At 43.2% G+C, this 72,089-nt stretch overlaps 1 protein-coding gene across 1 annotated transcript; it reads left to right on the plus strand.

Moving 5' to 3' along the window:
• Positions 1–293: 293 nt before the first annotated feature.
• Positions 294–43,908, plus strand: GHRHR (growth hormone releasing hormone receptor). Its single transcript, XM_073329681.1, has 14 exons — positions 294–382; positions 1,166–1,235; positions 11,053–11,155; positions 11,779–11,886; positions 24,429–24,526; positions 28,598–28,695; positions 29,301–29,433; positions 29,596–29,749; positions 30,694–30,754; positions 32,496–32,565; positions 33,935–34,026; positions 34,471–34,600; positions 36,169–36,210; positions 42,800–43,908. The coding sequence occupies exons 1-14, from the start codon at positions 294–296 to the stop codon at positions 42,923–42,925; spliced, it is 1,374 nt and encodes a 457-aa protein (XP_073185782.1). The 3' UTR covers positions 42,926–43,908.
• The last annotated feature ends 28,181 nt before the right edge of the window (positions 43,909–72,089 follow it).

The raw sequence follows: 72,089 nt of genomic DNA on the forward strand, positions 1-72,089 counted from the left end.
CAGACAGGTGGGAGAGGCAGAACTGTGAAGGGCACTGAGAGATGTTCATTTTCACCTCTGGCACATAATGAGATCTTTACCATCACAATCTTTACAGTCAACTTGCTTTGTCTGATGTCAGGCCTAACCTCACTTTAGCAGCCAATATCTCACAAACTGATAGCGTGAGTGGCTAGGGCTTGCTGAAGCAGCTCTCACAAAAAGTCGCAACTGAAATCTTTACAGAACTGAAGGGGCTGACTTCCACCTTCGGAGAAAGTCTGAGGAATATGCAGTTTTCTTCCGCTAGAAATATGATCTTTCCTTCATCTCTGCCATCTTCTACACAATCTGCCAGGTCTAGACACAACTTGGCAGACCGAATGCATGTGCAAAAGCAACAGTAAGCTGCTGATCACTGGTTCTGTAACAATGATTGGAAAGAAAATGTACTAGTTACTGATTTGGCACAGTGGGCAGCCTACTCAGGGGAGGGTCAGGAAAGGGAGAGCCGGGGTGGTGCATTCAAAACCAAGGTGCAGTGGTTGAGCTAGGAGGTGAAGTGGTAAGCTGTTCATGCCTGGGGTATTCTGATTCTTCTACTGTTCCTCTCAGGTAAAACCAATAAGCTCCAAGGCATGCACAGTGGGAGGAACAGTGTTGGGGGAGGGTTCTTTGAGAACTGCAAAATAATGTTTTGGACAAAAACTTATCAGGCTGGCTCTGATTTTATTTGAACCAGTCCACCTCTCCTTAATTACAAACAGCTGAAACGTCACATAAAACGTTGACAGTAGACTAGAATTCATATGAATAAAATGTCCATGCTGCAGAGAATCACAAAAAAGGCCAGTTAAGCTAAAGAGGGGAAGATGGACCAGGACTTTCAAAAGTGACTAATGACCACGGATGCTTCAATTTTGGGGTTTCCAACCTGAGACACCTTAAAGGGGGCTGATCTTCAGCAAGTGCTCAGCTCCCATCCTCTGGAAATTGGGGCCCTTTAAGGTATGTCAAGGCAGGCACTCAAATATTGGGGCAACCAAAATCAATAGCCACTTTTGAAAACCTTGACCAATGTTTTTTGTAAGGTATGCATTAAATACACAGACAGATGAATACTCACACCACATAGATGCATACATACTCACAGTGGGTATATGAATATATGATTACCTGCTTCCAGGGTGATCAATGAAATGGTGCAGCGGGCCTTGGATCGAATCGACGGGGCTATGACACCTGGACCAAATGAAGTACATTCTAAGGTACTATGTGAATTAACCCTGTAAGTACTGGCATATTGCAGACTTCCCAAATGGATACTTGGCAAAATGCACTCTGATGAAGTAGGTATTCACCCACGAAAGCTTATGGTCCAATACGTCTGTTAGTCTATAAGGTGCCACAAGACTCTTTGCCTTAATTAATATTGTATCTCTCTGTAGAGAGAGGGTGAAAGAGCATGTAAGATGGTGCACTGTGACATCAAGGATTTATTTGGCATGGGATTGGGGTGACTGCACTGCTCATGAGTGGTATTTACAGGAGTTTCAAGGACTATAAGGAAGCAACGTAAAATATCAGAAAGCTGGTAAATCTCCCTGTTCTAATTTACTATTGGAAATGCTCTAATTAGTGAAAATACTGCATTTATTTAGTTCCACATATTTATTTAGTTATTTGAGGTAATCAGCAAATGTTAATGGCTGCTTATAGGTAAGGTGTGTATCTTATAGCAGCAGTGTGGCCTAGTGGCTCGAAAGCTGGACTGGGCCTCAGAAGACCCGATTTCTCTTCCTGGTTCTGCCATTGGCCTGCTGGGTGACTTTGGCAAACCACATCACTGCCCTGTGCCTCAGGTTCCCCATCTGTAAAATGAAGATAATATTTACTGCCTTTGTAAAGTCCTGTGAGGTCTATGCCTGAAAAGCTCTCTCTCTATATAACAATGCCTGTGCTTTTCCTTCCCTGACACTTTCCATTATGAGACCTTGTTTTTAGTTTCTTGCAACTTTGCCAGACTGTAACCATTTGGGCTGAAATTTTCCATGCTCTGCATCTGCCTCAGGCTGAGTAGTTCTGGAAAATGCCAGTTCAGTAATGTTTGATAATAAGATTAGAAAAAAATATGTTGTTTTGCCGATGTTAAAAAATGTACAAATATTTGGTTGAGAAGCTCTGGGGCCTGCATGGTTTGGCACAGGAACTTAAAATTTGGCCAGAAGGTTGCTTTGCTTTCAGGGTTGTGCCTTTGTTGTCTCCACGAAAATTTGCACAAATTACACCAAGATATAAGCCTCCGAGAAAAAATTCTCAGTTCACACATGCTAGCCAAGGGAGTTGGAGTTTGGCAGCTAAATTCTCCAAAGATTCCATCTGGACTGAGCATGCTCCATCCCCTCACAGCTCCTACATACCAATTGGGATGTATATGTGCCACCCACACAGAGCAACTAAGCATGCTCCAGCCCAGGGCTGCATGGACTGAACCGGGCTTTCCCTGCTTCTGGGCTGCCGGTGGCTGTTGTAGCATCAGGCACCAGATCCGAGAACAGGGAGACTAGCTGTCCTGTGCTCTCAGTGCTCCTCATCTGGGAAGCTGGAGGGGAAGGAGGAGTGACAGATGGGAGCAGGGAAGGGGGAAGATATTTGGGGCAGGGGGAGAGGGACTGGGGAATGGGAAGGACAGTGGCAGGAGCTGGGGGAGCAGGAAAAGCACAGGATGAGTAGGGGAAGGGGCAGGAGTTGGATGAGGAGAAGGGGACAGGCAGAAGCTGTGGGGACAGTAACAGAGGCCAACTTGATTCATGCATTTCCTATCTTGTGAGTGCTTGATTTTGGAACCTTAATGTTCTTTTCATACAGATTTTGGGGATGTAATATATAGATACACTCACATGCAAGATTTCATGTATATACACACCGCGGGGTCAGAAGTTTGCCTTCAGATGCATGCACAATGTGCATTCAAACAGCAGGAGTTGTGCATATGTGCAGAATTTGGCCACACATTTAAAAAATGTAATATTATGTGTTTATGTACCCACCTACCCAGGCACACTGTTTGAAACAGGAATAAGATGCACATTTGTTAGAATGAATGAATATTAACCATCGCCATGTTTAGAGGGTTTGTCTCATACATATTTGGTTGCGTTAAATGCAGCATGGTCAATGGTAATAGATCTCTTAATACCTAGTAAAATCCTATTGTACTACAGAGGCAGAAAGAGGGGTCTCTCTCCAGAAGGGAGTGAAAGTTACCATAATCTCAGGGATGCTCACAGAGTCTATCCTTTGCTATCTCAGAACATACTGCAAGGTCAGAAAAGTGGAAAGCATGTCATTCACAGCCTCGTCAATCACAGCCGAGAGAGTTGTTAATATTTAGTTTCCTCCTCATTTTACTGTTACGTCACTCCTGGGCAAAAAGATAAATGCTTCAGATCAGCAACTGATAGGAGAGGGGGAAGAGGAAAGGAAGGTAAAAGGTGCTCATGGAGGCTGAGGAAGTGGAGTATGACACCACTTGCTTCGGAACATGAATCCCTGTGCTTTGTACCATTGTGCCTTTTACTCCCTGAGTCTTGCAGCTTTTGTAAGTAACTGTGTTAAACAGGTTTTCCATCATTGTTTTCCCTAAGCGGTCAGTTTAACATTGGAGCAGATGGTCAGATATGGGTCGTTTCATTGCATGAGCATCTTTTTCTTTATTTGACTTTGCTTCATATTAAACTGTGGAAGATGCTATGAAAGATGCAAACTGCAGCAGAAGGAACACATGCATAAGCTGTAGGAGCTGTGTGCCCTTGCATTTCACTGCTTTGTTACTGCGCTTTCATTATTACGGCACTTCCATGGAAGAGAAACAGCATCGTTAACAGCAGGTTACTTTATACGTAAGTGCTAAAAGAGAGGATGACAAATGCAAAGGGGAAGGGAATCAAGAAGATACTATAAAGGCTATGGATTTAGATATTGTTGGTTAGCCTTTGACATACACAGCATTAGTAGAAGTTGTCATTTCACCTGCTTCTTTGATAACATTTAAGATAAATTAGAATGTGAACTGTGTAGACAATAACGGGAACAAGAACAAAGTCATGGAATCAACGGTGCTGGAGCTGCATGTGCCAGGGTTCGATTTGGCTCCATAAGTTCATCGATGTAAAAAGAAACTACCTATCATGCTGACCTTTTGCTTCAGCCAGTTGCTCATGAGCCAGGTTACATGGTTGTACATGAGAAGAGTGGCGCTTTGTGCGATTGTTTACTTAAATTATGGTGTAGTTTAATTCATGTTACGGTTGAATCCTTTCATTTCTTTTGAGCAGCGTTTCTCAGTCTTTTAAGGTTGGTGACCCCTTATGTCAAGTCCAAAAAATGTGCGACTTCCTCACAAGTAAGAATGAAAAATGTATCAATTATAACAATAAACCTATATAATGTGTGTGTGTGTTATGAGAGGGTGAAAGAGAAAACTTGATCTTGAAGGGCAAATGCGTGCAGGGAATGAGGAGTGAGATTTTCTTTGCTTTAGATGGTAATAAAACTTTCAATGCCTTTCATGACCCTGGGGTGGGGGTTGTAACCCACGCTTTGAGAAACACAGTATTGTTTTGTGTGGGCGGCACGGGATCTTCTTTTTGCGTGTGGAAAGAGAAACAACACTATGACGTGGAATGATTGGGAACATAAACTTTATCTGTCTACACTTGTAGTTCTCTCTGCCTGCACCATATAACAAACTCTGCTTTGCAGCAGCACTCTATGTGGAGTGCAGAACCGTTCCTCATGAACAGGGAATCTGAATCTAGTCCTTAGTGGTTAACCATACTCAGCGTTGAAGGACATCAGAAAGTTCTGGGTGTTACAGTGCTTTCTTCTGAGCTAGATTCTGCCACTGTTACTCAAGTTGAGTAGCACCATACTTCACAAAGAGTCACAAAGGGCCAACTCACAGAATAAGATGCTACTCAGGGTGTGTAAGGGTGGCAGAGTCAGGCTCTTACTGAACGTTAGGATATCCTTATTATTATAACTGACACTAGCTAAGAAAAGGCTGTTTTAACTTAGCTGGAAAAACAACCACCCATTCTCAGCCATCAGAATATCTGAATGGTTTGGGGTAACTTTTCAGCGTGGTTTTAAATACAGTACTTACAATATTGAAAACGCCTCTAAATTTTGTAAACTTAAGTTTTTTTACATTTTGTATTAGTTGTTTGTATGCTATTTATTGTAGTACAGTGTAAAAAAGAATGCAGAGACTGTGCAATGCTGAAATCCATGAGAGAAAACAACGGCAGATCACAAGAAAAACAAAATTCAAATAAATGGAGCACAAGGTACAATAAAACCACACAAAATAATTGGAATAACACACATTCTAATCCCAGAGTGTCAAGTATTTGGTTGCTCTCCTGGGCCAGATCCTGCATTCATTACTCACCTGAGTATTGATTTCACATGACTAGAGGTTGCAAGAGTAGCTTGATTTTCAGAGGGGCTGTGGAACCCACACTTCCAGTTGACTTGGTTACTCAATAGCTCAGGAAACAAGCTCTAAATTTAGAATATAGCCTAATTTACTTTTTTATTTCAGACAGCTTAATTTTACAACATCAGCAAGATTAATGGTTTATTTACTTCTTCTTGCAGGAAAATAATCAGAAACATTAATCACGATCTCTATACAACATATCAAAACATGTCTGATTGTTTTGTTTTGTTCCCACTGTACTGTGCCCTAGGGGGGAAATATGATTGATCTCATAGAAAAGAATATTGGAAAATCTTTTCTCCTCTCCATTGTAAGTGGGGCTTCCAGCTTCCTTAAATATACCAATATCAAAAGAGAAACAATCTTAGACCTGATCACTACATACCTGCCACGGCTGTGTTTATTTTCTATCCCCACTCCTGCCATATTTGCTCTTTCTCTTTCTGACTAATCAAAAAATCCTGCTTTTTCTTCTCGGATAGATTCTGCTACCCTTCTTCAGGTTCAGTAGTGCTATTCCTCATGAGTAGACCTATTGATTTCAGTGGAACCAACCATGGAGTAATGTCCTGCCCACTGTGTGAAAATGGCATCAGAATTTGGTCCTTTGATGCTAAAAGCTCCCTGCTCCTGCGTGGATTCCTGAAATGTACCAGCAATATTGGCTCTCATCCCCTAACACCCCAAATCAGCTCTGCATAAACATCATGCTCAGAAGCTGAAGTCTTGACTTTGTATGAATGAACTTGTCCTTTCCAACATGGGAGGGAAGACTCAGTCTGGGACAGGTTCTGCTTAAATCAATATTCATTTGTAACAAGGAGAAATAGTTCTTATACTTTTTAATTGGAAAATGATTTGACATTACCAGGATATTTTTATTCTCTATGTATTCCAAACTGTCTTTATTCTTTGACGGTGATTAACCAGTGGCCTTTGTTGTATCTGATGTGAGTGAAAGACCATTAGAGTTCCAATGTCACAGTGAAGGCATTGTGTAGATATATTTAATAACCATTTTAATATGCTAAAGTCCTTGGCCAAAATTTTCATAAGTACCTAGTGATTTTGGATGGCCAATTTGAAATACTTTCATGGGTCATTTTACAGATAACAGCTGTGTAGCAGTTTCTGAAAATCAGGCCCCAGTATGATGCTCAAGTTGGGCCCACAAAAACGGAGTCCCCAGAATCACTAAAAGTCACTTTAAAAACACTAGGCCAGGAGGCTGTAATCAGACCTGGTTTGGATGCCGTATTTTCTGACACAACTCTAAAACCTCAGCAGCTGGGGCAACTTCAAGATTTCTAGCCCTGAGTGGGCACAAATTGTGTGCAAGATATAATGGGGACTAAGGATCTGCTGCATTGTGCTAATGCACCTTCTTAGCTCATATTATATACACTGTGCTAATGCAGCTGTGTGGGAAAAGACTGTGTGTGTTGACTCTGAGAGGTGCTGAGAGCCTCCTGTGAGACGTCAAGCGCTCCCCGCTTCCCGAAATAGTAAGTTCATGAAATGGTACCTACAAAGCTTCTGATCCTGAGTCCCTTAGTCATGCAGGCAATCTCAGCCCATGAGTTATTCCACAGAGTTTAGTGGGACTATTTGTTCTGTGCCACATGAGCAATCATTCCAGGATCAGACTCCATGATCACAAAATAGGATGCAAGGTGAGATGAGAGATCCTTGCTAGATATGGGCCCAAGACTTAAAGTTCAGATCAGGGTCCAAATGCTCTCAACATTTAGGAGTGTTCTGATTGTGGATTTTGATTGGAGCATTATAGTAATAGAAGGTGGCTATGAGTATGGCTCTATCTCCCAGTCCTGTGCCAAGTTGGTATAAATTCTCACCTATTCGTCCAACCATCCACTGCCTTGGCAGAAGACAACAAAAATTGAATATTCAGTCGCTTCCATAACCCGCATTCAGCTTGTGTTAGTGTAATGCCAACAGACCCCGATCGTCAGGATCAAACTGGGGACCTCTGGAGCTAAGTGCAGGAGCCTCTACCGCATAAGCTAAAATCCAACTGGCTGTTAGCGAAGGCTGTAGAGCAAACTCAATCTCTCTCTCGAAGTGGTCTTGGTGTCACTAGATGGGACAGAACACCACCCCCAGAAGGTGCGTGGGTTACATACTTCCCCAAGCTGAGGAATAATGTCCCGAGTTTCAGAGACTTCCCAGGTGAAATCCTGGATGAGCCCCCACTTGTAACAGAACAAGGAGTAATGGTCTCAATGGTGGCCTGAGATGGGACAGAACACCACACCTACAAGGTATGTGGGTTACATTAGCACAGCCAGCGGTGTAAAAACACCAGCAAATGAATCTACCATAATCACACGCGCTTACCGCCAGAGGAAGGAAGTGCTATGACATGCCATGAATACGGATAAGGGAAGGGCTAACAGTTCAGAGAGGGAACAGGTAGCTTTTCAGCTCAGGAGCGTGCATGTATAGAAATCAGGAATCTGGAAAATTAGCTTGGAAGGGGCAGCAGTGTTGAATGCCAACATTACTTTCTGGCTGGCTACATGGTATTGTATGTGTCTTTCAGTCAGGGTTCTCAGTCTTGGCTCGTCCAGACTGAGGGAACAGCCGAATCTTACACCCACACTTTGGACTGGTGCAAATGACTGCACAAGGCAGTGGAGAATCCGGTTCTCTAATCACTAGATTCTAGTAATTCACAGTAAATGGAAGTAAAGACGTACCTTGCACTCCTCTCCCACCATATACGTATCCAGGGTTGCTCAGATACTATGGGTGAAGTCTAAGAAAATAGCTACATAGGATGCAGTAGACCGATGGATACATGGACACATACTAAAACACAGAGTGAAATTGCTCCATTTGCTTGAGTTTTCTATCCATTGTAACAAATGTTAAGGCTGAGAACCTACAATTCTGATTAAAGTCAGAGGAAGTTGCAAGTGCTCATGAACAAGGCCATGATCAAGGAGAAGCCAGAACTTTTAAATCATCCCCAGTAAATGAAGCATACATGTTTAACTCAGGGGCATGTGGTAAAAGTTCTCACGACTTTGGAGACTAAACAAAAAAAAAAACCTAACGTTTTCTTGAGTCTGTGAAAAAGTCAAACATTTGTTTGTTCTCACCTTCAATATTTCAGTGGACTTCCAAGGCCATTTTCACATGCAGACACCAGTTACCTTTTTCCAGGAGAAGTTCTATTCACTGTGCAAGTGGGTAAATCTGAACCGTGCTGAGATCTTTCTGGACACAGTTCACTAAACCAATAGCGTTCTATAAACTATCCATTCATTAAAAGATATGCCTGGTTCTCATGCTGGGAACCTATTTCCTTCTAGGTTTCAATACACAAGGACCAAATCATGGCCCTTCAGCACAGATGACTTTCATTACTGATTAAGGAACACAGCAAAGGAAGGACACAATATAAGCCTGCATGAGAAATTAAAAAGAGACTGTGTGTAGTGTGGGACCGACTCTTTCCCAGACACCTTGAATTGACCCAAGGGAGCTTCTCTCTAGCAGACAACAAGGAAAACTCCATACATTTAAAGGTGCAGGACACAGAAAACAGTATCCGAATATCTCCACTACATTTGTATATTCACATACACCTCAGTTTCACTGGTCAGTTTCCAAGTCCTGAAGTCAAAACAGCCATGGCTGTGTATGGAATTCCATGGCATGGAATCCTGGATCTAATCTCTTTTTTCCCCTTACACATGGGACCTAATCCTGCTCCCATTAAAAGCAATGGCAACATATTCAGTGTCTTCATTAGGAACAGGAACAGAGCCTCAGATGGTAAACTAATAAGCAATCGGTTCAAAAGGTCGGTATATCAGCTCAATATAAGGATGTTAATATGAATGGAGAACACTGGCTTATTAAAACCACTACGTTCTGCCCTCTGAATGACCTGAAAGCAAGATATTTATTTCCAAAACTCGCTGAATATTTATCCTTCCTGTGTGAAAATGAGCTGAGTCGAATTTAATCAGCCACCTGCTCAGTGGGTAGATTTCATCCTGTTTTGATCCTTTTTTTTTTTTTTTTAAAAGAATGCATTGATAGGTAACACTTCTTCCCTGACTGGTAAGGACAGGGTGGAGGCAGCGTGGAGGAGTCAGCAACATGCGTTGAAATGCAAGAGTTGTCCGGCTGGTGCAGAGAAAGATGGTGCTAGGTGATCAAGGGGTACGCTGCTGCTCCTTCAAAGAGGAGTCATGTGCACTGCTGGCTATCATCCGCAGCACGCAGTAAAGCTGGGTGGGAAACGGTTTTCCCTTCCTGTGAACAAGACTGAGATTTCAGAATAGTTTCTGTTCAGCAGTGGGATGAAACCGAGACCTTTTGACATTTATTGTTTTGAGAAAAAACAGAGAGGAAAAAAAGGGGTGTTATATCCTAGAATATCCAGTAGCTCAGTGGTTATGGCGCTTGCCTGGTATATAAGAGGTAGGTTCACATCTGTGCTGTACTTTATTCGGAACAGGAACTTTACTTCTCATCACCCAGGTCAGTGTCCTAGGCTAATGGGTATTCTACAGAGGAGTTCTCTCTGACTACAGATTCTGTCCAGGACATCAGAAACCTCTCCTGGCCACAGGGATGCTGAAACAATTTCTATAGTGGGAGTGCTGAGAGCCACTGAACCTAATGGTAAATCCTCTATATAATGGAAACCACTTCAAGCCAGGGGGTGCTGCAGCACTCCCTGCCCCTCACACCCTTAGTTCCTGCACCTATGCCTGGCCAAAAGTTAGTTGAAACTGACTCTTTCCTACAAAAAGTTTTGGTTTTGACAATTTGGCATTTTCTCACCCCCCCCCAGATAAATAAATAAAATGGTTGAATAATCCCACTTGGCTCTCGCACAATGTACTTGCCAACTGGCTGGGTGCCTTGGAAAATCCAGTAGATTATGCCCGCTTGTAGCCATTGTGCTCTGGTCGTACCCAACTTACCGGACCTCTTCGCAGGTTGAGGTCAGAATCCTGATTTGGTGTAGCAAGGGGGAGAAGTGGGGAAGCCTCTGTGCACATTTCTCCCCCGCACCAGAGCACACAAGCAGCAAAGGGTAGGATCTGTCCATCCAAACGTATGTTTGTGAGAGCTTCAAAGCACAGAGGATTATATCCTGCCCATAACATCATTCGAGCAGGAGAAGGGCAAACAGAATGAGAAGGCAACAGAGCAGCTCCCTTTGGAGTCAGTGGCAGGAGATGCTTGTTAGACACAAATCTTGTAGAGGGCAAATCGTATGGTTGATGCTTCAGTGATGAAAAACCTTCCGAGTCAATCTTTATCTGGGCACAGAGTCTCAGCTATGAAGTTTCTGGAGCTATGCCAGTTGACACCAGCAAAGGATTTCTCCTTTGGTGTAATCAGCATAGCGCCACTGGCTTCAACAGAGCTCTACTTATTTACGCCAGCTGAGGATCTGGGCCTATATAGTTGGGGTTACATGATGGAGTGGTGCTGCCACGGGGCAGAACCCTGTGAAATTTTCATTCCTAAACCGCAAGTCAGGGCTAAGCACCCTCACGGCAGCTTTCTCGTTGCAGGTGGTTGGGCACATCCATCCAGAATGTGACTTTTTAGCTGAGCTGAAGAAAAATGAGAATGAATGTCTGAGGGGCGCTGAAAATCATGGAAATGAAACTGCAGGTACTGCGTGTGGAGCTCAAAAGGGCTGCGGGTTGGACAGTGAAGTTCAAAATTGCCAGGGCTGTTGAGAAGCGGTTCAGAGAAATGAGTGAGTGAATCCTCACCACTCGGTTCTAGACCTGAACTCAGATCCTTGGATTCCTTCCACGGGCTCCCCATCACCCAGTGCATCAAGTGCAAATGATTTGGTCTTTCATTCAGTGGCCCACCTCACTTTCCCCTGGTCTACCCTCACTGTTCAGTTCTTGCATCACATTCTGCCACCCACTGGTCCTTTCATTTCCTTCTCCCGCTCCTGATTCTGTGCCTTTGCCACACTGCCCTGTAGGCATGGAAGTGTTTCCCAGCCTGAGTGAACTGCGCCACCTCCCTCTCCTCGTTCCGTTCCCTCCCCAAAGCCTACGCTTTCTGTGCTGCCTGCAAGAAGTGAGCTAGAAAAAAATAAATGAATGGGACCAGCAAGTTGGACACATACCATAATGTGAGCTTGCTGCAGTAATGTGCCTCCTTCTTTACCCCCTCCTCATGCCGACACACTCTCGCGTATTGCATCATGTCTAAAATTTGACTTTTCATGTGGAAATATAAATATGCTTTAAAATGTGTTTTCCCTTCCCTGGCAGGTTGCAGGAAAACGTGGGACAGGCTACTGTGTTGGTCAAATGCAGAAGCTGGTGAGACTCTCACACTGCCCTGCCCGAAAGTCCTCTTTCACTTCCTCAAGGAGCCAGGTGAGGGACCCGCTTTATCTATTTATTTTAACTGTGCATGTGACCATTGTGCTCATGAAAGTGAGGGACCGAGAAAGTGGCTTACATGCGAGTGAGCCATGCTGCGCTAAGCAGAGTTGCCACTAGGTTGATTTCAACAGGAGCTGAAGGTGATCTGCAGCTGATATGAGGTCTTGCACATCTCCCATGATGGGGCCTGGTCCTGTAGTCCATACTTAGGGCCTGAGCTGAAGAACACTGACGTCAGTGGAAAGATCCCCATTGGCTTTAACAGGCTTTGGGATCAGCCCATTGTGTAAACACTCCTGTTGAGTTCATCCACAGTGCTGGCTGAGTCAGGATTTCAGCACAGGATCATGAGAGCGTCAAGCTATGATAAAGCGTGAGATGAGATGAAAGGATGAGGCACAAGTGATGTGGTTGTTCCTCAGGGCCAAGGGTTGAGATGAGAAGCAGAACTGTGTCATTAAAATGGCATATGCACTGGGCCAAACACAACACTGATGACAACAGGCACAACCCAGGGGAAGTCAAAGGCACTTACTCCAGAGATGACTTTGTCCCTGTAACTCACTACAAACAAACATGTGGGAGAGGAGGGGGAAAATGATCTTTCAGGAAAGATCTAGATTTGGCATTTTCAAAAAGGAAAAAGTAATCTGCAAAGCTCAAACTCCTGCCTCCCTGGCAGCGCCTGACACGTTAGTTATAAACGAAGGATAAGGCAAATCCCTTTCATCTGCAGTTTCATTTCCTGCTCTGGGAGTCTTAGGTTTATCCTTGATCCATCTCATAAAGCTTTCTGCTGAAAGCCCCTTAATAACCAGCAGGACAAGCCCGTTGCACCAGAGAAATCAGCTACTAATATCCAAAAGATGTTAACACCAAGGAGGGAATGGGTGCAAAGTGGTACAAGGGGGGGGGGTGTGGTGTTGGGGGGGAGATTGAATATAATTAGGAGGTCAGAAAGAGCAAATATATAACACAAAGGCTTCAGGAAGAAGGAGTATTCATGCTTGGACACAACTACAAGATTGGTCATTTCTGACTGAGAGGAAAAACCCAAATACAACTAGAAAAGGAGTACTTGTGGCACCTTAGAGACTAACCAATTTATTTGAGCATAAGCTTTCGTGAGCTACAGCTCACTTCATCGGATGCATACCGTGGGAATACAGACTAAGAAAGCTTATGCTCAAATAAATTGGTTAGTCTCTAAGGTGCCACAAGTCCTCCTTTTCTTTTTGCGAATACAGACTAACACGGCTGTTACTCTGAAACCAAATACAACTAAAATCCTTGTCTGTACAGCCTGAGTGATATTTTATAGAATTACCTCAAAAGCAACAAGAACTTTTGTTTGCTAGTACCTGAAGATGCACCTCGAACCCTAAAAGAAAAGCAGTGACTCAACATGAACCCCAAGAGAATAACGGGGCAAAGCCATTGACTAGACTGTGCAGCTACACTGGTGCAAAACGTCAAGCCCAAATGAAGTGATTTTGGTTGCCCTGATAAAAGAGCCCTGAAGTATAATCGAAATGCATCAATCTCATCACTTGTGTAGCAATATTTTATAGAGCCACCTGCAAAACAATTACTTTTTTTCCATTTGATTTATTATCACATTGAAATGGCCCCAAAGAATTAATTTTTCTAATTGTATTCAGTCCCCTCTCCCTCAAACACCTTGCACCAAAGAATTAATTTTTTTAATGATATTCAATCCCTTCCCTCCTCCTCCACTCTCTCTCTCTCTCTCTCTCTCTCACACACACACACACACACACACCATGCACCTCTTGCACCCACTCCCTCCTTGGTGTTAACATTTTTTTGGATATTAGTAGCTGGGTTTTTTGGTGTGACTGGTTTTTAAGGGGTTTTCAGCCAAAGGCTTTATGAGATGGATAAAAGTTAAAAATCTTATATACAAATCTACAGTGGATAGTGCCCTGAAAACCGTAACTTCTCGCACATGTTCCTGCCCCCACCGCACCACTCAAACATTTTGCTTTTGTCTAAACCAGAGGAAGCGGTTGCGTGGAATACAGATCATAGCACAATGTTTAAAAGATACACTAGCCCAACCTTTAAACAATAGTGATAGCTCCTTTTGAAAGCATTGCCTAAAGGGGTTGCCTCGCATACAAAAAAGCTCAACCAAACAAAAACTCTAAAGTCTTCTCATCAGTTTACAAAGATGGGCCATAGGCCTCTTCATAGGCTCAACACCTGTAAATTGCAAAGAAAGTTTTTGATCCCAGTGTACAGTGAAAAAAATAAAAATTTAAAAGACAAAAGCCATAGCTTTGTGACTGCATGAAAGACAGAGGTACAGACTGTAGCCTCTGACATCCTTATCTGAAGAAACAGCCCCATCCCACACCTCCTCCTCCTTCTTTCCTGACATTTTTTTTTTATCTACAGCTGCCATGTGCATCTGCTAAACAGGCTGTTTTTAATCACATCAACTAAAGCTTTAAAAATAAACATCCATAAACTTTTAAAAGTTTAACATGAAGAACAGGGCATGGGGAGAAGAGAGCTGGCCTGCCTTTTAGGGGAGCATTGATACAGGACTGAAATATTGTTTTAGTAAAACAATTTTGTAGCCACACTTTGCTAGTTGGTTAGTCTCTAAGGTGCCACAAGTACTCCTTTTCTTTTTGCGAATACAGACTAACACGGCTGTTACTCTGAAACCTAGTTGTCATGCTTTACCATGAACAAGCATTTGTAATACAAAAGATTTCCCCAACTTCTTGAGGCATTATTTCTCCCATAATTGTGACAATTTTTCCAATCCCTTTTCACCGGGCTATCAGAAATAGCAAATAAATCAGATTCTCAAAATTGTTGGTGGATGACATACTTGGACATTGACAGGGTCCTAGAGAATTATTTTTTTCTGTTCTTAGTTAACACTTTACATTTTACTTTTACACAAGCTGTAACCCTGGATACTTTACAGCATTGAATAGTAGAATACAGATGAACAACCTGAGAAAGTGCTGAAAACAGAGGCCTTGTGGTGGACTCAAGCCCTAATGTAATGGGACTAGGGAAGAAGTTAAAAGGCATAGCTGAACAGGAAGAGGGTATTATTTAAAGAGTAGATTTGAGGAAGCGGGGGGAAGGGGGGGACTTTTAAAAGTTTCTGATAGTTTATTTTTAAAGCATTATTTAATGTGATTAAAACACTATGTTTAGCAGAAGCATACAGAGACGATGGCAGTTTTAGATTAAAAAGAAGCCAGGAAAGGAGGAGGAAGGAGTTTGGGGTGGGGGATGTTTCTTCAGATACCAGTGCCATAGGCTACAGCCTTTATCTCTGTCCTTCATACAGTCACGAAGCTATAGCTTTTGTCTTTTATTTATTTATTTTTTTACTGTACACTGGAATCAAAAACTTCCTTTGCAGTTTACAAGTGTTAAGCCTATTAAGAGGCCTATGTCCCATCTTTGTAAACTGGCTTTAGAGAAGTTTCAGAGTAGCAGCCATGTTAGTCTGTATCCGTAAAAAGAAAAGGAGTACTTGTGGCACCTTATAACAAATTTATTAGAGCATAATAAAATTTGCTTTGAGCAGGGGGTTGGACTAGATGACCTTCTGGGGTCCCTTCCAACCCTGATATTCTATGATTCTATAAGCTTTCGTGAGCTACAGCTCACTTCATCGGATGCATGCAGTGGAAAATACAGTGGGGAGATTTTATATACACAGAGAACATGAACCAATGGGTGTCACCATACAGACTGTAACAAGAGTGATCAGGAAAGGTGAGCTATTACCAGCAGGAGAGCGGGGGGACAGGGGACGGGACTTTCATAGTGATAATCAAGGTGGGCCATTTCCAGCACTTTACAAGAACAGTGGAAGGGAAATAAACAAGGGGAAATAGTTTTACTTTGTGTAATGTCACATCCACTCCCAGTCTTTATTCAAGCCTAAGTTAATTGTATCCAGTTTGCAAATTAATTCCAATTTAGCAGTCTCTCCTTGGAGTCTGTTTTTAAAGTTTTTTTATTTGTTAGTCTCTAAGGTGCCACAAGAACTCCTTTTCTTCTTGTGAATACAGACTAACATGGCTGCTACTCTGAAACCACTTTTAGGTAGGTAATCAAGTGACCAAAGAGATTGAGTGTTCGCCGACTGGTTTTTGAATGTTATAATTCTTGACGTCTGATTTGTGTCCATTTATTTTTTTATGTAGAGACTGTCCTGTTTGGCCAATGTACGTGGCAGAGGGGCATTGCTGGCACATGATGGCATATATCATATTGGTAGATGCGCAGGTGAACGAGCCTCTGATAGTGTGGCTGATGTGTCCCCTGAATCGATATGTGGACACAGTTGGCAACAGGCTTTGTTGCAAGGATAGGTTCCTGGGTTAGTGTTTTTGTTGTGTGGTGTGTGGTTGCTGGTGAGTATTTGCTTCAGGTTGGGTTCATGTCTGTAAGCGAGGACTGGCCTGTCTCCCAAGATCTGTGAGAGTGTTGGGTCATTCTTCAGGATAGATTGTAGATCCTTGATGATGCGCTGGAGAGGTTTTAGTTGGGGGGCTGAAGGTGATGGCTAGTGGTGTTCTGTTATTTTCTTTGTTTGGCCTGTCCTGTAGTAGGTAACTTCTGGGTACTCTTCTGGCTTTGTCAATCTGTTTCTTCCCTTCAGCAGGTGGGTATTGTAGTTGTAAGAACGCTTAATAGAGATCTTGTAGGTGTTTGTCTCTGTCTGAGGGGTTGGAGCAAATGCGGTTGTATCATAGAGCTTGGCTGTAGACGATGGATCGTGTGGTGTGGTCTGGATGAAAGCTGGAGGCATGTAGGTAAGTATAGCGGTCAGTAGGTTTCCGGTATAATGTGCTGTTTATGTGACCATTGTTTATTAGCACTGTAGTGTCCAGGAAGTGGATCTCTTGTGTGGACAGGTCCAGGCTGAGGTTGATGTTGGGATGGAAATTGTTGAAATCATGGTGGAATTCCTCAAGGGCTTCTTTTCCATGGGTCCAGATGATGAAGATGTCATCAGTGTAGCGCAAGTAGAGTAGGGGCATTAGGGGATGAGAGCTGAGGAAGCGTTGTTCTAAGTCAGCCATAAAAATGTTGGCATACTGTGGGGCCATGTGGGTACCCATAGCAGTGCCGCTGATTTGAAGGTATACATTGCCCCCAAATGTGAAATAGTTATGGGTGAGGACAAAGTCACAAAGTTTAGCCACCAGGTTTGCCGTAACATTATCGGGGATACTGTTCCTGACGGCTTGTAGTCCATTTTTGTGTGGAATCTTGGTGTAGAGGGCTTCTACATCCATAGTGGCCAGGATGGTGTTTTCAGGAAGATCACCGATGGATTGTAGTTTCCTCAGGAAGTCAGTGGTGTCTCGAAGATAGCTGGGAGTGCTGGTAGCGTAGGGCCTGAAGAGGGAGTCTACATAGCCAGACAATCCTGCTGTCAGGGTGCCAATGCCTGAGATGATGGGGCATCCAGGGTTTCCAGGTTTATGGATCTTGGGTAGCAGATAGAATACCCCTAGTCGGGGTTCTAGGGGTGTGTCTGTGCGGATTTGTTCTTGTGCTTTTTCAGGGAGTTTCTTGAGCAGATGGTGTAGTTTTTTTTGGTAACCCTCAGTGGGATCAGAGGGTAATGGCTTGTAAAAAGTGGTGTTGGAGAGCTGTCTAGCAGCCTCTTGTTCATATTCCGACCTATTCATGATGACGACAGCACCTCCTTTGTCAGCCTTTAGAGAAACTTTAGAGAAGTTTTTGTTTGGTTGGGCTTTTTTGTATGCGAAGCAATGCATGTAGGCAAATCTTTCAAAACAAACTGTTGTGTACTTTTGGCTACAGAGCTCACTTATATACGCCAGCTGTGTTCATCATAAAATACTTTAATGCTCTGCCAGGCATGGTTAAGGTTAGTTTAAATAAGATATTTTACACCACATAGTGGTTGAACAGATAATAGAGTTAACATTCCATTACATCTCCCCCTTTAAGTTCTACATTCCTACCATTTACAATATTTATACCCTCACACTGTCTTTAAAGTTCATTACTTATCAGCCTGTGGCACGTCTCTGAAAAATACTTTTTTTCTAATTATGTGACCCAAATGTGTGTCAACTTGGTATTCTGGCTGTCCATTAGTTGTAATGACTGGCAGTGGTTGGTTTGGAATCTCTAAGTTGTCTTCTTTGTGAGCCACTTTGGCCATCTGTAGAGTTTACTCTGTTGATTGTTCTTTCTGAGGAACAAACTGTAGCTGGCAACAGTTTCTGTTGAACTCTCCACTGTTAGTATCGATTGTTAGGGGGCTTATTCCTTCACCCACTTACTTTCCTGGTCCTTCTCGCATGAACAGAGAGCAACAATACCCGAAGTCCAAAGGTGCAAACAATTCAATGTTTATTGGGGTGAACTTCCAGCAAGCATGATTCCAGTTTCCTTCCTTAGTATCCTCCTTCCCAGCTCTGACACCACAGAGCCTTACACCTGTGTCCCTGTTCCTATACCTGCCCTTAGCCAAACATTATTCCAATTTCCTTACCCCCATTCCCTGTTCCCATTTCCCCTCTTTAGCAAAACATGATTCCAATTTCCTTACCCCCATTCCCTGGTCCCATTTCCCCCTTTAGCAAAACATGATTTCAATTTCTGCAACCCCATTCCCTGTTCCCATCTCCCCCACCCACACACCCATCTCCTCCCACCCACGCCCACTCACTTCCTCATTGACTACAGATTATATAGTAAAACTTGAGTTCTGCTTAGTTATACCTTAAGCAATCATTTTCCTGAAATTTAACTAACCAATCCTAACATATTGTAACATGATTATGTAACCAATTATATCCCACCACCTTAATTAGTTTACACCCAGCAAAATTAATTATACAGCAGACAGGAACAATCACAGAACCAGACAGAGATTATATAGACAAACAATAGCAAAGTGGGAACTATAATGACAAAACAATACAGAAGTGAGGATTTCACATCCCAGCTATTGATAAGTGAGTTCTTGCCAGACAGGATGCTATCAAACTAAGTTTCCTTTTACATTTTCTAGGCACTTCCCTTTCTCTGGAGGTGATAGGCACTATCAGGACAGGATTCTATTCCTAACAGCCCAATAGCATCTTATTTCAATGTGACTAGTTTGGAATGTGAGGATGTGACCGGTCGCTTCCCAGTTTATAGCTGCCTCTGTTGCTTAGCTAAAGGCCTTAGCCTAAGAACAGGGCCCCAGACTGTCACAGTAATAGAAGGCCCTTACACCGGCAGACAGTGATTTTGATTCTCTTTTGTACCTCTATAACTAGCCAAGTGATAAGAATACACCTAAATTCTTAAAGTACAGGCCTTTGCAGACAGGCCTGAATATCTATATCCTAACATGGATCACATATGATCTGGGTGCTAAATTCTTTTTCTTTATGACAGCTGGAGTTGTCTGTTCTTTTCCTCCATCCAGTCTGACACGAAAGTGGTCACCAGGTTCTAGACATGGCAGTTGTCCAATTGAGTGATAGTATTTTTAAAAGTGTTCATAAGCTCTTTTTAACCTTTTTATCCAATTTGGCTACTCTCTTCATGTCTGGCCACTTTGGAGACAGATTCCTCTCACAAGTTAGAACAGTAGTTCCGAGTTGTCGTCCCATCAGGTGTTGTGCTAGACTATATCCAGTTGCTGCTACTGGTGTTGATCTGTAACTCAGAAGAGTGAGGAATGGATCTTCCTGCTTTGGGATTTTCTTGGCTGTCTGTACAGCTCTCTCACCCTCTCCATTCATTTGTGGGTAATGTGGGCTGCTACTAATATGGTTAAAATCGTATTTAGTTCAAAATGACTTAAATTCTGCTGCAGCAAGTTATGGTCCATTGCCCGTTCCTAGTTGTTCTGGAATACTGAAGTGAGCAAAAGTGCACTTCATTTTTCTTGATAACATTGCAACATGTTATGTCTTTCAAGTACATTATTTCTAATAACTGGAAAAATAGTTCACAATGACCAGGCAATGCTGTCCTCTGAATGTACGTAAATCTACAGCTAGTCTCTTCCCAAGTCTCTCTGTTGGAGATGTTGTTAAAGATTCTTTATGTTGTGTTGGGCTGCTAGTTCTGCAACATTCACATGCAGCAACTTTATCGTTTATGTCCTTTCTGATGCCCTGCCACCACATTGACTGGTTGTCCATTCACAGAGTTTAGTTAATCCTTGATGTCCTTCATGGATGAGGTTTAGAAATTCTCCTCTCATTTAATCTGGAATTATGATGTAATTGCCTTTAATCACGAGTCCATTTGACTTGCTTAACACACCACAAAGCTGTCTCATGTTACCTCCTTAGTGTCCTTTAAATACTTGGGCCAGCTGCCTCAATGTAACTTAGACCTTCCTGAAGTTGCTTGTCTGTCAAGGTTGCTTTTTGTAGCTGGAGTAGCCTCTTTTATGACACTGGTCCACAGCATTCACATCAGCTGTTATATCATCCTTGAGCTCACGGGTAGCCGAGTGCAATGCTGAGCTCTATGACAGAGTGCCTGCTACTACTAGATTTTCCCAGGAACATACCTAGCAATTGAGTTAAATCACATAACCCTTAGCAATAGATGTTGGCATTTCAGTGGTGCTTGATCCAGGACTTTTCAGTTGATCAGGGTTATAAGTAGTTTAAGGTCTGTTATCCATGTAAACGAATCCAGTCCACACAGATATCTGTAAAAGTTCTCACATGCCCATAGGCTTGTCAGGCACTCCTTTTCAATCTATGCATATCGATTTTCTGCTTCTGTAAGCATGTGAGAACAAAATGCAACTGGCTTCCACTCTCAGCCAGGTTGTAGCAACAATGCACCACCTAGGCCATAGCTGCTTGTATCTGCACTGACCATTGTGGGTTGGTTCACATGCTCGTACTTGAGAACTGGAGTCGTTGAGATAATTTCTTTTACCTTATCAAAGGCAATTTCTGGGTTTGGCCCCCATAGGCAAGATGTGTTGGACATTAACAGTTCAGACAGTGGTTTGTTGCTGTTGAAAGGTCTTGTAGATATTGACCAAGGTAATTTACCATTCCCAGTATACGTCTCGGTTCTTGTACATTTGTTGGTGCATGCCATTCTCGAATTGCTTTTACTTTCTCAGGGCTAGGACTGATTCCATCTTCGTTTATTGTCCATCCCCAAAACTGGATTTGGGGTACACAGAAAATGCACTTTTCCTTGTTTAGTTGTGGTTCAGAATGACTGGTTAAGCTTAGGACTTTGTTGAGGGTTTTGTACTGTTCTTCCACCAAAGATCCATCTATCAGAATATTGGCCATGAAGACTACAGCTCCATTTGTGTTCATTCACAGTTCTGCCATCTTTCTTTGGAAAATTTCAGGTGCACTATTAATCCAAAAAGGTGATCTTCATAAGCAAAATCTCCCAAAAGATGTGATAAATGTAGTTAGTTTAGCACTTTCTTTGGCTAAAGGAATTTGGCAGAATCCACTCAAGGCATCCGACTTAGAGAATACTGTATATCCTTTCACTTTGGGGAGAAAGTCATCCAGTGTTGGAAGGATATATTTTTCTCTCACAACTGCTTCATTAAATCTTTTAAGATCCACACAGATTCGTATTTTTACATTTTTCTTTATAAATGGTACCATTTGGGCACACCATACTGCTGGCTCAGAGATTTTCTTGATTATGCCAATACACTCCATTCTCTTTAACTCAGTTTCCACTTTATGAAATAATGGGTTAAGGGTCCTGGGAGGTGTATGTACACTATATGGCTTAGCATTGTCTGTTAATGTTATTTGTACTGGATCTCCTTTCTAAAGTCCAGTATCAACAAATATTACATTGAGTTCTTCCACCTTTCTCACTAGGCCCATCATGGCTGCCATGCTGCAGCTGAGAAGGCTTTTGTTCTGTGGTCCTTTGATCACATACACTCTGCATGCATAGCTTTTGTCGTTGAAAATTGTTTCTGTGGTGAACTAGCTCATGCAGTTCAAAATCCCTCCAGGTGCTCTGTCAGGTGACATCAGCTTTGGGCAATGTTGAAGGTGATTGTAAGTTCCTTCTGAGATAACTGTGATGCTAACTCCTAAGTCAATTTTAAAGCTAATAGTCTTGCCATGGATATACAATTTCATTCTCCAGGCAGGCGTTTTGTCATCAAAAGTGATAGATTCCAGAACCAATGGCTCTTGATTATCTGTAATATGAGTGAACTCCCTGACTGATTTGGTTCAGCAAACAGCTGCAAAATGTCCATATTTAATGCCTTTAGTACCTGTGCACCTCTGGCTACACATACATCATCTCTCAGGATATGACTTTTTCACATCTTGTATATGTAGGATGGAATTTGTCCCTCTTAGCCTAGGAGTTCTCTCTCCTTGCCTCCGGGGTTTTATGATATTGCCTTTTAACATTCAAGTGTCTGTGTATAGTTTCTAACCTAGTTTCAGATTTTTCATGTTCATCAGGAAAGCCTATACTTTTAAAATTTTATTTTTTATTGTAAAGCCTCTCTGTAAATGATGGAAATTTTATACTGTCCCCTGGAATCTAAAACTTTGTTCACCCTTTTCAAATGATATACACGAGAAATGTATTTACATATTTTTGTTTGGTTGGAGATGTTTTTCCAGACTGGACAATTCAATGACGCAAAACTTTGCCAGACTTGAGATGTAACAAAGGCCTGACCCTTGGTTGCAGAATGATCGGTATTTAATTATGGAAATAATTTAGCCATTTCCTATTCTTGGCCTCTCTAGAGTGTAATGTAGAGATTCAATGTAAAAACATGCTTACGTTATTGTTAAAAGGCTGGGATAATATTGCTTTAAAACACTTTTTTTCAAATATCATATGATTTAATTTTAATCCTACAATTAAAAAATTCTTTCGCTGAAGATACTGCAAAAGATGGCTGTCTTAGAATAAAAGGAGGAGAGGGCATGGAGGCATGGTTCTTCACATAACAGTGACAGAGGGTACAATCTTTATTTCTCTCTTTCACACAGTTACAAAGCTATAACTTGTCTTTTTAAACTTTTTTCTTTACTGTAAATCTCCTCTATAAAGTAGGAGAATATTATCCTAGCCCTCCAAATCTTCACACTTTAGAAATGATATCCCCTAAACTGATGCTAAAATGAGTTAAATTAAGTAGTGTTGTATTAATTTAGATGGAATCCGGTGTTAACATAACCCTGTCACTGTCCAACATTAAACAGTTTTAAACAAAATTTGGGGTTTGGTATACAGAGGCCCCAGCATGCTTTGTACCATGGCAAACACACCATTAAAAATCCTTAACACTTTGTATTAAAGATACAGAAAATAAGGGAAAACAGTTAAAGCATTTGAAATATAAAATAGTGAATAATATTTTCATTTTAACAACATCCCCTGTTCTCTTTCCCTTTAGCTGGAGAGAGCTTTTAGAAGGAAAAGGCTGTTGTCTGACAGACTTTTACATGGCATTAAAGATGATAATAACTGTAATTTTTTGGGAAAAGAGAAAAAGTTAGTTGAGATCAGAGGCAACGTGTGCGGGGGAGGGGGGCACAATTTGCTGCTTGGCGTCTACTGAGCATGCTCCCATGGACTAAGCATGCTTAGTAACATCTGCTGAAGCCGCTGTCCTCACTCTGCCCCTCCCCTATGGGCAGGTGTGGGTCGTCTCTGGTTGAGATGGGCTGAAGCTGGCATTGCTGTTGTTGTTAAAGTCCGATCACGTTTTCTAGAAGACAAAACAAGACAAACACACATAAGAGGGGGAGAGGAAAGAACAGCAAAATAGAAAATGCTGCTTCTGTGTCTGGCTTTGCTTTTCCCTTGCAACCTCACTGTTGGAGAAACATGGGCAGAGCACCTGGTCTGATCAGCCACTCCAAGATCTGGCAAAATTGTACCAGCATGGACTGGTTAGGACATTGCTTTTATTCACCTCTTTCTGGTCACAGACTTGCAGCGGTGTTGCAAAAGATACAGTCTTGAGTTGGCCGGTTAAGCCAGACTCTGATTAGACAGAAGGAAAATGGAGAGGGTTAGGAGAGATGGGGAAGGAAAAACATACATGAGGGAGAGGGATGGGAGGAGAAAGACGAAGTCTCTCATCACAGGTGCTGTTTGGGATTCAGCCTGAGCTGATGGAAGTGGTGGCGTCTTCAGGGTCCCTCTCTCTGGACCAATCAGGTCAGGACATATTTTAGGAAGAAGGTCCAGGGAACCTCACAAGCTGTACCTCTTCCTAGAACTGCTCCCATGTGTTTTTCTGTAGCAGGAATGTAAGTCCTTCCTACCCACTGAGGATTGTTGCCCCTGCCCATTCTGAAGCTCCTTATTTAGCAAACTACCTGCTACTGACCCTTTCTGTTTTGCCATGGAACGAATGTATTAATATTATTTACCTGTATTACTGTAGTGCCCAGGAGCCCTAGTCATGGACCAGGACTCCTTTGCGCTCGGCGCTGTACAAATACAGAACAAAAGGGTAATCCCTGCCCCTGTGGGATTTCTTGCAGGCTTGGTAAGAAGAAACTGTACAGTGAATGGCTGGTCTGATCCATTTCCCTCCTATCACATTGCCTGCCCAGTGAACGATGAGATTCCAGTTCAGGAAGTAAGTCTATCTGAACCAATACCATTCAGAAATGTGCTGATGCTAGTCATATACCTTTCTATTTCAGAAGTTGGGGATGAAAACTTGGTTGAAGCAGCACCATTCTCACTAAGTATAAAATGCCATTGTATTTTTACTCTGCCCACTTGCTCGGTGAAATTATTAATGACATTTATTATACAGGTGAAGAGAGCACTCATTTAAACACCTAATAGATCTAGAGAGCTGTGTCCGAAAAAATATAGGTCCAGATCTTCTGGTGTGGTAAATTCGTGTAACTCCGTTGAATGACACGGAAATACACCAGGTGAAGATCTGGTCCAAAATGTTTGCAAAACTGGGATTAATACTTCAGTTATATTCAATGATCAGTCTGAGCTGTCGGCAGCATTGCTGCCCTGCTGCCGGTAGCAAACATGCCCTTTTTTCACCAGAATTTCAGACTCAAGGCAAATTGAATCAGTTAACCAGAAGATGCTGCATTTCTGCTCCTCATCTAGTTTGAAGAAAGCAAATCATGTAAAGAAAAAAATAAGCACCCATAACAAAGCAAAAGGAATTCTGGGCTTAAGAAAAATACCATGCTCAGATTCTGGTCTCTATTACATAGGTGTAAATCCATTGACTTCAACAGAGTTACTCTGGATTTACACCTGTGTAATTTAGATTAGTATTTGGCACGTTTTGTCAGTTTGATTCCCAAAACCATTGTCACTTCAATCTTGTGTGCACAGAAAATGTTTCCCATTTTAACTACACCTTGTGCTTACCTATAAATGTGCTTCTGCTTGTGTAGCTATTTTTGCACAGGAAGGGGAATAAGTGCTACTGGTATAAGGCACCTTAATAACAGTATCATTGCATCCACCCTAGGCCAGGTCTGGCAGAAGGCCCCTCGTGTAGATAGTTACACCAGGAAAGCTGCACTCTGACTGGTATAGCTTGTTTTGCTCAGGGGAGGTGGTTTTTCAACTCCAGCGCAAACCACATTTTTGCTGGTATAAGCTGCATCCACACTAGGAGTGCTTTGCTGACATAGCCTAGCCATAGCCTTTCCTTCCCATACTGGTGAAGCTCTCCTGGAATAGACATACGTTAGGGTTGTATTGGTGTCTCCATATCAGTAAAAAAATCAGAACCCTATCTGATATAAGTGGACATAGGAACAAAACTCGTTCAAAACCTGTGTGTCAACCTGGCTTTGTTGCTGATTCTTCTCTCACTTATTCAGGTGTAAATCAGGAGTAACTCCACTGAAGTCAATCAGAAGTCTCTCCATTAGGGTAAAACTGGTAGAAAACAGCAGGGAATCGGACCCTTGCTGTTTGTGCCCAGCAAATGGTGCTAACTGAGCGAATGAAAGCAAGATTCTGTTTTACTTATTGAAGTTAATTTCACCTGTCAGCAAGAGCTTAGTGAATAATCCATTCCATATGGGTTGGATGGACTTTTGTTGTCATCTTCACTTTATTTCTTCACTGTTTGTCAGCAGGCTGTTTAACTTGGACCTTGCTTTCCAGCTGGCTGATCTATCATGCAGAAATGCAACTCTTGAAATGTTCTTTTCCCTTCTTTTTATTTATTCCTTGCACTTCTAGTGCAAAAACAAACATAGCATGAGCCTGCTGTTTTCTTTGGCAGGTGCCCTGTTCTTTCACCTAGGTTGACTCTTTGGCCTGCTTGTTTATCCACTTGGGAATTGGATTATTGCTTTATATGGACTTTCTTTCCTATCTGATTTGCAAGGAATGGCTGCCAGCTAGGATGACCTAACCTCAGCTTTGACACACTTGCTCATGAGATAGTTCCTCATTGATTCACCTGGTGGATTTGTTGCTGAGGATCCCGTGTTTGAGTTTTAGCTGGATAAACACACACACTGAGTAAGAACTGCTCCACAGGGCTTTGCTAACTGGCTAAATGCAATCTAGTGTTTCGCCACTCAGTGGTAGACACAATATGAACCCTATTAGGAGCAAAGGATCTGCTGCCCCCTCTTATTTCAGTGCTGCTTAGCTCTTCTGAAAGTCAGACAATAATTATTGCCTAAATTTTATTGAGAGATAGCACTAGAGATTCTAACCAGCTTTCCTTTCCAACATGGAGGTGTGCTCCTGCAAAGGCTGCCCAGGGTGACAATATCTATACAATAAAATCAAAATGGGACCTAAGAGACAGATACTTCCAGACTTAGGGAAAGTTTGGATTCGGATCCAAACTCTGCATCTTGGGTCCACGTCTACTTTTATTTGCTGCTTCCTCTTGAGAGGGATGAAGTTAGTTTGGCCAGCTACCTACCCACTCAAACACGATGCCTGAAAAAAGCTGGATTTTAATTCAAGCACTATTAGGTTGTTCTTGTACATGGGAAAAGTTGAGTTTGGGGATATAGGGAGAAAATCTCCAGTAGACAAATAGGGTGGAAATAGGAACAAAACACAAACAGTGAAATACAGATAGGGCAAGGTTGAAAAAAAGTAAAGAGAGAGAGAGAGGAAAAAAATGATGAAAAAATTAATGTTTGCAGTGTTGTTGTAGCTGTGTCAGTCTCAGGATATTAGGGAGACAAGGTGGGTGAGGTGATATCTTGTATTGGACCACCTTCTGTTGGTCAGAGAGACAAGCTTTTGAGCTACACAGAGCTCTTCTTCAGGCGTGGAAAAGGTACTCAGAGTGTCACAGCTAAATACAATGAGGAACAGCATAAGTAGTTAAGTTTCAGAGTAGCAGCCGTGTTAGTCTGTATCCGTAAAAAGAAAGGGAGTACTTGTGGCACCTTAGTAGTTAAATTCTAAGGGATCAGTCCAGGTGAACTGGCCCATTTACAGCTCTCCAGTCATAGGACAAAGTGATACATTGTGCGGTGTATATCATACATAAGGCAGCCATTAGTGCCAGCCAAGCTTTTGAGGAATTACCTCTATCTCTAATACAAGGCTCTAGTCTGCCTGCAATTTAGGAAAATCTGATGTTAAATCCACACCCCCTTGAAGTGAATGGGACTTCTTCCAATTAGTTCAGTGGGGTCAGGATGTCACCCAGGGGGTTTTAAAAATTGAATTGTTCTCACAAAACAAATGTGGCTTTAAACTGTAGCAGACAAAGCTTTGTGAACTCAAATTACTGCCATTCGGAATCCCCTAAAAATATAGTTTGAGAGGATCACAAAACCTTGCACATCATGAGATTCAGCCTTCCCTCCTTGTTACCCATCTCCCTGGACCTTCTACCATTGTTTACCTTGAACTTCTGCCGTAATTATCTGAACATTTTATCAAAACAAGAATATTTTGGGTTAGTAAATGAGTGAGTGGTGACTTATAGGAAGGATTAATGTAGACCAGTCGTGGTATAACAATATAGTCACAAAGAGAGTCAGGTTGAAATTTTGTCAAGAAACCCAAACTGGGCCAAACTTGCCTGATTTCAGAGATCATTATAAGCCTGAAAGCCAGCACAGTTTTGTGAAAAGACTTGAAAAATTTCTAAAATCTTTTGAGTTAACTTGGACCCAATTTCAAGCCATCCTAGGCCCTCTTGTGGTTTTTCAGCAAAACCATGCAGAGTTTACTGTTCTTCAAGGTTTAGATCTTGATTATCACTACAAAAGTTTTTTTCTCCTGCTGATAATAGCGCATCTTAACTAATTATCCTCTTACAGTTTGTATGGCAACTTCCAACTTATCTGTATGTATATATATATCTTCTTACTATATATTCCATTCTATCCATCCAATGAAGTGGGCTGTAGCCCACGAAAGCTTATGCTCTAATAAATTTGTTAGTCTCTAAGGTGCCACAAGTCCTCCTGTTCTATTTGCAGATACAGACTAACACGGCTGCTACTCTGAAACCTGTAAAAGGTTTAGATATGAAGCCCAGTTAAAGGATTCCAGCTGAGTTTTGTTTTGAGATCACATGAACCCTCAAAAAGTGAAGGTCAGGGGTGTGAACTGAGGCCACAGAAAAGGTTCTGGTGAACAACAAAGCAAACCCACCAGATTCTGTGTCGCTTCTTTTCCTTCTATTTGCATTAAAACCTATATGACTTGTTCATTCTCTCCTTTATAGCACTCCTATTTTTCTACTGTAAAGATCATCTACACTGTGGGGTACAGCATATCTATCTCCTCCCTCACCCTGGCTGTGACTGTTCTTATTGCATTCAGGTATGTTTATGAACATTTACCCTGGGCCCGTGAAAGTAAACAGAAATCAAGTTAATGCAAGATGCTGGAAGCTCTGGGCTGTGAGATTTACAGATTAATAACTGGCAGAAATAGCTGCTGTTTCACAACTCATTTTGCATTTCAGTTCGACTGCAACACTCATCACACTAGAAACGAAATGAGCTTTATGATTAGGCATGAGTGACCTGATTCGGATTAGACTTTGATGCAGCCTGATTTTCACAGTTGCTGAGCATCCCCAGCTCTTGCTGAAGATGCTGAGCTGCAGCTGCATATCACCTCTGCCAATCAGCCTCTAGATAATTAATCACTGCCCAATTTGCTAAGAAAGCTGTCTAGATACTCCCGGGTCTCTCTGCACCACTCCCCATTTCTTGGGGGCTGTGTTAGCACCGTCAGTGTTACATCAGGGAAGGTTATTTCTCAGATGCAGAGTCCATTCAGCCATTGAGTTCAGTGTGAGCAGAGCTCGGTCACAGCAGAGGGCTTTTGACAACCCCGCCCTAAGGAAACCCAGACCCGTGAAAGATGAGTTACCCATCTCCCACCACTTCATTTTGCTGGCCTTCCTTCTTTTCCTCCAGGAGACTCCACTGCCCCAGAAATTACATCCACATCCAGCTCTTTCTCACCTTCATCTTGAAAACTATTGCCATTTTCATTAAGGATGCGGTCCTCTTCCAGGAGGAAGATATTGACCATTGCAGCTTTTCTACAGTAAGCGTTTGAAAAGGAGATTACGGTGGCATTGGATATCTTTGTATGTTGTTAATGTGCTGGTTAATATCTTGCCACTGCTCGTGTTTGTATGTGGTATTGTGATACCCACAATATATGTGTAACACGCAATAATGAAATTTTGCCTTCCCTGCTCCTTAGACCGAATGCAAGATATCAGTGGCTTTCTGTCACTATTTTATGATGGCTAATTTCATGTGGCTGCTGGTAGAGGCGCTATACCTGAACTGTCTGCTCTTATCATCCTTTCCTCATGGAAGACGCTATTTTTGGTGGCTTGTTCTGTTTGGATGGGGTAAGTGAGGCCTGAAATTAGACTAGAAAAGATCAGATTATGTTTCAGGGCTTGATCCATCGCCCATTGGGGTCAATGGAAACATCCTGACAGCAAAGTAAATGCCCGTATACTATCAAATGGATGAACCTCAAAGGGGTCTATGGTTTGGATGATTGTATGAACCCTGTAGAATTTGGAGACTGTATGAGGACACTGGGGATGCAGCATCTCTTGGGCTGGATACATCACGGGGAGCCAGGAACCCCTGATATTTAATCTTGGCTCTGCCAGTAGCTACCTGTGTGGCCTTGAGCAAGTCACATTAATCTGCATGCCTTGATTTCTCCATCAGTGAAATGAGGATAATAAAACTTATCTCTGTCTAATCTGTACCATGCCCATCGGTATTACCTTACAAGAGTACTATGATAATTTACTAATTGATGTTTGGAAAGTGCTTAGAGGGATTATTGAAATGGATAAATGCCACTCCCCAGCACTCCCCCATGCCAAAACCACCACTCCTTACCTAAAACTGGGAGGGGGAGGGACTTGCAAACTGACTTTAGGGACATTAGTTGAGATAACTAGTCACATGATTAAGGATTTTTCATATGAGCAATAGTTTGCAGGGACAGATCCATCCTGGCTTCACTGTATTGCTTTCATATTCACTCATCCATCCCACACAAACGTTAACTGGTTAACGCCATAGGCTACTTCATTTCATGGTGTGCATCGGGAGATTTCCCATTGTATTTATGCAGCTCACCATGACCTCGTTAGGTTAAAATGTGGTTCCTGTTAGACATAATGGTCATTGCACAGGGCATTTTCTATGGTCAGTTAATCTGTCTCATACTATCCTGGTAGGGTTGCAATAGACAGGATGGAAATTGAATCTGGAATAATTAATGAAATCAGAAAAACAACAACTAGTGTGTATTAAATTGTTTCGCCAGGTTTCCCAACGGTTTTTACCCTAGTGTGGATATTAGCAAAGCTGTATTTTGAAGACACCGCGTAAGTTGAAGTTTCATACTAGATTCCATATTGCAGTGTTGCACTTTTAATGTTATGATTGATCCCAGTCCTGCAATTTTCTCTGTGCCAGTGTGAAGCCCTGTTGAAGTCAATGTCTTGCATCTTTACATCCATTTTGCATAAGTGTGAATGGTTTCATAAGTTTCAGGGCCGTGGAGGATCAGGCCCTTAACCCTTCCTTTTTAAAAAAATTAATGATGAGCACACACAAAAAAATAATGGAAAATATAGATGGGTGAAATCCTGGCCCCATTGAAGTCCATGGGAGTTTTGCTGCTGAGTTCAGTAGAAGCAGAAGTTTACTTTGTATTTTTTTCCCCAGTCTGGTAGAAGGATTAAGGGATTTATTTCAAACTGTCCAAAACAAATTTACTGCTTGCACAGAGACTATGAAAACATTGAGGCTAATGGAAGAATTTTTAAAGACGTGACTGAAAATATGTTTCTAACGGGAGCGGAGTTACCGCCTTTTCTATAGCACTTGCTTTTGCAAACGTTATAATCAAAACCTTGAAGTATTGTGCTTCCGGGAAATCAAGGGATTCAGATGAAGTAATGATAATTGAGGAGCAAAGCTGATATCATCAGAAGCCTGAGATACTTATATAGCCTTATAAAGTGGAGCTATTACTGATAGCGGTCAGGGTCACCAATGTGGTCGGAGGTTGGCTGCATGTGTGTGTTCATTTAGCATGTTGTCCCAGCTCTGCGCAGATAGCGGACCTTAATTAAACTACCCCATAAATCCACAGACTCAGTTTTTAGCGAAGGCGCCTGGCCAGGTTTATTGTTGACGAAGCATGGTACTAACACCTCGCAGACTTTACGAGGATACGAAGACATGTATGCCCGTGACAGTGGACACAGCTTAGTGAGCGGCGGGCCTTTCCGTTGCTCCATAGGCGGGCCCAAAATATTCCCTTTAAAATACATCTTTATACCCCAGTACAAACAAGTTAGCAACTGCTCCCTAAAGTTGCTCACTATTACTTATCGTTTTGCACATGTTGGTTTAGTTAAAACATTTTTATTATGTACTGTCATTTTGACCTTATTCCTGTTATTTTTGGGGAATGTTCTTGTACCATCTTTAATATTGGAATGTTGGGGTGGCGCTTAATATTGAAATGTGTTTGCATAAGCACACTGTAACTAGTACTTCTTTAAAATGTGCATTTCTGCAATATCCACCCTGTTCTTGACAAATTCGGTGAGCAGGGCCTGCCTCTTGCTCACAGCCCGACTTTGCTTCATATCAGCAAAGTTTTAACCACTACTTTAGTTCAGGCCTCATACCAGACCTCTAATACAAGGGCTTATGTCTCAGGCTCTCTTCCTGCTACAAAGACAATGTCCCATAGGTCAAAAAGAGATCTTCAAATAACAGTGGTGTTTTTGATTTGGCTTTCAGCAACAGCCCTTATAACCTGCTGTCAGGCATATTTTCAACCAGGAAGCAATAGATTTCTGGCCATCACTTGGTGCATAAGAGTCAGTGATAATTTTGTCATTTTGCTACTTGTAGGATAATATTTATGGAACCTAGACTCTACAAAGCCAAGTTGCAGGGGTTTGGATAGCTCTATTCTTCTATTCTATCTTAAAATGAGGCTGTAATAGGTCTGCTCATAATTCCATTGACCCTAATGTGTGCTTTCTCCATGTAACCGTATTCCAGTGACCATGTATATCTATGTTAATTTAAGTGCTACTTTTCCAGATGCTGGGATATTAACCAAGGCTCGCCTTACTGGTGGCTAATCAAAGGACCTATTATCATTTCTGTTGGGGTATGTGTGATATTTCTCAGTTTGGAAACGTGAATTGACAACAAAGAGATTATGGGGGTGGGCAATGGCTTAAAGTTTGAATACTAATACCTGACCTTCCGAAACTGTAGCATTGATCCTCTAAAGGGATTATCCCTTTGTGCTAAAGATGAGTGCTGCTGAATCTCAGAGAAAATGCTTCTCCCTAAGTTTTCAAAGATTTGTCATTCCCATTGAAGTGAATGGGAGTAGTTTGGTGGCTGACGCTCCCAGAAGCGCTTTGACAATGCAAGGTTTGAACTAGGAGTCCAGATCCAGGAAAGCATTTAAGCACACACTTAAGGAGAAGCACAGGGATAGTCCTACTGAATTTTGTTTCCACTCTAAGCTGATCATGGCAATTACAGCCCTGGAGCTGTGCATTTACTGGGGATTCATAATTGGTTAGGGTTAATGGGACATGATGCACAATTAATTGCAATTGGTCATTAATCCCTAGGAAATATATAAAATAAACAGGTAATATGTGCAGTGCACCAGGCTGGAATTAAAGCCACTGCATTTGTGTGGCTTAATTGGATGGCAGCACCAGCTGTGCATAAATAAGGGTTGTTGAAGGGGGCTCGTCTGCAGGATAGAGCAGTATGAATGCAGAATCCAAAAATGACAGATCGTTATCAGCTTTATTCTGCTGTGAGGCAGTTTTAAAATGCTCTACACCTCCACGTTTTGGCTCATTGCGTTTGACTGACATTCCTGACTAGGTGTGAATGCCATACAGGCAAGCAAGGAATGTATTTTTCTGCAATCATCTAATTAACTCATTATAGGTGGATAAAATGGAATTGCAATGTCTGGGGAGAGATGGGCATCATTAGAGCAAAGCAGCCATTCGCCATCACCTGAAAGATTGATGGATGCACATAATACATGGGATGCAAGGACAAATTCACTGCTGGTATAAAATGGGCCAGCAATGTTGGTTTGAATGGAGCTGTGACAAATTACACCAGCAGAAAATTTGACCAGTCAGCTCTAAAGGTATCAGCCATAGTTTAGTACAACAACGATCATTGTCTCAAACCAGAAAAATTAAAGAGTGCTGCAAACAATAAAGAAATGATCGATTACTCCAGGGACTAACAAATATGGTTGCTTAATAGAGATGGTCTTCCAAAGAAGACACAGCAGAATTATATACAATATCCTTAGGGATACTTTGTTGCTGTCTCTTTAAGATGGGAAGTTTCCTAGTAAGGCTGGTTTCTTGTACAGCTCCCACTGTATCTGCAGTAATGGCTAGCAATTATTTAAGTCACAATATACTTTTCACAGGAATGTTTGGTAGTAAAAGGTAACAATCTTCTTTCTTCCAAAAAAATGGAAACAGGTCAACTTTATCCTTTTCATCAACATCATCAGAATCTTGCTGAAAAAGCTGGACCCGAGACAAATCAACTTCAATAATTCATGTCAGTACAGGTAATCCAGTGTCACACACATTGTGAGCAATGCTTCCGGCCGTGATATTTTCCAAATGGTGCAGCTGAGTCAGAAATTAAGGGATATGCCCACGACCACAGATAGAGTCACTTTCAGGGTTGGAACTCGGGGTGCCTGGCCCCAGTTCTGTTGTCAAGGTCACTAGACCAGGCATCTCTCTGAACAGCACTTTTATTCATTCTTGTTCAAGCATTAAGAATACCAAAAATCACAGCAAAAAAAGATTGGTTATGTGGTACCTCCACTCCAGCCAGAAGCATTAGAAATCTGTGCCCACCTTTGTCCCAGCAGATTTGAAATATATATACCCTTTTTAACCTGTTGAGCATCACTCATTACTAGAGAATTTCTAGTTCAGCTGTCCTCATGCTCTTCAGAAGAATGATATTTATTTTTTTGGCCTCTTCTTATTTCCTGCCCTAGACGTCTCTCAAAATCGACACTGCTTCTCATTCCGCTATTTGGGACACATTACATTGTCTTCAACTTCCTCCCTGAATACACCAACCTGGGAGTCCGGCTATATTTAGAGCTCTGCATTGGATCTTTCCAGGTAAACCTGTTGAAGTATTGCAGCAGTGCACGTGTTCCATAGCTTGTCTAGCCTGAATAGATATCATCCTTTCTGTGCACATTCAAGTGGGACTGTGATCCAAACTCAGTCACGGATGCCACTTCATTGAAGATGGTGGAGTTGCACAGAACTTTACCCTCTTTGTTGCAGTGGCCAACCTGTGGTGGGGTGACTTAAACCTCCCCGGTTAAATCCTACAGAAGATCACCCAGTGGCTATACACTGCTCTGACAGTGTATAAGCCTTTAGACAACCACACCAGGCCAGGGCAGAATTCCCCAATGCAGGAATCAACCCTATACTGCACCCATGGCAGACCCCAGAATAGGAAGTGTGCTGGTGGCATTGAGTGCTAGGACATTCTGGGCAGGTGGGAGGCTGCCATAACTTAGAGCAACCCCCAGGGCTGCTCTGATTTACACTGAGGGCTGTTTTGATTCCCTGCATTAGTTCAGGATCTGGGCAGCACAAAGGTGCTGAAAGCCCCTCTCTTTGCCCCACCCTTCCCCTGACATATGTTGCAAACCCTGCCCCAGGATGTCAAGTGGCTATAGTCACTGAGCTCTTCCCTCGTTGCCTTTTGACTTGAAATGCGGCTTTCCACGGGTCAATAACGATTCCACGGCCTCTTCAGCTGCTGTAAATCAACAGAGACCCATGAGCTATGCGGATTTACACCAGCTGAGTATTGGACCCGTAGTGTTCACAAATTCCAGCCCAAATACTTACATTCTTCCTGTCTAAACTCACCCTGAGGTTTCAGTCCCTACTCTGAATTTCAGTCTTTGGGGCTGTCAGTCATCATTAAATTATCTTGCAATGTAAGAAAAGATACTAAAAGGGTCAGACTTTCAGCTGGTGTAAATTGGCATAGAACAACTGATTTCAATGGCACAATGCAGATTTACACCAACAGAGGATCTAGCCCAAATGTTTCCTAAAACTCTCTAGGGCTTGATTCTGCTCTAAGCTGTTGGACACCAGGTATCACTCTAGTGTTTTCACTGGAGTTTTTGTTTGGCGTAAAACTACTGTATGTGAGATCAGAATCATGCCCGCTCTGTATAATATTAATGCCATGCAGTGTGCTATAGAGATAAAGCTAGTGATTTGGTATTTAGAGAAATTATAAAAATAAAGCTAAGCAGTGACTGGAAAGCAATATGATCCAGAACAAACACAGTCTCCCAGTGGAGTCCAGGGTGCTTTTTGCTGATTTACACCTGCTGAGGATCTGGCCCACAACAGATTTGGAAGAGCTGTAATTTTGACTACCATGTTGCAGCTATATGGCCAAATTCATTCTTGGTGGAGCTTCACTGGACCAGATCATCAGCTGGTGTAAACTGGTGTAGCATCACTGATTTCGATGGCGGGATACTAGTTTACACCAGCCGAAGATCTGGCTGATTAGCTGTGAAACTAATTGAGCTTAGAATATTTTACGCTCATGCCAATGCATAGGATATAGGAGTATCATCACAGACTGATTTAGCGGAAACAGCTTTTCAAACCTGTGCTATCACTTAACTGTTTTGCTTCTTCAGGGATTTATTGTAGCCGTTCTGTACTGTTTCCTTAATCAAGAGGTAAGAGAACTACATTCTCTTCTTCATTATTGATTTAAATGAAAGCCATATAGAGTTAATACCTAATTTAACAGTGGCAGGTGATCAAATGTGTTAGTTTAGCCCGGTTGCCTAGTGACATGGGAGTTAATGCTGCTGAATATCTCCTTGAAGTATCTTCGTGAGAATGAAGCCACCTAGTGGGCAGAAACATTGTTGCTATTTTGTCCTGAATATAATGGAAAATTATTACCATCTCTGTTTATTATTATTTATACTGTGACAGGCTCAGCAATGAACCAACACACGTATGTGCTGGTGATCTACAAACACAGAATAAAAAGAAGGTCCATACCCCAAGGAGCCAACAGATTTGTATTAAGCTGGAAATAATGTCAACTTTAGAGAGATTGTTTTACAAAAGGTAGATCATGCCAGACCAACTTGATCTCTTTCTTTGAGAAGACAACCAATTTTCTAGACAAAGAAATGCAGTAGATCTAATCTACCTGATTTTCAGTAAAGCATTTGATACAGTTCCACATGGGAAATCATTCATTAAATTGGAGAAGATGGGAATTAATACAAAAATCAAAATGTGGGTAAGGAACTGGTTAAAGGGGAGACTACAGTAGGTCATGCAGAAAGGTGAACTGTCAGGCTGGAGTGGAGAAGCAGTCTTGGGACCAATCTTATTTAACATTTTCATTAATGATCTTGGCACAAAAAAGTGGGAGAGTGCTAATAAAATTTGCGGAGGACACGAAGTTGGGAGTTATTGCCAGTATGGAGGAGGACCAGACTATCATATGAGAAGATTTGGATAACCTTGAAAACTGGAGTAATAGAAATGGGATGAAATTTAATAGTGAAAAGTGCAGGATCATGCATTTAGGGATGAACAAGAATTTTTGCTGTAAGCTGGGGATGTATCAGTTGGAAACGACAGAGGAGAAAGACCTGGGTGTATTGGTTGATCACAGGGTGACTATGAGCCATCAATGTGGTGCAACCGTGGAAAAGGCTAATGCAATCCTAAGATGCAACAGGTGAAGTATTTCCAGTAGAGCTAAAAAAGTATCATTACCATTGCACAAGGCACTGATGAGATCCCATCTGGAATACTGTGTGCAATTCTGGTCTCCCATGTTTAAGAAAGATGAATTCAAACTGGAACATGTGCAGAGATGGGCTACTAGGATGATCAGAGGAATGGAGAATTTACCTTATGAAAGGACGCTTAAGGAGCTTGGCTTGTTTAGCTTAGCCAGACAAAGACTGAGGAGTGATATGATTGCTTTCTATAAATACTACAGAAGGAAAGGAGTTATTAAAGTTAAGGGCTAATGTTGGCACAGGAACAAATGGGATATAAACTGGCCATCAACACGTTTAGGTTTGAAATTAGATGAAGGTTTCTAACCATCAGAGGAGTGAAGTTCTGGAACAGCCTTCTGAGGGGAACAGTGGGGGTAAAACACCTCATTGGCTTCAAGACTGAACTTGATATGTTTATGGAGGGGGTGGTCAGATGAGGTTGCCCACAATGACATACAGCCATCAACAACTGCTACTAGCTAATATTTCCAACGGCCGGAGACAGGACATAAGAGGGGAGGGCTCTGAGTTATTACAGAGACTTCTTTCCCAGGTGTCTGGCTGGCAGGTCTCGCCCACATGCCCAGGGTCTAAATGATTTCTATATTTGGGGTCAGGAAGGAATTTTCCCCCAGGTCAGATTGACAGAGACCCTGGGGGTAGGGTTGCATTCCTCTGCAGCGTGGAAAATGGGTCACTTGCAGGTTTAAACTAGTGTATATGGTGGATTCTCTGTAACTTGAAATCTTTGAGGACTGCAGTAACTCAGCCAGAGGTTCTGGGTCCGTTGCAGGAGTGGGTGGGTGAGGTTCTGTGGCCTGCCATGTGCAGGAGGTCAGATGATCATGATGGTCCCTTCTGACCATAAAGTCTATGATTGTCAAATACACATAATGTTCAGTACAGGTAGTTTTCACTATGCTCTCTAGCTTTGACAACATTTCTTTAGTGTGATATATCTATTTCCAGTCTTCATACTAAGCACCACATTTTGCTGTCACTCAGACATGCATTGTAATACAGGTGTGTAATACAGATGCTGAAAGAATCTGATATTTATGTCCTGGCTTCAGTCACATGACATGAGTTAATGTTACAAAGATTATACCCTGTCACATAACAAAGGTCAAAATAAACTGAATCTACTAAGAATGGCCACACTGAATTAGACCAATGGTCCATCTAGCCTAGTATCCTGTCTTCTGACAGTGACCAATCCCAGATGCTTCGGAGGAAATGAACAGAACAGTACAATTATCGAGTGATACAGCCTCTGTTGTCCAGTCCCAGCTTCTGGCACTTAGATGCTTAGGACATCCAGAGCATGGGGTTGCATCCCTGATCACCTTGTGTAATAGCCATTGATGGAGCTATCCTCCATGAATTTATCTAATTCTTTTTCGAACCCAGCTATTGTTTTGGCCTTCACACCATCCCATGGTAACGAGTTCCACAGGGTGACTGTGCGGTGTGTGCAGTAATACTTCCTTTTGTTTGTTTAAACCTGCTGCATAATAAGTTCATTGGGTGACCCCCAGTTCGTGTGTTATCTGAAGAGATAAATAACACTTCCTTATTCACTGTCTCCACACCATTCATGATCTTATAGATCTCTATCATACTAGTTTTTCCAGATCATCACTGGTTACTGCTATTAATCATATAGTGATTTAGTGCCAACAAGGATTAGAGCCCAATTGTGCTAGGCATTATATAAATATAGAGTAAAAGACAGTCAATCTCCAAAGAGCTCATAATTGAAATAGACATGACAGACATAGGGCAGGAGACTGGAGTATAATGTACAAAGAGAAACAGCAGAGTGGGTGGTATGCAAATGACACATTAATGCCAAAATTGTTTTCCAAAAATTCTTTGTGTGGGACTTTAGCTATTGTGGGATAAGCTAAATATGGAAACATAAAGGAAAGGAGGGGGGAATAGATGGGAGCGGAGAGGTGGGGGGAAGGAAGAAGGAGAGCATGGTGGATGGGAGGAGTGAAGCTGAGGTGAAGAGATTGTTAGGGAATGGGTGGGCGAGTGGGGTTTGGAGCAAACAGACAACCAATAGAGGGAAGAAAACATCTTGAGTGAAAATGACAGATAGCAGCCAGATGACATCATCCAGGTCTGCCAGTCCCTGCTGCAGCACCTGCCAAAGCTGCTTCCATGTCTGCTCCTGGCTGGCTGACAAGAAGCCCAGAAAGCAGTAATGGATCCAGTCCAGAACTCTGGCTCTGAATCCCTTACAACACTGGGAAAGTTTGGATCAGAGTCTAAACTTAGTGGCTTGGATACCTCTACGAGCTGGAGAATCCACCACATCTCGAGTTGTTCCAATGGTTAATTACCCTCATTGTTACAAAGAAGTTGTGCCTTCATTCTAGTCTTAATTTGTCTAGCTTCAGTTTCCAGCTATTTCGTCTAATTGTTTTTTCTGCTAGATTAAGGTCTACTATTAACGATCTCTTTCCCCATGTAGGTACATGTAGACTGTAATCAAGCCACTTCTTAACTGTATCTTGAGTAAATGGAGTAGATTGAGCTCCTTAATTCTCTCACTCTAAGCCAGTGGTGGGCAACCTGCGGCCCATCAGGGTAATCTGATTGTGGGCCACGAGACATTTTGCTGACGTTGACCATCTGCAGGCATGGCCCCCCGGTAATTCCCAGTGGCCACGGTTCGCCATTCCTGGCCAATGGGAGCTGCGGGAAACAGTGTGGGCCATAGGGACATGCAGGCCGCCACTTCCTGCAGCTCCCATTGGCCGGGAATGGTGAACTGTGGCCACTGGGAGCTGCAGTGCGGTGGGAGGGGGGAGGGAAGGGGGGCGTGCCTGTGAATGGTCAACATCAGCAAAATGTCTCACAGCCCGCAATCAGGTTACCCTGATGAGCCCCATGAGGCCCACGGGCCGCGGGTTGCCCACCACTGCTCTAAGCCATGTTTTCCAGATCTCAGATAATTCTCGTAGCTCTTTTCTGAACTTGTTCCAATATTTCCACATCCTTTTTGAAATGTGGGCACCAGAACAGGACACGGTATTCCAGGGATGGAATCTTCCTAGCTCCTATGAGGCAGAGAAGGGTGCCCGCTCTGTGGGAGCTGAAGATGAGAAAGAGAAAACAAGCAAGAGCAATTTACACATGCACACAGAGATGTGCTCCTCATCCCCAGCACAAGCTTTGAAAATTGCACAGTAGGAGCTTCTTAAATGGCACACTCCGGTGGAAAGAGTTGTGTGTTAAACCTCTATCCTGGTCATCGGAAGCTCAGAGGAACACACTGTGTTGGGAAACATGCATGGTTATTTCATGAATAGCTTTAAAAATGTTTTAATTAAAACTGTATGGCAGTAAAAGCAACTAGAATAGCATGCCAGTAAATATGTACCCACTAATATCAGTTCTCACATAAGCCTTGTCGATACTAGATGTTCAATACTAGATTTCTACCACTGACTGAGCTCCAAAAGAGGTAGTAATGGTGGGAGCATTTGTGTTAAGCTCCCTTAGACTGCTGGCATTTTTAACCAGGGTTTCATCTAGCACTGTTCTTAGCATTGTGAGAGAGGCAATGCGAGCCAATAGATAGCACCCTAGGCTGGGATAGTGGAGAGCTGGGTTCTGTTCCCAGCTTGGCCTGCTAGGTGATCTTGGGCAAGTCACATCACTGCTCAGTGCCTCAGTTTTCCTATTTGTATAAAGGTTAACGATACTGACATCCCTTATAAAGTTTCTTGAGATCTACTCATCAAAAGTACTATGTAAGTACTAGAGATTATTTTTGTTGCATGACTCACTGGTTGAAATGCCAGCAATCCATCTATATTAGCACCCTACTATTCTTAGCACCACTGGTGGATCTAGGCGGGGAAAGTTTAAGGAAAATGTTAGTGTAGACACAGCAATATGTGTTGTGTGCAATTCACCATTAAGGTGTGGTTCTCTGTCGCCCTCTAATGGGTGAACTACATAGTGGTTTATAAGTCTGATACTGGCTTTGAGTTAACAGACCTGAGTCTTTTAGCTGAGACAGTAGATGCTCACACTCTGAGGTCCAATTGTATTATTTATTATTTATAGGTAGTGCCCTGGAGCCCCTGTTGTGGACTCAGGCATTACATATGCAGTAGGCTTGAACTTGGGAGGGGGGGGAGATGAGATTGATCTAAGCTACGCAACTTCAGCAATGTGAACAATGTAGCTGAAGTCAACGTACGTAGATGGACTTACCATGGTGTTTTCACTACGGTGAGTCGACTGCTGCCGCACCCCAGTCGACTCTGCCTGCGCCTCTTGCCGCTGTGGAGTACCGGAGTCGATGGGAGAGCGCTCGGGGATCGATTTATTGCTGCCGGCCGATCCAGCGGGTAGTGAAGACGTACCCTAAGTGTTCATTTTAAATGGAAGAAGTGTGCCTTTTATTCATTGGTTAGATACCGTGCACAGAATCAAAAGCAATTGTCACAGTCAAATGGGTATGCTATCAAATTATTAAAGGCAACATGAGCTAGTGGTCTGAGCATGGAACTGGGAGACATGATGCCTGAGTTTTAATCCCATCTCTGTCCATCTAGGTGTTTATTATTATGTATTATTTTATAGCCGTTCCTGCAAGCCCTAAAGCTGATCTGCTAGGTGCAGTGCAAACATCGTAGATGTGGTCCCTGTCACAAAGGCTTTGAAATGTGTCTGACATTTTTCACTCTGATCTACTGTGTGACCTTGGGCAAGTCACTTTGGCCATCTCCTCAGAGGTATTTACGCACCTAACTGCCATTAAAATCAATCGGAGTTAGTCATCTAAATATCTTTAAGGATCTGGGCGTTCACCTCTTTGAAACAAAGGGATAATAATATTTAACTTATCTAACTCCCTCCCTCCTAGGAATGCTTTTTATTTTGTATGATGCTTAGATGGTATTATGCATGCTGCAAAAGGTCTGATGCTGCAAAAGGTATTATCACAAATTAAGTTGTCACTTATTGTATAACTACTGGTTGTGTTGGTCTGTTTTTATAGTTCGAACTGCAAGACCAAAGTTTTGGTAGTACTTTATTTGCATTATGAGAAGAAATTTATTTTAGAAATTCAGTTACAAAAATGCAGAACAGCTTCAAACTCATTTTAAAATTACACTTTGTTTTAAATCAGAAAGAGATGTAAAAAACTCACACACTTAAAAAAAATTCTTCATTTTTTTAAATTAGAAATGTCGACATTTCAACATTTTAAAAAATGTTTCTAGCTCTGTAGTTGGCTGGAAAATATGCAGTAAAAATCACACTGAGATTTTTTTCCATTTTTTATTGTGAAATGTCATTAAAATTGTCACATTTGAAAAATGTTGACTAGTTCTCATGACAAACGTTCCCTAGGGGGTCCATAACATATGTACTCAAGTTGGGTACCATGAACGTACCTGTCCAAGCCTCCTCTCACTGGGCTCATTTGGCATAGAGATGAAATCAACCTAACGGACCACTAACATCTTCTTTCCCTTTTCAGGTGCAAGCGGAAATTGGCCGGAGATGGCATGGGAAGAGCTATGGACTTATGCCAATGTGGAGGAAGAGGACGAGGTGGACCATGCCATCTAGTTCTGCGATAAAAATGACTACCTCTGTGTGTTAGGGACAGGTGCTGGACTGGGAGCAATGGTGTTTAAGAGCCCGAATGTGATTTAGGGACCTGAATTTAAATCATCTGACTGTAACTTAAAATGCCTGAGTGAATTAGAGAAGACTAATCCAGTTCTGTCTAGTTCCATAGAAATTCCCCACACCAGACCTCTACAGAAGTTTATGAAGTTACAAGCATCACAGCATCAGATCAAACACCAATTGGCTGCTAATATAATTCTTTTCATGCGTATCATTCGAGGCACAGCAACAGAATCATAACAGCAACACCCTCCTCTTCTTGTGTCCATATCTGAACTATTTTCATGGACTACACATTAAAGCACATCAACTGAGAGCTCACCCAAAGTATCCTAGAGTGACACCATGAAAGTGTCAGATCTGGAATGCACTACCAGCCTCTTCAAATTTTGGGAACTGGATTCAGACTGCTGGCTGTGAATCAGTAGACTAGCAAACAAGAAACAGAATGCCTTTTGAACCTACAGCACAATGTTATCAGTCCCCTCATAAGTAAGGAGATTCAGAGTTAAGGCGAAACCCAACTATAGCCTGAACTCTTGATACTGTGCAAAAGCTGTTTCCCAAATTATGGTCCGTGCACCACAAATAATGTGTCTTGGTAGCCGACAAGTGAAACTTTCTGAGAATTAAGTAGTAGGAAACTGAGCTGTTGGAGGAAGATGATTCCATGAGGGTGGTGTTTTATGAGAAATTGGGCTAAGTAACTAAAACAAGCAGGGAAACCAATGAAGCTGCCCTTTGGAGAAAGAGAATAGGATAGGCAACGTATTGATAAATTTTAACTTGAGAAGGAAAAGCAATGAGAATAATAGAAAGAACAGTGAGTAAGAAAGTGGGAGATGTTTGAGAGAGACAAAAGAAGAAAATGAATGAGTATGGGAAGAGACTAGAGGTGGTCAGGAAAGTATTGTTTTTCCCTGTGAAAATTTTTGACAAAAATAAAAGAAATGTTCACTTGCCAAAAATTTTCTTCTTGATTTTTCAGGCTTTCGTCAAAAAAAAAACACAAACGCTATTTTTTTTTCAGTTTTAAACTGGAAAAACAAAACCTTTTTTTTTGACAAAAATTTGAATTTATTTTGCAAAGATTTCTGTTTTTTTTGGAAAAGCCATTCTCCATCAAAAAACAAAAAAAGATTTCAATAGAAAATTTTCACCCACTTCTAGAAGAGAGTATAATAATGCATGATACAAGAGCTGGCTCTTACCAATTAGTACATGCAAATAGTAGCATGAATGCAGATTTTTCCACAATAGCATCTGCTCTCAGAGGAACATATTGCCTTAAAGACTGTGGGCCAGATCCTCAAAGGTACTTAGGCTCCCAGTGAAAGTTAGGAGCTTAAATATCTTTCAGGGTCTGGGCTACATGTCTGTTCTAATGTCCTTGAGCACTTGAAATAGCAGGGACATAGGAATTGTGGGGCTCAACTACAGAAGGGCCAGGTGACTTAAGTTCTTTCTTAAACAGCTTTGGCTGGTTTTGCTCTCCATTGTCGTCACACTCATTTGGGAGCTTGGGAATCAAAGTGCATTCCCTATCTTTGTCCTTTTCATTGAGCTTTCCCAAATGGGTGCTGGAGTCTGGGGAGAGAGCGATTATTATCAGTGAACTTTTCGAATAGGAACAGCACGTTTCAGAAAGTGGGAAGGATAAACTTTAGTGAAAGATGACGGGCGAGAGGTCAATCAGCATCCATCCAGTACCTTTGGGCATTCCGCTGGGCTTTAATCTCAGCAGTTTAAACAACAAAAATTATCATATGGCAGAGAGAGGAGTGGCCTTCCCCTTTCTTGTGTGGTAGCCTGATACAGGTAATTCAATGGGATGGGTTGATCTTCCATGGACAGATCCTTCCCCTCCCTTGTGGAAGTAGGGGTCAGTCTCTTTGCCACTGGACCCCACTCTCCTTCCTCTAACCCACAGGCCTGCCTTCTGCACTAGGGATGGGGATGGAGACTGGGGGGGTGCACAATTCCCAGCTGTGCAGTGACTCCCAGGAAAATATAACACATGTTGGCTCTCCTCAATATCTCTTACACAGAGCTGGGAGACCCCCTTCCCCTACCCACATAGATCCTGTGGGCACTTTGGTGGGTAGCACCTATAATTCATGTTGATCACATGAATGTATGTGACCCAAGGTGAAATGAGGGTTTTCCAGCAGTCAGGGCCTTATATAAATACCTATAAGAGTTGAGTGATGTAGTCAATGTGTATTAGATTGGAGGCATTGTAAGATTAAACCCTCAAGGTAATTAATTGAGTTTTCACTCCATACACCAGGAATTATCCAGCCTCAATAAGATTATTCATTTTCACATGATTGAGTAGAAAGAGTTTTTGAGCTACTGAGGTTTTAAAATTAATCTTCAAGTTGGAAATGTATCCCCATAGAGCACATAGTGTCACCACATTGAGAAAAAAGAGAATGAGACTGAGGGCAAATAGAAATCTTTCTCGTACTTATGAGATCATTCTATGTTTGGTGTTGTACGTTTCTAAATGTGCGATGTCATTTTCCGTGTTCCCATGTCGTGACCAGTGATATTACATATGGTGTATCAGGACACAGATAACTGTTGAATTTTTTGTCCTCAATTTTTTCCATTGTTTGTAATCCTGTCTTGGAAACCTGAAAATATTTACTTCACACGAACGTTCTCTTCTCTCAATTGGTTAATGATTTTTGTCCCTCCCGAGTGCTATTGGATCTTATCTGAAAAGGACATGGTAGTTTTATAACACTACACATTAATACATGGACTTAATCAGTCTAAGTATTTGTGTTTCTGTACGAGCCTGCATTATGGGTTGAATCCAAAGGCCAGTGATGACAATGGCTCTCTTTCCAACTGACTTCAGTGGCCTTTGGCTCAAGCTTTATGCCACTAAGGTTTGACTGTGCTAAAGCAACCTGATAAGAATCAACATAATGAAGGCTAAAACAAGCAGGTGGTGAAGGAAGCATTATTTTCAGAAATGTAGTGTATCATTCTCCTCACCTCCACCCAAATAAGGGTTCTTTGGTTTGTGCAAGGCTCTGCCATCTCCTAGAATGCCCTCACGTTTCACTCCACTTTATTCTTTCTGTGATGCAGCCCATGACTGTGGTACCGGGATAAACATCCAAATTTACTTTTTTTGAGTTAAAGTGGAAAAGCTTCAGACCATAAGCCAACCTCTGTGGGTTTGTAGGAAGAAACTTTCCCTCAGGACAGTTTATCTTATCACTGCCTTCAGGGCTTCTTGTATTTTCCTCTGAAGCATCTAGCGCTGACCATTGTTGGAGCTACAGTACTGGACTGGATTGACCACTAGGATGATCTGGTATGGCAGTTCCTGTGTTTGCATTTTCACTCCAAATGGGTTACTTTTCAGGCAAAAACATTCAAATGTAAATTTTGAAATTCAGACTGTTGCTCACAGACAAAAGCGAGAAATCGAATGCTCACCTATTTGCATGCAACACCAGCCATTTCATGAGAACATAATGAAACACACTATATCTGTGGCACAAAAAACACCCGCAAATGAAAGTACCATTTTTCCTCTCATTTCAAGAATTTCTCCGTGAGTCTCATTTCTGTACATAACTGTTAGCAGGCACAAAAGAGAATGAACTTGCTCAAGAGAAGCAGATATTCTCTTGCTGTTGTTTCCTCTTTTAAATGTCAGTAACCGAACTCAGGTTTCAGAGGAGCAGCTGTGTTAGTCTCTATCCGCAAAAAGAAAAGGAGTACTTGTGGCACCTAAGAGACTAACAAATTCATTTGAGCATAAGCTTTCATGAGCTACAGCTCACTTCCTCGGATGCATGCAGTGGAAAATACAGTGGGGAGATTTTATGTACACAGAGAACATGAAACAATGGGTGTTACCATTCACATTGTAACCAGAGTTATCAGGTAAGGTGAGCTATTACCAGCAGGAGAGAAAAAAAACCTTTTGTAGTGATAATCAAGGTGGGCCATTTCCAGCAGTTGACAAGAATGTGTGAGGAACAGTGGGGGCGGGGGAGGAATAAACATGGGGAAATAGTTTTACTTTGTGTAATGACACATCCACTCCCAGTCTTTATTCAAGCCTAATTTAATGGTGTCCAGTTTGCAAATTAATTTCAATTCAGCAGTTTCTTGTTGGAGTCTGTTTTTGAAGTTTTTTTTGTTGAAGAATTGCCACTTTTAGGTCTGTAATCAAGTGACCAGAAAGATTGAACTGTTCCTCACACATTCTTGTCAACTGCTGGAAACCCTCACCTTGATTATCACTACAAAAGGTTTTTTTTCTCTCCTGCTGCTAATAGCTCTCCTTACCTGATCACTCTTGTTACAGTGTGTATGGTAATAACCATTGTTTCATGTTCTCTGTGTACATAAAATCTCCCCACTGTATTTTCCACTGACTGCATCCGATGAAGTGAGCTGTAGCTCACGAAAGCTTATGCTCAAATACATTGGGTTAGTCTCTAAGGTGCCACAAGTCCTCCTTTTCTTAGTAACTGAACTGTTTCTTTGGATTTAGTGGTGTGAATTTTCTCCATCTCTTTGAGGTAATTTGTCAGTAGACTAGCAGAGAATTTCCTGAATCTGTACTTGTTTAACAAAGGAGTTGTGCTACTAATTCAATATGCTTTAATTGTAATCTTAATGTCTGTTATAATACAGACAAACATGACATATCACAAGGTTCGCCAATGTAACCTTGATTAAAAGGTGTTACCTAGAATAAGAAATTAAACTATTTTTTACATTTGCATTTTTACATTTTACAATTTTTACCTTTTTTGTTTTTTGGAAAGGGAGTGAGATTTACTGTAAATTCAGATAGTCCTGAGCTGGCCTAACATTAAGAATTTTCCAACATGTGTGTGCTTACTATACCACCCAGTTATGTTCCTCCAGGTTCTTGGCTTTCATATGCAGTCAAAAATTGTATGACAAGTGAATGGAACTGGAACTCCTTCAGGCGATTATACTAACCACAACTGTTGTCTCATTGTAGCTCAAAATGAAGCTAGAATATAAAATTGGACTATGACTGTGGCAAATCAGGCCCAGTGAGTCTAAACTTTTACACGCTTATTTGTGTTTCTAGTGGGAAGAAGAAAAAAACTCTTAAAAGACATATTCTGACTTTCTACAGCCAGAACACCTGGAGCTGTGATCCAATCATCTCACAAGCTTTTTTCTGCTTTCATGAAAAATCCCAAGCTTTTCAAGGCTGCTGTAAGAAGTGGCATATCTCTCTGTCAGTACAGAATCAGTGATCTAGCGACTTTTTGTGACACCCATGGGCTGTGGGAGATCTACTGAAATTGTAAGCTCTTGGGTCAAGGACTTTATCTTCTTATCTTTATGTCATGTTCCTAACTATATAGATAAATAACAATACTAATAATTATCAACAAATAGCAGCTTTGGGAGCACTGTGTAGCTGAAGACCCCATCTTCAATTAATAGCTGAGAATAAATGTCCTGTTGTAGCATGTTGAATCTGTGTTCAGTGCATTAAATTATTCATCCAGGTAGCATTTTCTCTTGTTCTCTTGTCTATTATTCTGCCCTCAGACTTTTGGGTCCTCTTTGTTCATTTAGGCAGCTCCATTAGTTCTGCTATATATCCATATTCGAGATTCTGTTGCTGCCCTTCATTACAGTAAGTGAGCATCTTGCTTGTCAAAGCACTAGCCATGGCAAAGTGCCTAGCACTATGCTTATTTTTATTTTATTATGGCAGAACCAGCACAGAGAGGGAAAGGTAACAAATTCAAACCAACAAAAAAGTGAGGTTACAGTGTAACGCCAACAGACCCCGCTCGTCGGTGGGTGGGATTGAACCGGAGCCTCTGGAGCTTAGTGCATGAACTTCTACCGCATGAGCTAAAAGCCAACTCGCTCTTAGCTAAGCTGTAGAGCAAACTCATTAATCTCTCTCTCTAAGTGATCTCAGTGCCGCTAGATGGGACAGAACACCACACCCAGGAGGTGTGTGGGTTGCATACTTCGCTAGCTAAGGAAGCGCGTCCTGAGCTTCAGAGACTTCCCAATTGAAATCCTGGATGAGCCCCCACTTGTAATGCTGACAGACCCCGGTCGTCAGCAGGCAGGATTGAACCGGGCACCTCTGGAGTTTAGTGCATGAGCCTCTACCACAGGGACTGGCAACCTTTGGCATGCGGCTCGTCAGGAAAATCTGCTGGCGGGCGAGGATGGTTTGTTTACCTGCAGCGTCCGCAGGTTCAGCTGATTGCAGCTCTCACTGGCCGCGGTTTGCTATTTCAGGACAATGGGGGCTGCGGGAAACGGTGCGGGCCGAGGGATGTGTTGCCCACCACTTTAGCAAAGCTTTTGATACGGTCTCCCACAGTATTCTTGCCAGCAAGCTAAAGAGGTATGGGCTGGATGAATGGATTATAAGGTGGATAGAAAGCTGGCTAGATCATCAGGCTCAACGTGTCGTGATCAATGGCTCCATGTCTAGTTGGCAGCCGGTATCAAGTGGAGCGCCCCAAGGGTTGGTCCTGGGGCTGGTTTTGTTCAATATCTTCATTAATGATTTGGAGGATGGTGTGGATTGCACCCTCAGCAAATTTGCAGATGACACTAAACTGGGAGGCGTGGTAGATATGCTGGAGGGTAGGGATAGGATAGAGAGAGACCCAGACAAATCAGAGGATTGGGACAAAAGAAATCTGATGAGGTTCAACAAGGAAAAGTGCAGAGTCCTGCACTTAGGACAGAAGAATCCCATGCACCGCTACAGACTAAGGACCGAGCAGCTAGGCAGCAGTTCTGCAGAAAAGGATCTAGCGGTTACAGTGGACGAGAAGCTGGATATGAGTCAACAGTGTGCCCTTGTTGCCAAGAAGGCTAACAGCATCTTGGGCTTTATAAATAGGAGTATTGACAGCAGATCGAGGGACATGATCATTCCCCTCTATTCGGCATTGGTCATCTGGAGTACTGTGTCCAGTTTTGGGCCCCACACTACAAGGAGAATGTGGAAAAATTGGAAAGAGTCCAGCGGAGGGCAACAAAAATGATTAGGGGGCTGGAGCACATGACTTATGAGGAGAGGCTGAGGGAACTGGGATAATTTAGTCTGCAGAAGAGAAGAATGCAGGGGGATTTGATAGCTGCTTTCAACTACCTGGTAGGGGGTTCCAAAGAGGATGGATCTAGATTGTTCTCAGTGGTACCAGATGACAGAACAAGGAGTAATGGTTTCAAGTTGCAATGGGGGAGGTTTAGGTTGGATATTAGGAAAAACATTTTCACTAGGAGGGTGGTGAAGCACTGGAATGGGTTACCTAGGCAGGTGGTGGAATCTCCTTCCTTAGAGGTTTATAAGGTCAGGCTTGACAAAGCCCTAGCTGGGATGATTTAGTTGGGGATTGGTCCTGCTTTGAGTAGGGGGTTGAACTAGATGACCTCCCTTCCAACCCTGATATTCTGTGATTCTATGATTCTAAGGTGCCACCAATGGACAAAGGCCCCTGCAATGGCAGGGAACTGATTAGTGAAATATGCCCAGATGATCCTAGCAGGTGAACTGTACTCCCTGATGCAGAGGAATGTGAACCTCCCCATGCCCGATCCCCGCCGATCTCAGCTGTGGGAAAATCCCTTCCCAACCCCAAATCTGGCAGTCAGTTTGACCCTGAGCATGTGAGCAAGAGATACCCGCCAGGCATCTAAGAAAGGGGATTCTTTATACCACCTCACCGCATTGGTCCACTCCATCCAGTGTCCCATCTCCAGCTGTGGCTAACCTCTGATGCTTCAGAGGAAGGTGAAAAATAACCTCAAAGTACGTCTGACCAATTGAGCATCAGGGAGAAAAAATCTTTCCTGACTCCTGCAGGTGACTGGTTAAAGCTCTGAAGCATGTGATTTAATTATAATCATGGGAGTAAAGGTGCAGCTTCCTATGGTTTTATCCAACATATAGAGAGGGTCAGCACTATCTTACCCAGTGAAATCCCCATAAGTTTGTAGGGGATTGGTGCCAAAAAGTGTAGCTTTTCAGTGGTTCTGTCTCTACTCTTAACAGCCACCTCTCTTCCATGACAACATTGCAGCAAATACATGGAGTTTCCTCTGACATAGTTCTGTGGGGTCAGAAGTATATTGGTTTGACCACTCTCCCTACAACAGGCAAAAGAACGGGCATTCCACTCTTTACATCCCCTTCAAATAAAAAAGTAGAAATGGGCCCAAACCACAAGTGCTTAAGGAATTTTTGGTTTATTCTCTTATGAGTCCGTTAGTAAAATGTGGATGAGACACTGGGTTTAGACTTTAGACTCCCTCAATGTTTAAGAGTCTCTGGGTCATTTGGTGTTGTTTGTAGCTATCTCTGTATTTTTAAAAACAGAAACTCCTGTGTTTGTAAATTAGGTAGATTACAACAAAGGACCACCCCAGCCAAACACAGTAGCCAGTGCTATCCTTAACTCTGAAGACCCTAGTTCTCAGAGAGTTTTCTGAAAATTGAAATTGAATGAGATCAGGCAAGCAGAATCTACATCTGCTTTGACTGTCAATTATATCTTCATATGGAGTACCCATCCCAAGCTGCACTCATAGTGTGTCAAACTAAGAGGCTAATATGATATCCTCAAGATCAATGACTGCATAATTACTACAAAGAGCATAATGCTTTTAATCAAAACTATAAACCAATCTAAATGATCTGTCCCCAAAGTCTCAGTACTGTTTGTTGATGAACATGATCTCATAAAAGCTTTCGAAAAATTATAGTTATTGTATAATGTTAAAAAAAGAAAGTAGAAAGAGAGATTTTTATTTTATGTAGCAATAGGATTTGTCAAGCATTTTACAGTATATTAATAGTAAATGCTATATATCTTAATGGTAAGAACCATACGTATGTATATTAATGTCTCCTAAATTTTCAACAATTTCAAGAATATATGTATAGTAAATGTATGTATATGTATAATATAATATAGAATGGATCTCTGTTCCTTTACTTATCACATTGACTTTATAAGTGACACTGATTTACCTACTCTTCCTCTATGTTTGAAATGTTATTTGTTTGACAGAAATATTGGGCCTTGTTCTCATTTTCATGTAAAGTATATGTAAATACACTTTATGTATAAACATAACTTGCACCTGTTTGATGGCCCTTTTGTACTGTAAAGGGGCCTTTGCATAATTATACATGCATATTTAATATACTTTGCATTGCAGTACAATATCTGGGCGCCAGCTATATACAAGCCTCCTCAAGACAGGAGCCATATGATGATGAATATGTTGGTTGTTGCAAGTTCTTTCTGTACTTTTGTTCTATTTCTTCTTCTGCCAACTTCCACCCATTTTGGCTGCCAAACCCGAGATCCCCTGGGCCTGATTTTCAGAATGGCAACTGAAATCAAGGCACCCTCTATCAGTGGCCACTTCTGAAAACTCAGCTCTAAATGCCTCTTGGTTCTCCTCTGTTGTACTGTGACCTGTGTTACACAGAAGGCTACATAATCATAAGAGTTCTGGCCTTAAAATCTATGACACTAGAGAGAAAGCAATGTTCTTTTTCCAATTTCCATTGTAGCTAGGCTGAATGGGCACATGTTTACAGTGTTTTAGGAAAATTACTCTTTTGTTCTAGCAACTCACCTATTATACCATACACAACAAGTGCTCACTTAGTTTAATCAAGTAGTTCACAGTCACTGCGAGCCAAAGCTATATTTCTGGCTGCATCTCTCCCTAACTGAACTTTTATAACATACATTATTCTCAATAACCACTGCACTGCCCGATGACTGCTATAATGTAAACAGAACAATTTAGCTGCACACTTACTGCATTGGCAGGCTGGAGTCATTTCTCAGGTTAGCTCTTGTGCTGCCTTCTCAAGGCCAGTGAGAATGACCACCCTTCAGTGCGGGGAAAGTAATAATGGACTGAACAAACAAAAGAGAACACAGAACCCCATCTGTTTTGATGATGGAAGGTCACTTGATCTTCTGCCTGCATGAAGACAGAAACAAGTGATCTCTAAAGAGAAAAGCAAAATTACAGGAAAATAAGTGGGTTTGACACAATCTTACAAAAGCAAGAGAATTCCTATTTTAAAGATTTCCCCAATGCTACTGAGAGGTCCTGTTGTGTGTGCAGATGGGGGAATGATTTTGTCCAAACCTTTTTATGGCTGAAAAATGCAAACGCGGCAACATCTGAACATTTTATTCATTCTTATCAGTTTTGCCAAGTTGTTTCAGTTGAAAACAGCCTAAAAAAAACCCATCCCAAAATCATGGTGTTTTGTTTCAACCTTTGTGAAACGAAAAGTTTTGATGTTTTGATTCCAAATGACTTTTCATTTAAAAACTTCTGTTAATTGTTTTTTTTTTAAATCCCAATAAAATATTTTAAAATGATTGAAAGCAGAATGGAACATTTCAATTTTATTCAACTGAGGCTTGTCAATTGACCTGCGATACCATTTTTTTTGACATTCGAATTATTCAAAAATTTTAAAAAATATATTTTTGGTTCGACACAAAATGAACCCTCACCCTTTTTTTTTTTTTGAATGACCAGCAAACCAAAATATATTTTTTTCTTCCAGCTCTACCTGTCTGTAGATTTGGGGGATGGAGTTAAGGCTGGTGATCTGTAGACGGGCCGATGACACTGGGTAACAAAAGCAACGTTGAATGTCATTATGCATGGAGCCGAGGTGCTTTTTGGAAATAGATGCTTTATTCAATTAATAGACTGGATCCAAGAACTTTCCGAGCTTCTAGCTCCCTATGTAGCATCTCACCCCGCAACACCTGGGGCTGGTGGTGCCTGGAGGACACAGAATGGTATCTTTGCCACTGTGGACGTTGGACGATGGAAGGTCCCCCTTTTGGGTCTGAGAATGACTACAGAACCACTTTCTTTTTTCAGATGGATGGTGCTTTAATTGGTAGTTCTGTGCTCAGTTTAATTGTTGTTTCGATACTTTTTTTAGTTCTTTAATCTTTATATTTTATACGACAAAGATCCTGGATACGTTGTGTATAGATAGGCACGGAGTATATTCAATGCATTCTTTTGACTGTTACTATTGTTTTATTTATGTAGATCTGAAGAAAAAAAAACCCACTCAAAACCAATAAGCGCCTCTCCCACTAGATGGCAGCAGGAGACCTTAACAGATAGTCATTCAATCTACAACTTGCTCCTATTTTTGACTCTTTCTCTTGACACATAACTATTAAGATGTTCCTTTCGAAGGATGAATTGCTTGACTTGCTTTCCAGAGAGTGGTTCAAAATACAAAGGAATTCCAGCACCAGTGAAATCCGCTGTCCATCCTCCAGCTGGGATGCTAATCCCTTTCCTTTCTGCCTCCCTTAGGTCTCTGCAATGATTGTGATGGCACCGAGAGATCTCCTCAGTGGGTTATAGCTTCACAGCACAACGATTGCTATTTCCACTGGGCGCCATTGTGTCCCTGGGCCCGTGTGCCAGCTCAGGGCACTTTGGGGGAAGGAATATGGCACCCCTTCACTAAACTGCAAGCACTAGCTGCAGGTTTGGATAATTTTTCGTGGTGCCCAGAACAGGTCCAAGTCCCGCCCCCTTCCCACACCCCACCGAAGCCTCTGGGAGGGAGTTTGGGTGCGGAGGGGGTTCGGGCTCCAGGAGGGAGTTTGGGTGTGGGCGCGGTTCAGGCTCTGAGAGGGAGTTTGGGTTGGGAGGGGTGAGGAGTTGGGCTCTGGGAGGGAGATTGGGTGCGGGCTCTGGGATGGGCCAGGGGCTTGGGATGCAGGAGCGGGTCATGGGGTTGGTGCTTACCTTGGGGAGCGTCATCTCCAAAAGTGACCCTTAAACCCCTCTGGCAGCAGCTCGGTGCTCAGGCAGCGGGGGGGACACCCCCCACCCAGGGGCCGCTTCCCGGAGCAGCATGGAGCAGGGAGGCAGGAAGCCACCTTAGTCCTGCTGCGCTGCTGGTGGCGGTGGCCAGGGGCCCCCGGGACCTTTTAAATTGCCTGGGGGCTGCAGGCAGGGCGGGGAGACACACTGGGGGAGGTGCGTGGGGGTGGCGGGCAGGGTCGGGGGAGAGACTCAGCCCCGAACATTGGTGGAGCAGGGCCCCCAGGCCCTGAATATTCCTGGAGCCCAGGCACCACAGGCCCATACATCTTGCTGCCCCTGACGGCAAGAGCTTTCTGTAGTGCTGGTAGTAGCATGTGTTTTGGTGGGGAGGAAACAGCCTTCCTAGAGCTACTCTCCCTTCGGTGCAGGTGAACAGGACGGGGGTGGGTGGGGCAAATGGCAGAGCCTTGGTTCCACCCTCCAATTGCACCAGTCAGCACAGCTGCACTGGAGTAAATGGGGAAATAATTTTTGTCAGGGATAGAGATAGTGAATTATATAACCCTTGGAGGAAATGGGGAACCCAGGACCAGAGAGAGTCACAGTCTGGTTCCGTGTCTATACTTTGGCAGTGGAACTGGGAGCTACCTCTTAGTCAGCACTGGGTGTCAAAGCCACTCTTGGTCCCTTTGTGTGTTTTGTTTTCCACCTCTGCTTTCAGAGATGGGCAACAGGACACACAATTTAGATAGAGATTCAGCTTTTTGAAACCCCTGATGTCATGCAGTGTTCATCATTTGGGCCATTTGTCATAGCCATGACATTCTGATGTGGATCCAGACCTGGATTCTGAATCCGCTAAAGAGGGTTTTATTGAAATCTGGTCTTTAGTTTGTTCACATCGCTAATTACATCTATTGTTTTTTGTTAAATGTAGATTTTGCATGTGTGACTGAATATGAATTTTATAGCATGATGAGTGTCAATAATATTTTCTACTGTACTCCACCATTACATATTCTACAACTGTTGCATATTTTACAGGAAAAAGACCCCCTTTCCAAACATGGAACATAATGGCTTGCACACCTTGCTGCCTACATGAGAAATGCTGAGACAATGAAGGAATCAGAACAAATACCATGAGGCTCAGAGGCTGACTAGAACTAGTTGTAAAATTTAGAAACAATCAAAATTGCAATGAAAACCAGACATTTTTGAGGTAAATTTCCCACTGATGTTGCATTTTCTTTAATTAATGTTTCTGAACACATCCTTGCATGGAAGACAGTATGGCCCTGATCCAACAAGCTAAGAAAACCAATAGGTCTTGACCTACATGCTTAATGGTGTTTAAGTACCTTGTTGATTTAAGATCTATGTTACTACCAAGCATTATTGTGATGATGTCTCTTTGTTGACATAGAATTGGATCACGTATCTTTCAGCTATAAATTTGAGGCTCTCCGGTAACTAATTGAAATCAATGGGTGTTCGGCACCTAAGTGTGCCGGAGAGGACTAGCACTGGAGATCGAATCTTTTACCTGCAGATGGTAAATTCAAATCCTAGACACGTGTAGCTGAACAGCTATTGCTACCCAGTAGTCTGGCTGAAATTAATTTTTGGTTTAGTTCACACTGTACAGGTGTCCATGTTACAGAAACCAGCCATTTACACTAGGACTCTACTTTGCATCTTAGTTGCCAGTCTCTACAGAGTGAAGTATTGAATAGACATAGCGTGAAATTCTGTCCCCACGGAAGCCTATGGCAAAACTCCTATTGATTTCATTGGAGCCGGGGAGTATTTTACCTGTGGAGAATGCTACTTTCTTGGGCCAAATTCCCTGCTGGTATAAAATGCAGCTCCATTTACTTCAGTGAAGTGATGCCACTTGACATGTTCAGGGAAATGAGCCCCTTATATCTAACATGGTCCCTTGACGTAATGGCTTGAAATGAAAGGGTAGGGTGAGTTTGGGAAGCTTGTACGACCACTGTGACTACACATCATACTTCAGCCTTCAGGGCTGCCAGTTCAGACTGGTTGAAAATTTTCCATCAAAACAATTTGGAATCAATGTAATTTTTTTCGGAAAGTGTTTTGCTTCCTTTGGGAAAATTTTGATTCAATCAAAAATGTCCAGTTGTTTGACAAAAAAACAAAACAAAACAAAACAAAAACCCAACATTTCCCACAGGGGAAAAAAAACCACACCCATTTTCTTCCATTATATTTCACCAGAACTAACAGTCTTTGGAAATTAACACCAGTGAAAAAATATGGGGATCCTTTTCAACTCAACAGCCCACATACAATAGTGGGGAATAACTTACATACTGGTACAGATCCAGTTGATTACCACTTGGGTTGGGAGGATGTGAGCCTCAGCCACTATGTGATTCCCTCAGGCTCTATTTCCTCAGCCCAACAAAGTGCTAAATTCAAATAGTCCGCTCACTTGCCTAAAGTTAAGCATGTGCTTAAGTGCTTTACTGGCTTGGGGCCCTCCAGAGGAATGTTGTCAGTACATGTTCTGGCATGGGTGGTTGTGCTTTAAAGTAGCTAGCTGCATGTGCCACTATCTAAGGCTCTCTCCCTGTCTCTCCACTTTCAATAGTTCCTGAGTGCTCATTCAGTATCTCAGTAACAAAGGGAAAGTAGCATATAAGTGCTGGCTGGATTTTCATTTAGCTCTCTACGCTTTAAAAGCTTTGGGGAAAAAATAGAGAGAGAGCAGCTTTTAATAAAGTAGAGATGATTGGAACACCAGTAATTTTCTTTCCTCTCTGCCTCTTCAAAGAGACTGTAGAGAATATAATTTAATTTGATTAATTCACAGCTCATATTTAAAATCCCCCCTTTTCCTTTTGGAAGTTGCACATATAAACCATCTGAAAAGTATTCAGATACCTTTAGCAGGAAGTGGCTATGTTATGTGCTCTACTTGTGAGCCACAAGAACACCGGTGCCCTGTCTTATAATATGTGACAAACACATTTGTTTGATGAGTTATATAATGGATGAGACAAAAGGAAGGCAACCACATCTCTTTCTTCTGCTCCATTTCTTCACAGGTGATCATTCATAAGGCTATGTTTTAGTCACAGGTATTTTTTAGTAAAAATCATGGACAGGACAGGGCAGTAAACAAAATTCAGGGCCCATGATGTAGCTGTAGCGAGGTGATGACTCACCAGTGCGGCACCTCCTGCTGGTTGTCTCAGGAATTAGCTCTTCCAGCCTACAGCGCCCTCAGCAGGCCAGTGTCTCACCTGCCACTGGCCCCCATGTCCCCTCCAGACCCTAGTGCCCCTGTACCTTGGGGTGCTGCCCCCTGGCAATACCCCCACACTCTGGGTCTCCCCTCCCAGGGGACCCCCAACCCTCTATTCCCTCGGTGGCTACTGCCAGTCAACATCTAGCCCCCGCTCACTGGGGCAGACTGCAGTCTGTAAACCACTCATCACAGGCAAGGGGGTTTGGACCAGCTGCCTCTGCCTAACCCCAGGCTACACCTCTGCAGCCCCAGTACCTCGGTAAGCCTTGCACAAGGCCTGCAGCCTGGGGAGTTACCAGGCTGGAGCTCCCCAGCTCCTCTTGCCTTTCCCCAGCCCTGGTCTACTCAGGTGCGTGCGTGCGTGCGTGCCGTGCCGTGCCGTGCCGTCCCGTCCCGTCCCGTCCAGTCCAGTCCCGTCCAGTCCAGTCCAGTCCAGTCCAGTCCAGTCCAGTCTTTCTCTCTACAGCTAGAGAGAGACTCTGCCAGCTCCTGGCTCACTGGCCTTTTATAGGGCCAGCTGTGATCTGATTGGGGCGTGGCCCCAGCTGTGGCTGCCTTCCCCATCAGCATAGCCTTTAGCTCACAGCCCTGGCCCTCTTCCAGGGCTGGCTTTAACCCCTTCTGAGCTGGAGCGGGGTGACCGCCCCACTACAGTATCCATGACTTGTACTATATACCCCCGACTAAAACTTAGGTGCTCTGGCGGGAGGGGAGGGGTGGCACAGGGGCACCATGTGTGCTCTGGGAGGGCAGACAAGGGGTGCTGGGGGTGCTCTGGGGGGGCAGCCTGGGATCCCTGCTGGTGCTGGGAGGGAGGGGGGACTAGTGCGGCTGGCAGGCTCCCTACTCATCTCTGTGCGGCTCCCAGAAGTGGCTGTCATGTCCCTGCAGCCTCTCGGCTGAGATGCAGCCAGCAGGGGTCCGCGTGTTGCCCCCACCCCAAGCGCTCACTCTGCAGCTCCCATTGGCCAGGAACCACGGCCAGTGGTAGCTGGTGGGGTGGTGCCTGCGGGCAGAGGCAACGCACGGAGCTGCCTGGCCACGAATCCACCTAGGAGTTGGACATGCTGGCCACTTCCAGGGAGCCCCTCCAAGGTAAGCACGACCCAGAGCCCTCACCCCTGCCCACACGCGAACCCCCTGCCTCAGCCCTGAGCCTCCTCCTCCTGCTCCTGCTGGAGGGTAGGGGCACAGTGACCCGAGATTGCTCAGGCGGCCCCCAGGACAGCTGCACCTGCCACTGCAGAAGTCCTGGAGGTCCCAGAAAGTCACGGAATCTGTGACTTCTGTGAACTCCATGACAGACTTGCAGCCTGAATAATTCGCAATCAGTTTCAGCTAACATTATTTTTCAAGTTAGGACATTACGATTACTGCTTCCCGCACCCTTTTTTACCCCAGAATATGTCTGAATGATCAAATGCTAAATATACAGAACAGCAACGAAAGGTATGTGCTACCAGAAGAGCCGGTCGAGATATTTAGGACAAAACATGTCTTTAATTGAAAAGTGCTGTTTCATCAAAACCAAAACATTTCACCAAGATATATCAACTCTGAAGAAGTTTTTGACCAGAAAATTTCTGAGGTCCAGGGTAGAATATCCAGTCATTTCAAGAAAGAAAGACCCGAACTGAAAATCTGACCTTTTTGACAAAATTCCATTTTGTGAAATTATTGGAAACGTTTTGGTTTTCTTCCTGTTATGTTCACTGCGCACACACAGAGAAGTTAGATTAAAAAAACCAGCAACATAAAATACTCTTGTTGGAAGATTGCAGCATACCACTAATTTATTTCTTACAATTCAGAACCTTAACCCAAGAACCTGTTGGAGAAAAACACAGTTCTCATTCTCAGGTTGGGTGCAGCAAGTCAGATACACTTTATGTCGGCGGGAGAGCGTCTTCCACTGACATAGCACTGTCCACACCAGCACTCTTTTGGTGAAACTTATGTCGGTCAGAGGTGTGTTTTTTTCACACCCCTGACCAACAAAAGTGCTAGTGTAGACAAAGTCTTATGCAAAATGTCATTGCTAAATACAAGATTTGAACAGATTGTTTAGCATAAGTAGTTAACACATATTTCAAGGGACCATTCAAGGTGAAGTAGCTTGTTAACACCCTTCCAGTCATAGGGAGGAAATGGGGGAGTGGGAAGGAAATAGCTGGGGGGATTGTTAGTGGGTTGCAAGTTTGTTGTAATAAGCCATAAATCCAGCATCTCCGGAAGGGAGGAAGAATCTGCCCCTGCATGAATCACCTCTGCTTTATTCCCCAAACACTACAATTGTGCACCAAGGACATACCGAAAGGCTACTGAAGTTAGACACCAGAGTGGTCATGCCCCTAATGCCTATGGGTAAATACAATGTCTAGTTAAAACATTTCAATGAAAATTATTTTTCAGTGGAAAATTGTTTTTGACCAAATGAACATTTTCACAGGAAGGAGGTGCTCTCCTTGAAAATTTTCCTCTATTTTATTGGAAAACCAAAAAGCAAAACTGTTCATCTGAAAACTGTGTGCAGTGTTGTGGTAGCCATGTCAGTCCCAGGAGAGACAAGGTGGGTGAGATAGTATCTTTTATTGGACCTCCACCCACCTTGTCCATCTGAAAACGGACATTTGCCTAAAAACGGTTTGTATTTGTCAGATTTTGGCTGGAAAAAAATCAGTTTTGGGGTTGTTTTTTTAAAATATTTTTTTCCGTGGGGGGAGAGGGGGAGAATTTGTGACCATCTGTAATAAACACCCACTAGTGTGAACCCATCAGTGTCTACAAATATTGCAACAAACACCAATGTACATACTTGCATCTATAAATACTGCACCTAATGCCAGTGTGCATTTATTCTTACCTGTATGTAGGAGTGTGCTTTGCTCTACAATCTCTGCAAACCACCTGTTATTCTGCATGCATATGCACCTGTGTAATTACCATTAAACACCTTCAGAAAATATAACAGTTAAAAACATCCAAAAAAGCAAATTGTCACCAGAAGCAGACTTGTTTATGCCATTTTAAATAGGGAGCAGCATCAGAAGCAGGGAACCGCAAAGAGAAGAGATGGCAGTGGAATGCATTCACATAAGAAAGCATAGAAAACTTTCCTACAGAAAGGCATTTGAGATGAAAACTTTGATGAGAAAATAGACCTGTGTGAATAATTTTGACAGTATGTCCAGACAAACGCCTTGGATCTGATTTCACATAAATGACAATATATTACTATCTAGCTCTTATATAGCACTTTTCATCAGTAGATCTCAATGCACTTTGCAAATGAGACAGATATCACTATTCCAATTTTACAGATGGGGAAACTGAAGCACTGGGAGGGAAGCAATTTGCTCGAAGTCACACAGCAGGTGGCTGGCAGAGCTAGGATCAGCACCCAAATCTCCTGAGTCCCAGGCCAGTGCAGCAGAAAATAACCTTATTGTGCTTGCTGGAGTATGTTTTCACCATGAGTGAAAAAGCTTGTGAAACTGCATTGTGTTGTGTGCAAACAAAATTAAAAGGCCCACTGCCAGAGACTCATACAATTAGACTGCACAAGGCACCGTAGACAATGAACTGTAGCCAATGGAGCTGGTCAATTAAAATTTTAATTTTTATGAAAAAAATTTTAATGAAAAAATAGGGAAAAGAATGTTAGTTTTCACATTTTTGCTCCCTGGTTTTCAACCACAGATTCCACGGCCAGAAGAGACCATTGTGACCATCTAGTCTGACTTGTATAACACAGGCCAGAGAACTACCCCAAAATAATTTCTAGATCATATTTTTAGAAGAACATCTAATAGTGATTTAAAAATTGCCAGTCATGGATAAACCACCATGACTCTTGGTAAATTTGTTTCAGTGATTAATTTCCCCTACTGTTAAACTGTAATGCCTTATTTCCAGTATAAATTTGTCTAGCTTCAACTTCTAGCCATTGGCTCATGTTACATCTTTCTCTGCTAGATTGAAGAGCCCACTATGAAATGTTTGTTCCCCATGTGTATACATACAGACTGTAATCAGTTCACCCCTTAACCTTCTGTTAAACTGATTAGATTGAGTTTATCACAAAAAGGCAGGTTTTCTAATCCTTTAACTTTTCTTGTGGTTCTCCTCGGAGCCCTCCCCAATTTATCAACAGCTCTAGCAGGGAACAATCTTCTTTTGGCAGAGACACAGGGTAGATAACCCAGGGCTTTTCAGTCTTATATAACAGAAATTTTGTGAAATCCTGTGCAGAGGGGCAAAGAAAATGTTTTGATGGAAGAGTCAAATGTTGTCATTCATTAACCCCAGTTGAGGCCTGTATCAACACATGGTGAGAAACAGTTCCTGCTCAAAACAGGGGACCTGGAACAGGGAGGGCCAGGGGGCCATGGCCTCTCCCACCTTTTACCAGCTGTAAGGGTGAGCGACGGGGGAGGGGAAAGGGCAGAGAGGAGTGTGCAGGGGCCTTGGGGCAAGAGGCAATGCGGGGGCAAGCTCTTTGGGGAAGGGGCGTTGTGGGAGTGGGACCTCCAGGGGTGGGACCATGGTTCAGTCACCTGTGTCCCCCTCCCCCACACTTTTAGGACGCTTCTGGCTGCAAAGGGTGGGAGAGGACTGACTTAGTATGTCAGTGTCAAAACCAGGAATGGAACCCATCACTCTTAACTCCCAGTCCAGTGCTATATTCACTAGACTCCATTGCCGTTCACTTTCTTTTTTTATTTTTAATTATTATTCTCTTCATGCCAAGAGCAGTGTAAAATCATTGTACCTGCCTGGTAAATCTCCAAGTTAGCTTTGCAAGGCTGATGTAATTCTGTTACCCGGGGTTCTTTCAACCCAAAGCTCTTGGTAACTTTTACTCTGTACAAAGTGGGGTCAGGAAATAAATCAGGGGAGACACGGCCGTCCGACCAATGTGTCCTGTGTTTGTGTCCTGGCACAAACAGGACAACACAAGAGGGCTTTCACTAAAAGCTAAACTTTACTTAGTCTCAAGCACTTATTCACGTCCGCAACAGGTTAGTAAAACACCCCCAACCCTCGCAGATTACCAAAGTTGAGTGTGGCTCTCAAATGGCACAGCGGCAGCCTTCCGGTGGCCAAATCTTCCGTCTGCCAGTGGGGACCACAAGACGTATCCAGAAGGAGAGTCCAGAAGAGTCCTACTACCTCAAACTTCCCCCCTTATTTATATATTAGTAACAGAATGACATGTCCCTTAAAGAAAACTTGTTAAGTAAGCACTTTCAATGGTCAAGCAAGAGGTTCCTTCTGATTATTGATTAAACAGGTGTGGGTTTTTCCAGAGTTTGCAGCCTTAAGGCCCCAGTAGACATTCCTGGGGCACATCCTGCTCTTCTAAAATGCACGTATCAGCAACTTCAACACAATTCTTATCAGGAAGGACGCAGGGTCAAGGTGCCCTTTCTGTGGCACCCAAAACTCCCTCCCCTCCTGCCTTGGTCAAGCTGAGGCTGCTGAATGGCCACTTTATGGCCTGCTGACCTGGCTGCTTTTAGCAATAAGCCATAGTGGTTTCAGGCACTTCACTGGTTTGCTGACATCTCCCCGTACATACAACCTGGAATTTCTTTCAGTGCCTCACATCCAGAAAGTCAAAGTACACACGCGCTTAGCTTGAATCTTAAGTCCCCACAATCTGTAAATCAAGCCGAGTTTGAAGGTGTTAGCATATAGGCTTGTTTGTCAGCCTGAGATAGAATTCTGGGTTTGACTTTTTGATACACTTATATCTTATACTAATACGTGTGAAGAACAATGAACAAAGACACTGTGTGTTGCATTTCCCACAACCAGATGGAGCTTTTAGTACAATGGGAAAAGATAAGGGATAGAGCAGTTAAAGTGTTACTGGGCATGGTGGGGATGTAATATATGAGCGCACACTTAAAGACAGTCTCAACTCCTTATCTCAAGGCAAGGTCAAGCAACCAGTTAGGAGGAGCAAGGGAGGAGGCATAAGAAACACTAAAAGCTGAAGAAAGGCCTGACACAACCTCACTCCTTACCCCTCCCATGGGGTACAAAAGGGATGGGATGAAGACCCCAGACTCTCGACCCTCCAGAATGGAACATGACCATAACTTGTGAGGGGTGTGACTATGGGCATGCACTGCAGGTATATTTGGGCCTGCTAAGGAGGAGGAGGTGGGAATAGGGAATGGGGGGACACACAGGCAAGGCTCTGTAGCACCAGGGCTGGGAAGGGGGACACAGGGTAAATGGTCTGTGGTGTCAGAGCTGGAAATGGAACACTGGGAAACAGAATTTGCCAGCATGTAGCACTATGGATATGTTTGCTTGGAACTAACCCCAAGAAACATTGCATTGCCTGCACTTCAGACTTCTGGTCTTCTGCTTTCTGTCTGCATGACAAGAACCAGGGGACGGGGTGAAGTGAAAGCCCTCTCACAGAGGGAAACTGGGTCAGTAGTTTTAAATGCATGAACATTTAGAACTGAAAGGACTAGCATTACAGATAGTGGGGTGAGGAGAAAAAGTGCTGTTTTTCCTGATTTTTCCAGCTGGATTGCCAGAGAGCACCATTAAAATGCTTCCTCTCTTTCTGCAAAACCAAGTGAAAATGGGTGCTGCTAACCAGGGCTGACGTTTCTGATCACATGACTTATCTTCCCCTTGTGATCGGAAATGGTGTCCTTTAAGAGGCAAAGTTGACATTCACTGTATTTATAAATGACATATTTACTTAACTTTGCTGGATGGATATAGAGAGAGTGAGTGAAATTTTCCATTCTGTTTTTGTTGTCTGAGAGATGGAAGACTTGGAACTAGACAAAGGTTTGTGGATTGTCAGTATGCCCTATATCAAGAGAAAGGGAAGAAAAATGGGCAAAGAGAGTGGGCCACAGAGCAGAGAAGCAGTGATGGGATGAGGCTAACGTATGTAGATTGGGAATTGTCATAAATATAAAGGGAAGGGTAAACCCCTTTGAAATCCCTCCTGGCCAGGGGAAAGCTCCTCTCACCTGTAAAGGGTTAAGAAGCTAAAGGTAACCTCGCTGGCACCTGACCAAAATGACCAATGAGGAGACAAGATACTTTGAAAAGCTGGGAGGAGGGAGAGAAACAAAGGGTCTGTGTGTCTGTCTATAGTCTGTCTTTGTCGGGGATAGACCAGGAATGGAGTCTTAGAACTTTTAGTAAGTAATCTAGCTAGGTATGTGTTAGATTATGATTTCTTTAAATGGCTGAGAAAAGAATTGTGCTGAATAGAATAACTATTTCTGTCTGTGTATCTTTTTTGTAACTTAAGGTTTTGCCTAGAGGGGTTCTCTATGTTTTTGAATCTAATTACCCTGTAAGATATCTACCATCCTGATTTTACAGGGGGGATTTCTTTATTTCTATTTACTTCTATTTTTATTAAAAGTCTTCTTGTAAGAAAACTGAATGCTTTTTCATTGTTCTCAGATCCAAGGGTTTGGGTCTGTGGTCACCTATGCAAATTGGTGAGGCTTTTTATCCAACATTTCCCAGGAAAGGGGGGGTGCAAGTGTTGGGAGGATTGTTCATTGTTCTTAAGATCCAAGGGTCTGGGTCTGTAGTCACCTAGGCAAATTGGTGAGGCTTTTTACCAAACCTTGTCCAGGAATTGGGATGCAAGGTTTTGGGAAGTATTTTGTGGGGAAAGACACGTCCAAACAGCTCTTCCCCCGTAACCAGTATTAGTTTGGTGGTGGTAGCGGCCAATCCAAGGACAAAGGGTGGAATATTTTGTACCTTGGGGTAAGTTTTGACCTAAGCTGGTAAAGATAAGCTTAGGAGGTTTTTCATGCAGGCCCCCACATCTGCACCCTAGAGTTCAGAGTGGGGGAGGAACCTTGACAGGAATGATGTCAGGACAATAGTTCCATAGCATGGAAGCACAGACAGCTTTCTGAAAAAAAAGGCAGTCCCCATGAGAACCCTCTCTCATCTGCCATGCTGCTCACTTTGCATTCCCCTACTGGAAACCTGAAAGCAGTGTGCAACAGGTAAGATGTATAATTTATTACTTTGCCTCCTGAGATTTTGAGGCTCTTCAGACGAGCCCCCTGCTGCCATGCATTCTGATTCTTCCTGGTACCAAACCAAAAGAATCAGACTCGTGCTGAAATTCAATCAGAATCAGCAGGATCCTGTCTCGTACTTAACATTGATTTTTTTTTGTTATTGTTCAAAGTTTTGATTTTTTTTAATTGCCCACCAAGTGCATCATTATCTCCTGAATGGGGTAGGTTTGAAAATGTATCAGGAAATGTGAGCGCTCACAAAAGGTACCAGATTAACCACCTCGAAGATTGAATTCTGCTTTTCACAAGAGCTGAGCTAACTTGGCCACACACTCCTACCCATGTGCTTCAATTATGGACTGGATGGACCACCTCTCAGGTTAGCTGGTAGTTCAGTTTCCAGGAGTCAACTGCTGAAACTACCAATCTGGGCCCTCACTGCATTTAACAGACACTAAGGCCATGATACACAAGGGCAGTGATGAGCTGCCAAAATCTTAACAACCGGTTCCCTCCTCACCCCACGGGACCCCTGGCCCATTCAACCCCCCATGTTCCTTGATGCCCCTCCCCGCCCCATCCACCCCCTTCCCCTGTCCCCTGATTGCCCCTGGAACTGGGCAAGAGGGTCTCATGGGCCACCGTAGTGGGTGCCCACCCCGCCCTGCCCCTAAGAGCCAGAGGGACCTGCTGGGGGGCAAGGTGGGGAGTCCCAACGGGGCTTACCTAGGGCGGCTCCTGGGAAGCATCTGGCAGGTCCCTCTGGCTCCTAGGGGTGGGGTAACGAAGCTAGGCGGGGAGCAGGGGGAGCAACCGACTTCGTGGGTGCTCCGGGGCTGGAGCACCCACGGGGAAAATTTGGTGGGTGCAGAGCCCCCACCGGCAGCTCCCCGCCCGGCCCCAGCTCACCTCATCTCCGCCTCCGCCCCTGAACGCACCGCCCCTCCCCCCTCCCCCGGTTTCCCATGAATCAGCTGTTTATGCGGGAAGCCTGGGAGGGCTGAGAAGCAGGTGGCTGCTTCACACTCAGGCCGAGGGTGGCGGAGGTGAGCTGGGGCAGGGAGCGGTTTCCCTGCATGCCCCCCCCTTCCCGGGTTACCTGCTGTGGTGCGGGCGGCCCTCCTCACGCCCCCCCGCCCCAGCTCCCCTCTGCCTCCCTGGGCCTGAGCGCGAAGTCGCTGCTTGCTTCTCAGCCCCCCTCTTCCCCCCCCCCGGCTTCCCACGTGAACAGCTGAGTGGGGCAGCACGTTCAGGGGAGGAGGCGGAGGTGGAGCAGAAGTGAGCTGGGGCAGGGCAGGGAGCTGCCAGTGGGTGCTCCGTGCCCACCAAATTTTCCCCGTGGGTGCTCCAGCCCCAGATCACCCCCGGAGTCAGCGCCTAAGGTGCCACTTTTGGCCGGTTGTTAAATTTAGAAGCCTTCTAAATTTAACAACCGGTTCCAGCGAACCCATGCAAACTGGCTCCAGTTCACCACTGCACAAGGGGATGTAGGAACCCAGAAAAATCACAGGAACAACAGTTTGATCCATAAAACGTGAGTTCATTGACTATGCTCCCTGTACAATGGATGGGGACAGATAAGTGCTTTAGAATGTGATCCACAAAGGCCAGCATGCTAGGCAGGGAACCATCTAAGCTTGCAAATGGGAAATGCTGACCAGAGTGGTATACATTAAGCTTTGTCCTTCTAATGGAGACAGGTGCCTAAGACTGGGCTGCAGGTTGCCCCCTATTTCCGCTAGTGAGCCAACACCGGAAACCCCTCTCATGGATTCAGATGGCTTAGGTGCCAAGTTGTTTCTTGCCAGAATGAGGCAGCTGTTTATCTCCACATAAAATTGGGGAGAGGGGAGGTGGAAGTGTTCACCTGATCGCTTTTATCCCCTGAGATGTGGGATATCCAGGTTCAATTCCTCCCTCTGCCTGAGGGGAGAAAGGCTTTGAACGGGGGTCTCCCACATCACTTAAGAGCTTGCTCTAACCATTGATCTATGGGATATCTTGATGTGGGGCTCCCTCCCTTTCTCTTGTTGAAACTGTTCCACTTTGGATAAATACTTAAAGAGCCATTGGGTCAAAGACACCACATGAGAATGACTCTGTAGTCTAGTGACTGGGCAGCCATGTGGGAGACCCAGGATCCAGTCCCCCGGCTCTAATGACTCTAATGATTTATCCACCATAGAGTTTAAACAAAATCACCATCAGTGACAGCTTCACCATCTTCCAAGAGGTTGTTTTTTACTTTTATATCACAATTTATTTTTTTTTAGAATTTGTAATAGTACCCACTGGAAACAGAGGTTACTGACCCCCAGTCAGTATATACTTTTGTAACCCTGAGCCACGTAATGTGACTGGATGGGTCACTGTCTATTGATTCCAGTAGTATCTTTGAAAGTACTCCATTTCATTGTCAGCATGATGGCACCATATTTTCTGTTGAGACTAAAAGAACTGTTTTTTTAAAAAACGTTATTCTGAAGGTTTGAAGCAGCCCCAGGCGTGACTGTGTATTTCAATTCCTCATTGTAGTCTTTCTTCAAGCAGATAAGAATGAAAACCTGAAGGCTTCAGGCATTTCAGATCCTCAGGAGGAAAACAAAAAAGAGAATAAGAAACAGCTTCTATGATGACACATTCCCAATAAAATTTAAGCAAAGAGAATGCTGCTTGTGACGGGGACAGAGATAATCCCAAACATCCATCCCAATGTTCAGGCTATTAAGGCAAATTGTTTAATTATGCCTGGATTTAGCAGAACATTAAATCTGCCCTCTGCCAGTTCATGGTCCAATAGAGTGTTATGGTATTTTATAATCTCACATGAAAAGGCCTTACATTGTAAAAATGTTTATTTACTCTATTGCAGAGGGAAGGGAAGAGATATTTAAAAGCACATAAAGGATCTAGGATCACAGTCCTCATTGACAGGCAATGGCATTTGAGCTCCTAACTCTGGTTCTGCTTTATTTTTCCACGGGACATGTCCCCCTAACGTATTTAGCGCTTTTGAAAATCCCACCTGTGATGGGGTGCCTGCCCCACACTGGCCCCGAGAGTGTTAAGATTTTGGTTGCACTTTTCCCCTCACCTCCTTATCTATGCACTCCCTATCCGTGGCCCCACTAAGCCATGGGACCTCCTGGTCAACCTCCTTCTGGACCTGGCTAAAGTGGCCATCTATAAAACCAGGGTGAGGAGGTTGGCCGATGGAGTCTCCTGTGACTGTGGGGCCTATTTCCGATCCTCCGTCCGTTCACGCCTCCGGGCAGAGTTACTCTGGGCGGCATCGACTGACTCCCTTGATGCCTTCGAGGAGCAGTGGGCGCTGTCCAGGGTTCTGCTCGGTGTCCCCGTCCAGTTCCCTTCGTTTGACCCTTTGACCACACTCCTGTCCCTTTTGTTCATTAGTTGTCCCCCGTAATTATTTGGTTTTCCAGGTCCTGTGGACCCCCATCTTAGGCTGGGGAGGGATCCTTTAGCGAAGCCCGCCCACTTCCTGGATCCCAATAAGTCTGGCCCCGAGAGGGTTAAAACCAGGGTAGGGAGGCTGAGCGGCAAGCAGCCAAAGGAGTGACTGCCGGGGAAACAGCCAATTAGGGTGGCAGCTGGACCAGCCAATCAAGGCCCAGATGGCCCATATAAAAGGAAGCTGCAGACCAGTGTGAGTTAGTCTGCTGCAGGGAGCCCTAGAGAGAAGACTGGCTTCCTAGAGGGCTCCTGGTGGGCTGCCAGGATTTACAGGCTCGAGGCCCTAGGAAGAGGGCAAAGGAGCTGGAGCTAGAGGCAGGAGGAGAAGGAAGTGAGGCTGTGGGGAAGAGGCCCAGGGAATAGAGACAGGGAGCTGGAAGGGAGAGGCAGCAGGAAGCTGCTGTTTGCAGGGTCCCTGGGCTGGGGCCCAGAGTAGTGGGTGGGCCTGCCCTCCTCCCCGCAACCTAGCCACTGCAGGAGTGGCCCGGCTTTGGACTGCCAAGCCGCTGCAAAGAGTAGCTGGACTTTTGGTGGAGGAGTCCCCTGGAAGTGGGGAAACCAGATGGTGACACGGCTGGAGGGCTGTGCCATGAAGGAGAGGTCAAGAGAAAGGAGCCATAATGGGTCTGCAGGCAGAGGCAAGGATGGGAGAGCCACCACCACCAGAAGGTGCACTCACTGGGACTGAACTAATTCCTGAAATGCCCAGCAGGAGGTGCCAGTGTGGTGAGTGACCCCATGACATGACCCTAAATCACTATCTGAAATTAGGACTTTGTCTCATGAAAGGAATAGGAAGGATCCTCCCAATGACAAAAGTAAGGGTATGGAGGGTCCAGAGGGGTGAATCTAGGACTTGCTGGGAAAGAAGACTGGGATCAGAAGCCTGAGGAGCGGAGACTGTGACTGGGTAGACCAAGACAGGTGGTCAGACTAGATGATTATGATGGTCCCCTCTGATCTTAAAGTCTATGAGTGCTTTGAGATCTTTATATGCTAATGGATAAGTGTTAAGGATGATCATCAAAAAATGTTTTTACCTGCATCATTGGTGCAGTCTTCATAACCTTGCTGTGGCCACTGACTGAATATAGCTTCTATTAAAAACTCCATGGCAAAGCCACAGCTACTAAATGAAGGTTAGTCATGGGTGTCTTTCTTAAAGAAAATACATAATAATCTCTCACTGGCCTACCCTTCCTTTAAAATCTCAGGGCTTGTCTCCACTTACCGGGGAATTGATGCACAGTGATTGATCCACCGGGGGTTGATTTAGCGGGTCTAGTGAGGACCTGCTACATTAACCTCCAATTGCTCTCCCATCCACTCCACTACTCCACCATATCGAGAAGCATAAGGTAAGTCAATGGGAGAGTTTCTCCCATCAACCCAGCATGGCGTAGACACTGCAATAAGTCGACCTAAGGTACGTTGACTCCAGCTACATTATTCACATAGCTGGAGTTGCGTAACTTAGGTCGACTTAGCCCCATAGTGTAGACCTGCCCTCAGTTGTCCTGCATAGGGCTCATTGCATTGCATTGCAAATTACATTGAATAATATAGAGTTCCTGGGGAAAAAAATTACTTCCCTCCTTCAGAAGTGGGATTTTAAGACTCCAGTACTGTGTGTGTGTGTATGTATATATATATATATACATATATATATATATATATATATATATATATATATATATATATATATATATATATATATATAATACACAAACATGAATGAAAACAGGGCTAAATTATACACTGAATTATACATTATGCCATTTCATTGAAGTTTTTGGGATTGTATGAGGTGTATCTCAGTGCAGAATTTTGGTCCATGATGTTGATTCTATAAGGACACATGCAATCGGTTAGTTCTCAGATAAATTGAATCTGGGATGGAGGAATTGTAAAAGAGATGGAAGGACAAAATGGGAGTGTCTCTCAGGTCTTCCCAATATATTTTGTCTATTGAAATATGAGTTCTTTATTTCTAATTGCAATTCAACTAACTGGAGCTTAATTACAGCCACTAATAAATATTATTGCCAACATCTGCATCCCTTAAATTCTCGTGTAAATCATTACACTTCTTTTAATCTAAGGATGGATTCTTGCTCATGAAAGGATCTGATTCTGCTACCCTTACTCCCTGAGGAACCCATTGTCTTCAGTGATGCTACTTATGGAATAAGACACTATTCAGCATAAGGGTGATTTAATATGTTGCATGAATAAAAGAGGGAAAAATAAAACCCAGACTGAATGGCTTTTCAGATTTTGAAACACCAGTAAGGATTACCCCTTGTTGTTAATTTCCAGAAAGAAGGGAGAAATTTACAAGCACTTTTCCCCCCCAGTAGAACACACTGGGCATATTAATGAAGGGTTTCTCTGTCAAGCCCCTTCCATAAAGTCTAAAGCGGTCTTTCCATTAAAGAAAAGAAACCAATTTATCTGCTCTGTGCTGTTAAGAAATTGAAGAAACTGGA

The sequence above is a fragment of the Lepidochelys kempii genome, chromosome 2, assembly GCF_965140265.1.
Source record: "Lepidochelys kempii isolate rLepKem1 chromosome 2, rLepKem1.hap2, whole genome shotgun sequence".
NCBI classification, from domain to species: domain Eukaryota; kingdom Metazoa; phylum Chordata; order Testudines; family Cheloniidae; genus Lepidochelys; species Lepidochelys kempii.

Excerpts from the sequence above, each read along its gene's own strand:
- GHRHR (XM_073329681.1), top strand. The coding sequence starts at position 294 with ATGATCTTTCCTTCATCTCTGCCATCTTCTACACAATCTGCCAGGTCT. Across the intron at positions 11,887-24,428 it reads TCACTTCCTCAAGGAGCCAG|GCTTGGTAAGAAGAAACTGT; the intron begins GTGAGGGACCCG and ends GATTTCTTGCAG. Across the intron at positions 32,566-33,934 it reads CTATTATCATTTCTGTTGGG|GTCAACTTTATCCTTTTCAT; the intron begins GTATGTGTGATA and ends AAATGGAAACAG.